The sequence below is a fragment of the Sarcophilus harrisii genome, chromosome 4 (genome assembly GCF_902635505.1).
Source record: "Sarcophilus harrisii chromosome 4, mSarHar1.11, whole genome shotgun sequence".
Taxonomy (NCBI): Eukaryota; Metazoa; Chordata; class Mammalia; order Dasyuromorphia; family Dasyuridae; genus Sarcophilus; species Sarcophilus harrisii.
This window is the reverse complement of record NC_045429.1, coordinates 359731529-359803617: the sequence shown is the minus strand read 5'-3', so window position 1 is coordinate 359803617 and position 72089 is coordinate 359731529. Positions and strand designations below refer to the sequence as shown.

Genomic DNA, 72089 nt, shown 5'->3' with positions numbered 1-72089 from the left:
CCAGAGGAGTCCTGAGTGTATCTCAGTTGTGGGGATTGCTAACAAGATCATTATATCCCAAGTCCCTCTGTCAACTCTTCTCATCTCAGATCAGATTAAGAAAAAAGAATGCTAAGGAATTGTAGGGAAACTCAAATTCTGCCTCACCTGTAGAAATAGGAGAAGCAGCAACAGCTGTAAGGAACCCACACAACCTTGCCCAAACACCTCCCCAATCCAGCATGGGGGAATGGAAATGTAGTGGGGTTCAGGTTCCATGGTCATCATTCTCTGATCTCTGGCACCTGAAACTACTATCAAAGAGTGAGTCACCCCAGCCTTCAGCAAGTTCTATCCAGGAACTACCTGGAAAAAATCCAGATACCCCTGGCAGCACCCAGCATGGCAGTGTGAGATGAGAAAGCTAGTCAATCTCTGCATTTGGTAAGCCCACCATTTTGTTTCAATTGTAGAAATGTATTAGCTATGTGATTTATGGCAAATTATTTTATTGCTGCCCAGTTTTCTGATTTTTAAAGAGAAATAAAAATGTTGTGAAGATCACATGATTGCAAAAGTGCTTAGCATAAAACAAATTCTATATGAATGTTAATTGCTTTATTGGATATAATTGCTTCATATTTGAAAACTTCATAGGTTTTTAGATGTGATCAACATACAATGTCAATGTTGAAAGAAATGATTTCTATGTGTGTGTGTAAAGTAATTTGGAAGCAAATTCAATTATTAGGAGGATAGTGCATAGAGGAAAGAGTCTCTCTTCCCCTTTCCTTCCTTCCAGGACTATAGCAGGTTTATATGGACAAAAGGGTAAGAGGGAGAGAAAGAAAACATATTCAGTTCAATGAAATTTGTTATTTGAGATATGATAGTAAAAGCAGTTTTAAAGGAGCCCTAATTAAAGCCCACAAAAGGGATATATAAATTATAATCTATTTGAACTGATAGTGTTAATACAAGAGTTAACAACTTGAGAACTTTAGGAAAACAGAAAAGCAGTTTGCTACTACTTTAAAGACTCTGGCAACAAACAGCCTGCTTTTGAATTATTGAGAGTCAGACTTCTGGGAGCCCTATGAGAGAGACAGAGAGACAGAGAGAGAGAGAGAGAGAGAGAGAGAGAGAGAGAGAGAGAGAGAGAGAGAGAGAGAGAGAGAGAGACACTCTTATTTAAAGGAATAGAAATTACATCTAAGACTATTTGCTGTTAGAAAAATTCTAAAATTGTTAACCAAGTTATTTTGGAATTAAAGGAGATGAAAGCCTTATCAATTCACCTCCAAATATGAGGTGTGCAACACCATTTTTTCCCTTCAAAGAGTGGGGAGAAGTATCAAACAGTACAGCTCATGAAAACACTAAGAATACTTGGGATAGGCAATAGCAAGCTGAGCCCCTTCTCTGAGTTTCTGTCAACTCCCCTTATATTGTAAGCTTGTCAGTTTTCTTGGAACCATCAGGGTGAGCAGGGTCATTGGCCCTGAGAAATGAGCCTGTTTAGGATGAATAGTGGCTAAACAAGGAATGTGTTTACTAAGAATCTATGAGTTTGTTTAATGATTGATCTTTTGCCCCAGTATAAGTTAAACAAAATCTCCTATGTGTGTAAGTCCCAGTAAACTTTTAAAAATAATGTATTTAGCCCTAAGCTGTGATTGGTTAACTGGAAGTTCATAGCAGATGGATTTTACATATTTTGCCCCCTTTCAGGGGCTTCAAACTGCTTTTGGTTTTTGTTGACACCTTTACTAATTGGGTAAAAGCCTTCCCTTGTAAGACTGAAAAGGCTTAGAGGTTTTACTAAAGGAGATCAAACCCATTTAAGATTATTATCTCCACTCTGCATGTCATCCCCTACCAGATGTTTAATGCCTTTTTAAGATTATGGTGTTTGCACCCTAGGTCACCTGAGCATTCCTGTCCTTGTGTATAATGCCACTGTCCTACTCATTACTCCTATTCCTTTGAGGAGACAAAAGCAGGGATTTGGGGAAAATGTTCTCTGGTGTTTATCCTAGGAAAAGCTCTCTGGATGTGAGACATTCCTGATAGCCTTATCTCCCCCCACCCCCCAGTATTCCTCTGTGTGAGGTCCCAGGTTACTGCTCTTAATAAACCCCGTACTAACTCCATTTTTGTTTATTTTCTCTCTCTCTCTTTTTTTTTTTTTTTTTTGGGGGGGGGGGGCAGGAAGGGTCAGTCTACTCATGAGATTTGTTTCTTTCAGATTCCAAGGATGAACTTCCAACTACTTATTCAAAATGAATACCCTCAGGTAATTGATTCTAACACTCAGCATTCCTTGTGCTGCCATCCTCAAGGTGAGTGTCTCCCCAGCTCAGTCTAAACCCCCTAAGCAGAGAGAGCTATACGTTGGCATGAAGTAGTTCCCAAAGATGAGATCTCCATCGCTTTGCCCCAAATGAATTTGGTGTTCAAACTGCTTGAGAAGGGGGAAATACAGCTTTTAGGGGGAAATATAGCAATAATTTTAAGGTCCCCTGACCTCAGAGTGCTTCTGTTCTTACAATCTGTCACGGATTCTAAAGTCTTCTAGATTACAATCAGTGACCCTGAGGTCCTCCCAACCTTACAATGCTATTGTTTTAACAATCTGTGAATGATTGTAAAAATCTTTGGCCTAGGAATATAATAATATTTCTTCCCTTAGATTTTAGGGAAGACATATTAGGAATCCTGAGACCCTCTGACCTTAGATTGTTAGAACAATAGCACTTTATCTGTCAATGATTCTAAAGTTTTCTGGCCTTAAAATTGTCCTACAAACATTAGCGACTGTCAGATAGATAATCTGGTCAATGATAACCAAGTTCCTGAGACAATAGTGAATAGACCACTCTTCAGACCTAGCTGTAAGCTCTGGTCTAACTGTTCTATAAATCTATCTCCTTGCCCTTGGTTCTTTGGTAATTTTTATTTTTTTTTTGAACTAGCCCACTTCAACTGGTGTTACAATTACGATAAACTTTGCCCCTTGACTTGGAGATGGCTTCAAGCCTGCAAATTCTTTTGAGATATCTCATGGCACCAGTCTGCAACCCCAACCTTTTGGGGTCCTTTCTGAACCTCCACATAATTACACACATCCCCATACGCCAAACCCACCTGCCTTTACCTCTTTGTTAAAAGGAAAAAGCAAAACAAATCTTTAAGATTAATATTCTAATTATCTTTGGACTAAATTTCACAAAATTTATACCACATATCAGGCTGACAAAATGTTAAAGCATAGCTCATACCACATTACAAATTGCCCAATATACAATTTAGCAAGCATCACAGTAGCTTGAATGTATTTAATCTAAATAGGTGATACAAATATGTGACCTCTTTAGGTTAGTTACCAGAGAACCAAAATATTTAACTTAAAATCAAATCAAATACAGATTTAAATTTCTAATAACAATACCTCAATATTAATTCACATATATTTCTAAGTCTTATACCAGAATAAACACATTTACAATTTTAGCACACACTAGTTAATAGTAATTATCTTATACAATTTCAAAATCAGAATTCCAATTTAAACACACACAGCCCCAAAAGTGAAGGTGGCAGAAAATTGTCCTTTCAAATACATTCACAGGGTTTTGAGAAATTGGTGGATGACTTCCAGCCAAGATGGCAGAAAGGAGGAACACATCCGTGTAAGCTCCACATTTTCTCTCAGAATTCATTTCATGACAAGCCTCTGAATTAATGCTTGATTGAAAAAAAAAAAAAAAAAACTCACAATAATTACCAAGAGAAGACATCCTTGAAATTTGCCAGGAAAGGTCTGTTTTGGCTCGAGGGTAGATACGGTTTTAGATTGGGTGCAGACTGAGGGCAGGCAGCGGCAGCAAGAGCACGGCAGGCAGCTCACACTGAGCAGACCAGAGTGGGGCAGGGTATGATCTTAGCTGTCTCTGCAGGCAGAGCTTTACTACAGTATTGGCTACTTTGCCCTGGCAGCAAGCCAGTAGACAAGCAGAGAAGCTAAAAACACAGAGGGTAAAGAATACAACCCCAAACAGCTAAAGTCTCTTGGGACCTGGCCACGCCCACCCACAGTGTCTCAGCACGCTCTCAGAGTCTCAGAGCACACCAAATAAATCCCCAAAGGAGAATATCATCTGGTCCTCAGCACAGATGAATCTCATAGAAGAAATTAAAAAGGCTCTCACAACAGAGCTGGAAGAGAAATGGGAAAAAGAAAGGGAAGCTTGGCAAGAGAATCTGGATAAGTCATCCCACTCATTTAAAGACAGAGTGGATAAAGAAATCAAATCATTGAAAAATAGAATTAGTGAACTGGAAACAGAAAATAGCTCTCTAAAAAATAAAATTGGCAAAATGGAAAAAAATTCCATAGAACAAAACAACTCACTTAAAAACTCAATTGGACAATTAGAAAAAGATATTAAAAAAGTGAGTGAAGAAAATACTTCATTGAAAATCAGAATTGAACAAATAGAATTGAATGACTCAAGGAGACAACAAGAATCAGTCAAGCAAAACCAAAAAAAAAAAAAATGAAACAATGGAAAAAACTGTCAAATACTTTCTTGGGAAAACAACAGACCTGGAAAATAGATCTAGGAGAGACAATCTGAGAATTATTGGACTCCCGGAAAAATATGATGAAAAAAAGAGCCTGGACACTATTTTCCAGGAAATTATCAAAGACAACTGCCCAGAAGTCATAGAAACAGAGGGTAAAATAGAATTGAATGAATTCATTGATCATCTACTGAAAGGGATCCTAAAATCAAAACACCAAGAAATATAGCAGCCAAATGCCATAACTATCAGATGAAGGAAAAAATATTGCAAGCGGCTAGAAAAAACCAATTTAAATATAGAAGAGCCACAATAAGTATTACACAGGATCTAGCAGCATCAACATTAAAGGATCGAAGGACCTGGAATATGATATTCTGAAAAACTAAGGACTCGGTATGCAACTAAAAATAACTTACTCAGTCAGAATGAGCATCTTTTTCCAGGGAAGAAGATGGACATTCAATAAAATAAGCGAATTTCACCTATTTTTGAATGAAAAAAACAGAACTTAACAAAAAGTTTGATCTACAAAAATAGAACGCAAGACAAACCTAAAAAGGCAAAAAGAAATCTTGGGAACTATATTTCTGCTATAAAGATATATAAAGAAGACATGTATACTTTGTTCTAGAAACTAGAGGTGGAAAGGAAATTATACCAGAAAAAGGGTAAAGTGGGGGTACTACATCTCACAGAGAGGCAAAGGAAACCTATTATATTTGAGAGAAATAATGGAGGGGGATGAATATAGTGTGTATCTTACTGCCATCAGAATTGGCTTAAAGAGAAAAATTTTAGACATATTCGATTTATGGTGAAACTTCTCCTACCTCATTGAAAAGTGAGAAGGGAAAAGTGAAAAGGGAAGGAATAAGCTAAGCAGAAGGGAATATGGAAACTGAGAGGGAAAGGAGTAAGATGGGGAGGAACTCTAAGGTGGGGAGGAGGGATACTAAAAGGGAGGGCTGTGGAGAAGCAAGGGGTGCTCCAAGTTTAATACTGGGAAGGGGGGTAAGGGGGAAAGAAGGGAGAAAAGCATAAACAGGGGTTAACAAAATGGCAAGTAATATAGAATTGGTAATTTTAACCATAAATGTGAATGGGATAAACTCCCCCATAAAGAGGAAGCAATTAGCAGAATGGATTAAAAGCCAGAATCCTACAATATGTTGTTTACAGGAAACATACCTGAAGCAGGGAGATACATGCAGAATAAAGGTAAAAGGTTGGAGCAAAATATACTATGCTTCAGGTGAACTCAAAAAAGCAGGGGTAGCCATCCTGATCTCAGATCAAGCAAAAACAAAAATTGATCTAATTAAAAGAGATAAGGAAGGGCACTATATCTTGCAAAGGGATAATAATGAAGCAATATCAATATTAAACATAATGCACCAAGGGTGTAGCATCTAAATTAAAAGAAATTAAAGAGCTGCGAAAAAAGATAGCAAAACATAATGGGAGATCTCAACCCACTCTTAGAATTAGAAACCAAACCACAAAATAAATAAAAAGAATAAAATAAATAGAATACTAGAAAAGTTATATATGATAGATCCTGGAAAACGAAATGGGACGAAAGGAGACACTTTTCACAGTTCATGAACCTGCAAAAATAGACATATATTGGACATAAAACCCAAACTCAGATGCAGTAAAGAGAAATAGTAAATGCATCCTTTTCAGACCCAAATGCAATAAAAATTACATCAACAAAAAGCCAGGAAATGACCAAAAATAATTGAAACAAATAACTTTTTAAAATGATTGGGTAAAAAAAATCATAGACATAATTAATAACTTCACCCAAGAAAATGACAATAGAGACATCATACCAAAATGTGTGGGATGCAGCCAGAGCGGTAATAAGGGGAAATTTCATATCTCTAGAGGCCTACTTGCATAAAATAGAGAAACAGAAGGTCAACGAGTTGGGCTTGCAACTAAAAATGCTAGAAAAGGAACAAATTAAAAAACCCCAGTCAAACACTAAACTTGAAATTCTAAAAATAAAAGGAGAGATCAATAAAATTGAAAGTAAAAAAAAAAGTATTGAATTAATTAATAAAACTAAGAGCTGGTTCTATGAAAAAACCAACAAAATGGACAAACCCTTAGTAAATTTGATTAAAAAAAGGAAAGAGGAAAATCAAAATTTTAGTCTTAAAAATGAAAAGGGAGAACTCGCCACTAACAAAGAGGAAATTGGAGCAATAATTAGGAATTACTTTGCCCAACTTTATGGCAATAAATTTCACAACTTAAATGAAATGGAACAATATCTTCAAAAATATAGCTTGCCCAGATTAACAGAGGAAGACGTAAATATCCTAAACAGTCCCATCTTAGAAAAAGAAATAGAACAAGCTATTAACCAACTCCCTAAAAAATCCCCAGGACCAGATGGATTTACATGTGAATTCTACCAAATATTTAAAAAACAATTAACTCCAATGCTATATAAACTATTTGAAAAAAATAGGGATTAAAGGAGTCCTACCAAATTCCTTTTATGAGACAGACATGGTACTGATACCTAAACCAGGTAGGCTGAAAATAGAGAAAGAAAATTATTGACCAATCTCCCTAATGAATATTGATGCTAAAATCTTAAACAAAATATTATCAAAAAGATTACAGAAAATCATCCCCAGGATAATACACTATGACCAAGTAGGATTTATGCCAGGAATGCAGGGCTGGTTCAATATTAGGAAAACTATTAGCATAATTGACTATATCAATAACCAAACTAACAAAACCATATGATCATCTCAATAGATGCAGAAAAAGCATTTGATAAAATCCAAAATCCATTCCTAATAAAAACACTTGAGAGTATAGGAATAAATGGACTTTTTCTTAATATAGTCAGGAGCATATATTTAAAACCATCAGTAAGCATCATATGCAATGGGGAAAAATTGGAACCTTTCCCAGTAAGATCTGGAGTGAAGCAAGGTTGCCCACTATCACCATTATTATTCAATATTATATTAGAAACACTAGCTTTGGCAATAAGAGTCAAGAAAGAGATTAAAGGAATTAAAGTAGGCAATGAGGAAATCAAACTATCACTCTTTGCAGATGATATAATGGTATACTTAGAGAACCCCAGAGATTCTACTAAAAAGCTATTAGAAATAATTCATAACTTTAGCAAAGTTGCAGGGTATAAAATAAATCCCCATAAATCCTCAGCATTTTATACATCACCAACAAAATCCAACAGCAAGAGTCACAAAGAGAAATTCCATTCAAAATAACTGTCAATAGCATAAAATATTTGGGAATCTATCTACAAAGGAAAGTCAGGAAATTAATGAAAATTACAAAAAACTTTCCAAGAAATAATTACTTAAATAACTGGAAAAATAATAATCTCTTGGATAGGCTGAGTGGAATATAATAAAGATGACAATACTCCCTAAACTAATCTATTTATTTGGTGCTATACCAATCAGACTTCAAGAAAATATTTAATGATCTGAAAAATAACAACAAAATTCATATGGAATAATAAAAGTCAAATCTCAAGGGAATTTGAAAAAAAATCAAATGAAGGTGGCCTAAGCTGTACCTGATCTAAAATTATATTATAGCAGCAGTCACCAAACCATTTGTATTGCTAAGAAATAATTTATTGATCAGTGGAACAAGGTTAGGTTACAAGACAGAATAGTCAACTATAGAATCTAGTGTTTGACAAACCCAAAGATCCTAACTTTTGGGATAAGAATTCATTATTTGACAAAAACTGCTGAAACTGGAAACTAGTAGGTAGAAATTAGGCATGAACCCCACTTAACACCATATACCAAGATAAGATCAAAATGGGTCCATGATTTAGGCATAAAGAACGAGAATATAAATAAATTAGAGGAACATAGGATAGTTTATCTCTCAGACCTGTGGAAGAGGAAGAAATTCGTGACCAAAGATGAATTAGAGACCATTATTGATCACAAAATAGAAAATTTTGATTACATCAAATTAAAAAGCTTCTGTACAAACAAAACTAATGCAAACAAGATTAGAAGGGAAGCAACAAACTGGGAAAACATCTTCACAGTTAAAGGTTCTGATAAAGGCCTCATTTAAAATATAGAGAAATTGACTCTAATTTATAAGAAACCAAGCCATTCTCCAATTGATAAATGGTCAAAGGATATGAACAGACAATTTCAGATGATGAAATTGAAACTATTACCACTCATATGAAAGAGTGTTCCAAATCACTATTAATCAGAGAAATGCAAATTAAGACAACTCTGAGATATCACTACACACCTGTCAGATTGGCTAAGAATGAAGGAAAACGAAACGAATGTTGGAGAAGGATGCGGAAAACTGGGACACTGATCATTGTTGGTAGAGTTGTGAATGAATCCAACCATTCTGAGAGCAATCAAATTATGCCCAAAAAGTTATCAAACTGTGCATTGCCTTGCCTACAGTGCTACTTAACGGCTTAACCCAAGGAGATGCTAAGGAAGGAAAGGGACCTGTATGTGCCAAAATGTTTGTAGCAGCCCTGTTTGAGGGCTAGAAACTGGAAATGAATGGATGCCATCAATTGGAGAATGGTTGGGTAAATTGGTATATGAATGTTATGGAATATTATTGTTCTGTAAGAAATGACCAGCAGGATGAATACAGAGAGGCTTGGAGAGATTTACATGAACTGATGCTAAGTGAAATGAGCAGAACCAGAAGATCATTATATATGTCAACAATGATACTGTGTGAAGATGTATTCTGATGGAAGTGGATTTCTTTGACAAAGAGACCTAATTCAGTTTCAGTTGATCAATGATGGACAGAAACAGCTACACCCAAAGAAAGAACACTGGGAAATGAATGTAAACTGTTTGCATTTTGGTTTTTCTTCCCAGGTTATTTTTACTATGAACAATGCTGGCCAATCTGTTGGTCAGTAAGCTGTAGAACTCAAGGATGGGAACTATCCCACTCCCATTAACATATCAATCTAATCTTTGTTTCTCTTTTTTATGAAATTATCTCCTAGATTCTGATTCTTTGCCAGATTCTCTTGGAATTAGCCAGTTGTCAAGCAGCATAACAAATATTTGCCCCTTAATTTAGAAACAAACTGAGTGTTGCAAATTCTTTCACCAAACCCACAACACTGACCAAGGGACCCTAATCTTGTTGGGGCATCTTCTGCTTCAACATATAGGCAGAAAACTTGCTTTCCTCTTAAATCATTTCCCATTCCTTCCATCTTCAGAGTCTAATGGATACTTGGTTCCCTTCTGATGTCACAGTCTCCTTTTATCCCACTCTCCTAAGTTGAGATGGGAGAGTTGGAATACTTCTTACTCTCCATTGCCACTACCCAGATTTTCCCCCATTACTCAGTAATTGATTCTCCTTTGAGGTTCACCCAATCCATAGCTACCACCTAGACAAGATTCCTGTAGTTGATGTCTCATAGATTGCAAGGCACTTCCCTTAATGATCAGTGCCTGGCTCATAGGATTTTTCTACTCCTCTATTTTTGACCTTATTCTAATACTCTTCAACATACATATTTATGCTCCCTCCATCACCCTAGCCTTACAGACCCTCAATTTACTCATTTTATATTACCTGCTCCTTCAACTCAACTATACATAAAGATTCATTCTTTCTCCATCTTGACCCTTCAGTCAAAGAGTTCAACTTCACAATTCCCTCTTTTTTAAAGATCTTTGCCACCTTATATCTCCAATCTTGTCCTGCCAAGCCTCAGTCATAGATCACTCCCACCATCCACTCCTTTTGTTCCTATACAAAAAATGAAGTTGGACAAAACTTTGCTAACTGGGTCTACTACAAATTTATATTATGTAATCTTAACCGAGTTCTTCCTGTGTCAAAAAATCTTTTTTATATCTCCCCTAAATAACTGATGATCCCGCTTACCACAACAGCTTTGCCAAACGTTTTCATTTTTTTTCTCAAAACTTCATTGGCTCTACTCTCTTCTCCCCTTTTAGCTGAGAGCCTTCCTCATATTTCAATGCAAAACATTAACATCATTTTCCCAGAGTTTCCTCAAGTTCTCCATCTTGCTTCACCTTCTTGGTCTATTGCTGCTATCTCTTCCCTCACCCTGTATGGGACAGTGAACCCAAATTAAAATCAGAGCCTTTCAGAGTAAGAAAGAGCAAAGGGGCATTTATTACGCTCTTACGAGAAAGTATATCTCCCAGCTGACATGATGTTTGTGAGTAAAGGAATGCGAAGTACAAACTGCAAAACATAAGATTAAATAGCCTAAATGCAGAAGTCTCCATTTCCCTCCCACCCACCCCACCCCCAACCTGGCCTTTTCTCCCATTGTTTGGGGAAAAGTCCAGGCTTACATTCTAAATGCATAAATCTATCCCAGAAAAAGAATAAATTGTCTTCAAAAGAAGTACTTAAATGCTAATTAAGAGGTGGTGGGAAACAGGAGGGGACAAATACCTGCAGCTTTTTAGCTATAGCTCAACTTGTTATTGCAAAGTTTCAAGTCATAATTAGGGATTCCCATGAGAGAGTTTTCACTCAGTTTATTCCACACAATCCCTCCTCTTTATTATCCTTTGAAGATCCATCACAACATTTTTAATACATTTCCTCAACCATCTTTTTCTCAGTCTCCAATCCCACTGAACCCGGTTTGTCTTTTTTCTCTTCTGGGGTCCATCCTTGTCTAACTGAACTTGCCTTTCCAGGTTGTTCAATCTTTCTTCTGTGGAAATCTGTCATGTCCCTAAGGTTAAATTTTCCCTATAAAATCTACTTATGGGCCATCCCATGCCACTGCCTTCCTTTGAGTCAGCCTACCACAGCATTCTGCCCTGTGGTAAATTTTCCCCTCCCCCATACTGTGTGGTATCTCTCCTAACTCCATTATGCTTTCCAACCCTACTTCTCCTCCTTGCAACTCACTAATTCTTTTAGGGTGCTAAGATCTTTTCAGCATTTAGCCTGACACTTAGGGCATGCTCCAACCTCAGGGGGTACTACCTTTCTATTGGGAAATTGTGAGTTCCACCAAGGAACTTGTCTTTTCCATTGTTAATTGTTAAAAAGTCCTCTCCTTGCTAACTATATGCTCTCTCAAATCTATTTATTTCTACTATGGCCTGGAGTCTAATGAGCCTGTTCAGCACATAAATTGGGATTCTGTACACCCAACTCTCATCTGGGGCCATCTGTCACCCTAACCATTTATGTCCCCAGCAATTAGAGTAGGTAAACTTTCGCAAATGAAAAATGCCTATCATGAAAGTCAGCAATAACAAAAATGCTAAAAGAAACAGACATATTTGCATCTAGCTACAGGTAGATGAGGTAGGTCAAATATTCATTTACTTATTTTGGATATAATGACTACGTATTTTCAGATAGAAAACTGTTTTACATGTTTTACATGTACTGAACACTTGCCCTGATTATAAAAATTTGCTATAAGAGGAAAAAGCAGGGAATGTTTATAATCAAAAACTGATCCTTCAGGCCTTAGCCTGAGAGCACATCCATGACAAGATAAAGCATCCTTAACTCAATTTAACAATTCTACCTTATATCCAGATTCAGGATTATCAGATAGGTTCTTATTCAAGGGAATACCACAGGGAAACTGATTCAGAAGGATCCTACCTTAAGTGGAGGCTACAGTTGTCCTCCCAACTCTTGCCCAGTACTAACCTCTACCACTAACAATTCAGGACACATTCCTCTGAGTAGCTTGTGGCATATTCCTTTCAGATGGTATATTTCTGGCTTGATGATCCATCGGACAATCATATCTGAATTCAAAACTCCAAATAGTATCAGCTGCAGTCCCAAGAGATTTTATCTCAAATAGCAAGTCTCATTAGTCAAAGCTTCAGGTGAATATGGCTCAAGGGTAACATATCCTAAATTAGTATTGACTATACCTACTTACACTTACACTTACATCTTAGAAAGTTCACAGCTTATCTTCATATCTAAGTAGATGGGTTTTAAATTCAGCACTGCACAAATCATTTTGCTTTAAGATGCTCAATAACCAATCTATATCAAAACAGGTTATTAACCATGTTTAAAGGGACAAAGTCTTAGACCACTGTTCTCAGAATCTTCCTAAATAAAATGGGAACAGTTTTAAAATGACTCAATACAACCAATTAAAACTAACATAGAATATAGAATATCCTAATTTCACATTAAAGAACCTACCATAATTAACATTAATAATTTCTTCATCCAAAAAAAGTGTTAATTCAACTTTCTCCAATCGAGGAATTCCTATAAACTTTTCTGGAAATATAAATAACAGGTATAACACCAATATTGTTAAAATTCCTCTAAGCACAAACATTCTCATCTCCCACCAAAGCATTCCAAATTGCAAAGTTAATTTGAGAGGTTATAAATTGTCCTTAAGAGTCCATTCTCAAGATTCCTCCATAGGTCCTTTAAGCCTGGTATTTTCAATCTTCAGACTGCAGTCTCAGTCATATGTAACAACTGGTAAGATCCTTCCCACTGTGCTTCTTTCAGGATTTATTAAGTGTACACTTGCCTGCAAACTGCAAACTCTAAAGGTGTTGTCTGGATCATCAATCCTTGTTTTCTAAGGTCTAAAAAGGGAGGAGAACTCTGGCAGTATATAATTCCTTAAAAATTTATCCTTTGTTTCCAAAGAGGGTATTTCCCTTTCTCCTCCCAAATAAAAATAAACCAAACAGCATCTCATATGGGGAAAGTCCTAGATCACATCTAAAACAATTGGCAAACATTTGGTTCAAGGCAATTTAGTCTCTAACATCAAGTTAGTAATCTGTTCCTAAGAATATGATTCATTTCAAGCCATTCTCCAATTGATAAATGGTCAAAGGATATGAACAGAATGTTCAGATGAAGAAATTAAAACTATTTCTAGTCATATGAAAAGATGCTCCAAGTCATTATTGATCAAAGAAATGCAAATTAAGACAACTTTGAGATACCACTACACACCTCTTGGATTGGCTAAGATGACAGGAGAAGAGAATGATAAATGTTGGAGGGGATGTGGGAAGACTTGGACACTGATACATTGTTGGTGGAGTTGTGAATGGATCCAACCATTCTGGAGAGTAATTTGGAACTATGCTCAAAGGGCTATCAAACTGTGCATACCCTTTGATCCAGCAATATCTTTATCATAAAGGAGGGAAAGGAACCCACATGTGCAAAAATGTTTGTGGCAACTCTTTTTGTAGTGGAAAGAAACTGGAAACTGAGTGAATGCTCATCAGTTGGGGAACAGCTGGATAAGTTATGGTCTATGAATGTTATAGAATATTATTATTCTGTAAGAAATGATCTGCAGGATGATTTCAGAGAGGCCTGGAGAGACTTACATGAACTGATGCAAGTAAAATGAGCAAAAGCAGGAGATCCTTGTACATGGCAACAACAAGATTACATAAAGATCAATTCTGATGGATGTGGCCCTTTTCAGCAATGAGATGATTCAAGCCAGTTCCAATGTGATGAAGAGAGCCATCTACACCCAGAGAGAAAACTGTACATTACAACATAGTATTTTTGCTCTTTTTGTAGTTGTTTGCTTGCATTTTGTTTTCTTTAGATCTGATTTTTCTTGGGCATGATGATAATTGTAGAAATATGTATAGAAGAATTGCACATGTTTAACATATATTGGATTACTTGTTGTCTAGAAGAGGGGGTGAGAGAAGGGAGGGAAAAAATTTGGAACACAAGGTTTTGCAAGGGTGAATGTTCAAAATTATCCATGAATATATTTTGAAAACAAAAGACTAATTTAAAAAAAGAATCTGATTCATTCTTTCCACTGGGAAGATGATGAGGGCAGATGCCCAGGTATATGGAATTGCCACTTAATTTGTAATCCCTTCCCCATTCTTTCTTTTAACACTTTAGAAGTAAAATATGTTCCTTTATCAGAATCAATAGTCTATCAATCCATACTTAGGTAAAATTTGTTCCCATATTATTCCACTAATCCCTCTTAAAGCAGCAGAACACAAGGGAAAGCTTCCACCCATCTGCACTGGTGTAATTTCATTAAAACCTAAGCAGAATATTTTGGATCCAGACCCCTTCCCTCTGGAGGGACATCTCCTCAATACTTTCTTGTTTATCTTTAGACATATTATATACTTTTCAGATGCAATTTATTCTTCAATTACACATATCCCTATATGCTAAATTCTTATTTTTACTTCTTTGTTAAAGAAGAAAGCAAGACAAACCTTAAGATTAATATTCTAAATAACTTTGAACCAAATTTCACAAAACTTATACCACATATCCAGATGGACTAACAAAATATTAAACACAGATTATACAATTTTTATAAATTACCCAATATACAATTTAGAAAGCAACATATTTCATCTAAGAGATAACAAACATGTGACCTCTTTAGATAAGTTACCAGAGAACCAAAATTTTTAACTTAAAATCATATCAAATACAGATTTAAAGTTCTAGTAACAATACTTTAATATTAGTGCATACGTGCTTCTAAAATCACACACACACAGCTTTTCTAAATCTGTAAAGGGCTGATACTCTGAAAAAGGTTTGCTTGAATCAGACAACCAAGCACTTAAGACTAATTACCTATTCAATATAAGACAATGACTATTAGCATATGTTTGGGGAAATGGCCCTTCTCATTGTTTGGTGCTGGCTCAATGTTTAGGGTTAAGATAATCCTAGGCAAGGATTAAAGGGTGGGGTGACAGAGGCCAGAGACTCACTTGGCAGCAGGATGAGGTGGAGATTCTGGACTCCAGAATCAAGGAGAGATCTTTGGCTAAACTGCTGGCAGTTTGCCTGCTTCTCCCACTAAAGACCAAGGACTTTTACTTATCCTGACTCTGGCTGATCCTGAGGCCTCCAGGGAGCTAGACCAGACTTAACATAAATCAATTAAGTTTCTATTCTTGGCCCCACCTTGGAGTGGAAATGAAGAGAATTTATACCCAGCCCTTGGGATATAGGCAGTTCCTCCAAGAGATTGAAGCATCTCCCCAAAAACCAACAGTATTTCTCTACATATTTTTGGTACTTCATCCCAATTCTTTCTAAAGAACTATCTAGATAGGTTTAGAGCCAGCTACCTTCCTTTTCCAAGGTTCACAGTTTCTTGTCCTCTTTATGGAGGACTCACCAATCTTACCAAAGGAAAACAGGAAAATCCTTACAGACTCAAACTGCTTAGGATTTTCCCAATATCAAAGAGAAACAGGAGCCTTTTATGGAGTTTGACTGCCTAAAATTTCCCAATCTCAATCAATCACAACTCACCAGTTCTTGGCAAAGGAAAGTCTTCTTACAGATCTAACCACTTAGAGTCTCTCCCCATCTCACCAGTTCTTTTTCACCTGGGTGATATTGCATAGCTTACCTGACTGATTTTAAAGTTTTCTCAGCTGGCTTATCTCCTGGGCCAAATTAATCCTCTATCTTTAGTAGCCTTCTTCCATTTTTGCTTTATCCAGTTGTCTCTCTTCAAGATTTCACCCAATTGGAGTGGAATTTCCTGAAATGAGTCCAAGGACCACTGGAGAACTCTCCAGAGGATGCCTGTCCAAGGATCCAGTCTGAGAGAGACTTCCTCACAAACAAGAAATATTCCAGATGAGCCTCCAAACTATGGGGCACAGTGAATCCAAATTAAAGTCAGAGACTCAGAATAAGAAAAAGCAAAAAGGGATTTGTTACAATCTTGTGAGAAAGGACATTTCCCATCTGACAAGGTGTTTGTTAGTAAAGGAATGCAAAATACAAACTGCAAAACACAAGATTAAATAACTTACAGAGAAGCCCTACCCCACCTGGCCTTGTCTCCCATTGTTTGGGGGAGTCAGGGCTTGACATTCTAAACATGGAAATCTATCCCAGAAAAAAAGAATAAATTGTCTTTAAAAGAAATACTTAAATGTTAATTAAGAATGGAGGAAAACTAGAGGGAGTGAACACTTATAGCTTTTTAGGTATAGCTCAACTTGTTATTGCAAAGTTTCAAGTTATAATTTGTGCATTGTTTAAGGTCATATTCCCATGAGAGGGTTTTCACTCAGTTTATCCTATACAATCCCCATCTCACATAATAAAGTGATCTTTCTCTTTGCCAAGGCAAATTCCTCTTTGTATAGAAGTGATCTCATTCCATCTTATCTTCACAAATAGATGATCTCTTCTATTATCTATAGAATAGATATATTATATCTTCTATTATCTATTTTTCAATCTGTGTCTAGTGGTTGCTTCCCTATAACCTGCAAACATATTCATGTTTCTCTCCATTTGAAAAAAAAAAAAACAAAAAACCAAAAACCTGGGGACAGCTAAGTGGTGTAGTGGATAGAGCACCAGCCCTGAAGTCAGGAGGAGCTGAATTCAGATCTGGCCTCAGACACTTAACATTTTTTAGCTGTGTGACTCTGGGAAAGTCACTTAACCCCAATTGTCTCAGGAAAAAAAAAAAAAACACCTTCAATTAATCCATTCATCCTACTAGTGCTCTATCTTTCCAGCCTTTTGTGGCTAAACTCCCAAAGATTACCTAAAATAAAGATCTCCACTTCCTCTTCTTTGACTCTGTTCTTAACTCTACAGTCTGATTTCCCATCTCATCATTCAACCAAAGTCATCAGTGATTTCTTAATCGCCAGATCTTATGACTTTTTCTTAGTTCTCATCCTTCTTAACCTTCTCTTCACCCTTTGACACTGTTCATCACTCTTATACTCTCTGGATGCTCCCTTCTTGATTACTCTCCCTGATGCTGTCTTCTCTGTAGGTTTTCAGGACACCATTCTACTGGTTCTTTCCCTGTCTATCTGGCCCTTCTTTCTCAGTCTTCTTTGCTGAGTCGTCTACTAGGTCATGTCCTTTTACCATAGGCATCCTATTCACAAGTCTCTATTCTGAATCCTCTTCTTTTTCCTCTCGATACTATTTTCTTGATGATCTCGGTTCCATGGATTTCATGTCTATGCTGAGGATTCTCAAATCTAATTATTCAGGTCTGACTTGTCTGCTGACCTCTAATCTTGTATTTCCAAATGCCTTTTAGACAATTCAGAAGGAATATCCTATATACATATTAAATTAAATATATCCAAGATCTTTCCCCAAAAATTCTCCCCTCTTTCTAACTTTCCTATGACCACTGAGGATGCCACCATTTCCCCAGTCACTCAAGCTTGGTATTAACCTAAGTATTATCCTCTATTCCTCAATTTCTCTCACCCCACTAGATTTAGAGTTGGAGAATTTAAATCCCAGATCTGCCATTTACTAGCTTTGTAGCTTTAGAAAAGTCCCTTCCCATTTCTGAATCTGTTTGCTTACCTGTAAAATTAAGATTCTGGCCATCTTAATTTGGTTTTTGTGGTTTCCAAACTTTTTATAGTGATATTTCCCCTTTTCATACACATACTCACAAACACACATACACACACACAATCTTACAACTCTCACAATTTTCATAAAATAATTTGTAAAAATATTTTCAGTTCATGCTTTATTCAAATACAATTAATATTTCATGATAATTCAATAATCATGTGGAAATAAATCAATCCTATAATGATAGAACAACACAGATATGGATGCTACTGCAATCTTTTATTATTTTCACATTTGTAATTATTTTAAAAATTATAACAAAGGGTAAAGAGAGAGGCTACACCTATACTTTCATTGGTTCAAATAATTCATTGATTGAAGAAACTCCTTTTACTAATGCAGTCTGGTAACATCTATACAACTTAGTTTTAGAGTACTGGCTAGGATAAAAATTCTTAAAGTCTATGTCATAACCCCATATAATTTAATTTGGAGGGGTCACTAAAGTATTATTTATTAGCAGTAAATGTTTGATTTGTTTACCTATTTAATATGCTAATGTACTCAGGGTCACATAAAAATTTATTGGGTAAAAAGGAGTCATGAGTGGAAAAAGTTTAGGTTAGGGTAATTTAACCTGGGTTAGGTTAATTTAACCAGGTCTACACAGCTAATATGGATTAGAACTAGAAACTGAAACCAAATCTTTCTGATTTTTGTTGTTGTTTGGTTATTTTCCTGTCATGGCTGGCTCTTTGTGAACTTATCTGGAGTTTCCTTGGCAGTAATAATGGAGTGGTTTATCATTTCCCTCTTCAGCTCATTTTACAGATGAGAAAACTGAAGCAACATATTAAGTAACCTGCCCAGGGTCACATAACTATTAAGTGTCTGAGGCCAGATTTAAATTCACAAAAATAAGCCTTCCTATCTCCAGGCCCAGTACTCTATCTACTGTGTCACCTAATTATCTTTAAGTGACTCTAAAGTTCGACAAAAATAGTACTGTGAAGGGCTGGCTTGCTTTTTGTCACAAAGTTTCTCAAAATGTATCACCACTGATGATATTGCTATTTGTAACCATTTCTTAACCATTAATGTTTTATCTCTGAATAGCTACAACAGAAAGCACCATTTAATACAAATATAATATTAGTAATAGTAATTTTTATACCAAATTTTATTTGGTATATTTATACTAATATTTATACCATTTATTAAACATTTCTTGTTTGCAAGCGTGGTGCTAAACACCAAAAACATAAATACAAAGAAAGTAGAAAAACAAGGAATTTAAATTATATTAAGGGAAGATAATATATAAAAGAGAGCTCAAAAGGAAATATTGGCGGGATGGATAAGTCATAAGTGTCAGGCACAGAACCTGGTGAAAAGTAAAGGAGTGATTATGGCTGGCTTGGGAACTGTCTCTATAATGTGCTAAAAAGGAATTCACCAGTTAAAAGAATAGAGAGTTCTTCCAGGATAAGAAGGCCTTTTGGGTGGAGTAATCTTATAGAGGGAGAAGACTTCTTGGCATAGCAGAGAAGTACATAAAGTCAGGAACAGAGCCAAGAGAGTAGTAAATGAGTATAATCAATATGGCCAACTTAATTCACCTATAACCAAGATATAATGGAATTTTCAGGTTCAAATGTTTGTTTCGGCATATTATCAATCAATTCTTAATTCTTAAGCAGCTATTATTTGCCAGAAATTATGCTAGGTACTGACTACAAAGTATATTTACAAAGAATTTCATTAAAGAACCTCTAATCCTAATAAGCTTATATTTTAATGGCGGAGATAACATATACCCACAAAATTATATGCAGCATAAACACAAAATTAACAGAAATAAATATATATGAAGTAATTAAGAACAATATTGTGTGAAAAATCTTCAACTGGCCCATTCATCATTAAACATCTCTTCAGATTGCTGAAGGGAGAGAAAACTTCTTGGAACAAATCGATATGTAGAGAATCTTATAGTCATGATCATGTGACCCTGTTCCCTATTTGCTATAATGGAGACTTTAGGGAATTTCCTCTTGGGTGAGAGCTGTGAGCCTTTCTTGGTGGCTTTCTGAGTTATCTTGCTCTCAATGAAAGAATTCAGTCACTCTGTATTGTCTGATGTATATCCTTCTATAGTTTCCTATATCCCCCTTTCTCTGATTTCTGTTTGGTCTCAAATTGGATAAATGCTATTTATTATGTGTGTTCATGGTAGAACTAGCATATGGTAGCAAGGGAATCAAGACTTGTAAAAAGAGCTTGGGATATTCTTTCTCCATTAAGGAATAGTGATCAGGAATTTATCTTGTACCTAAAAACCTTTCTCTAGACTATTCTGTTTTTTGGTTTTTTGGTTTTTGCTGAGATAATTGGGGTTAAGTGACTTGCCCAGGGACACACAGCTAGGAAGTATTAAGTGTCTGAGACTAGATGTTAACTTAGGTCCTCCTGACTTCAGAGCTGATGCTCTATCCACTGAGCCACCTAGTTGCCCCTAGACTATTCATATTTAATAGAGCAAATAGATGTATTTCTAGCCCAGTAATCCTCTCTCTGAGTAAGACAGAGTAGCTAGTCTCCAGCCCTACTCTTCTTATTCCTTTCTTGGCAGGAATCATTTCTTAGAGAAGGGTGAAGGGAGAAAGGTGAAAAGACAATAAAGATATCTATTCTTGCCTCCCTGAAATCCATCTCCAGACAGACCAAGATACAGGAGCAAAAGCAATACACAAAAACACACACACCTATACCCCTCTTTTTTTTCTTTTTTTTATTAAAGCTTTTTAATTTTCAAAAGATATGCATGGATAATTTTTCAACACGATCCCCCAGATAGCAAATAATTCAATATATATTAAACATGGTAAATATATAGATTAAATCCAATATATGCATACATATTTATAGAATTCTCTTGCTACACAAGAAAAGTCAAATCAAAAAGAAAAAATGAGAAAGAAAATAAAATGCAAGCAAACAACAACAAAAAGTGAAAATGCTATGTTGTGATCCACTCAGTTCCCACAATCCTCTCTCTGGGTGCAGATGGTTCTCTTCATCACAAAATCACTGGAACTGGCCTCAATCATTTCATTGTTGAAAAGAGCCACGATCATCAGAAGCAATCTTCATATAATCTTGTTGTTGTCATGTACAATGATCTCCTGGGTCTGCTCATTTCACTCAGCATCAGTTCATGTAAATCTCTCCAGGGCTCTCTGGAATCATCCTGCTGGTTATTTCTTACAGAACAATAATATTCCATAACATTCATATACCATAATTTATTCAGCCATTCTCCAACTGATGGGCATCCACTCAGTTTCCAGTTTCTTGCTACTAGAAAAAGAGCTGCCACAAACAGTTTTGCACATGATACACATACCTCTTATTTGTGCAAATTGATTCGTCTAAGAAATCCGTTTATGCAATAGCATCTGAACTCAAAGTGATTCTGTACTCTAAAGGGTAGTTAGAAAATGGTTCATGCTATGCCTCCAATTGTAGCACAAAACTCTGTTACAATAAACTGAGAATAAAACGTCTAATCCTATGTGAGTAAAGATTCCTTTCACCTAACAGTTGCCATTCAAGTCACAAATAAAGAGGAACCCAGCAATATAAGGATAGCATCAACCACAAGTGCTTACAAGAAATAACATTAAATCTGGCAAATGTATTCTTTCTTTCCCTGAGGCAATTGGGATTAAGTGACTTGCCCAGGATCACACAGCTAAGAAGTGTTAAGTGTCTGAAGTCAAATTTGAACTCAGGTCCTTCTGACTTCAGGGCTGGTGCTCCATCCACTGTGCCATCTAGCTGCCTCTGTATTCTTTAACAGAATAAATTTAAGAAAAAAATAAAAGGAAGTAAGACTGGAGCAGGGAAGGGTGTTCTGTTTCTCTGTGTGTTTCTGCTACTGGAGCAAATACTCTTAATAAAGCTCACATAGGAACATGGATTTCCTAGATTGACTTTTTAAATGATTATCTTCACAGCCTAAAAGAAAGGAACTGAAGGTGTGATGGACAGTAGCTGCTGCCCATTCATACCACTGTGTGAGATAACTTCTGCCTCTCCTTGTGTCCCTCCTTATTCTCTTCAAAAAAAAAAAAAAAAAAACCCACTGCCCACTGTAACTGTGCCTTCCCTCCTGCAAGGGTTGACTTCAAATTAGTTTCTCCTCTTCCCAAACTAAGAAAAATTGCAAATATAAGAGATTTTCATGGCTGGCTCATCTCTTGTCAGGTACAGTTACTTGTGAATGAGAAGATCTTAGGAATCCAACAGGTAGGGAAGATACTTTCCAATACATTGACATATTGAGAAAGAAATACATTGACTTTAGAGGGTTGTATGTTGGGGAGCCTAAACTCCTTTTTTATATCCTACTCCAGATTAAATGTCTACAATCTCCCCAACTGTATCCTCATTACCTGAGTATTGGTGGGGTGTCTTCTGGATGTGACTGTATATAGTGGTGATGTTCTCCCTCTCCTGTAGCCGCTGCTCACAAGCTTCTTGGCACTAGAAAGCAAGAGAGATATTGGAACTAGGTCGGTGGAGAAAAAAAAAATGAAGATTTGGAGAGGAACACAGAATCTCTAGCAGGGCCTGGGGAAACACACCATAATTTATATTTATTTTGTTTCCCTACAGCACCTATAGCCATCTATATTAGAAAACATAGGATGGTCATAGGAAGTGATTGACTTTGAAAAACAGGCACAAAGAGGGGCAATTACTTGCTCCAAAGTCACACAACTAGAATTGAAATGAAATCTCCTGTCTTACTTTTTGTGTCAATAAGAAGAAGAGGTGAGTAGGGACAGGAGGTGTGATGCCTGTGGGAGTAAAGAACTAAAGGAAGAGAAAGTTTCAGGGAGTCCTAGGATTCCCAGCCCTTAGGTACCTGGTTCTGGTCCTCAGGAAGCCTGTCTGGATTCAGCATTGCATATTCGATACTATTATCACTATCTCTTTGATGCTTTGAAGAATCCATAACTGAGATAATAAAAAGAGAAGACAGAGATTTGATTCTCCCTACACTCTAAGAGGCAGAATCCCAACTCACCCTCAGTCCCAGCAAAGATTTTGGGCTTCCCTGTCTCTCAAAGCTTTGGTTTGACTTTCTCTGATTATCTGCCATGCATCATACACACACACACACACACACACACACACACACACACACACTCCCATTAGAGTAAATGCCACACTCAATTATTGGGGCAGGGACCTCTGATTAAGAAGGGAAAGGAGAGGATTTTTACATTCCACCAATACCTTCTTTCTTCTCTTCTTTTCCTTTGCAGATCCACCATCCAATCCCCAGGATCCCAAACAATATGAACAGGATGAAAATTCCAAGATACCAGGGCCGTTTATGAGTTTTCATGACTCAGCCGTAGAGAACAAGAGAAATAAGAACAGGAAGGAAATGGGAGAGATTCCAATTTAAGGGGGAAAGAGATAGGGATTTGAATGACAGAATGATTATGGTCAAGGGTAGAGAGATCAGGGAGGCAATATTTGGACCAAATTTATTTCAGTTGAGCAAAAATTAAGTATCTGATTGCCTGAGGGAATAGCGATATCAGAAATACCTAATAGGGGGCTAGAGAAATGGTGAAAATAAGTGACCAGCCCTCTACCCCTTACCTCTTCTCTTCCTCCTCAATTCCTTCCATACCACCAGTTCCACCTTAAACCACCACCCAAAATCCAAGAAAGATACTTTCACTCACTCGAAGTTTTAACACAGACGTCATGCAGTTTTAATGTGATGTTTTTCTGCTCTGCATCATTCATGGCTAGGCAGGTGATAGAGTAATTCTGATAGTTCAATGGAAAGAACACTTTTACTCTGCTAGAGTTAGAGAGCAGCCCTAAACTCTCGTTCTGCATTAGCATCTTAGGAATATCTTCACTTTCCCAAGTCATTCTCACTTTCTTCGTGTCACTCATGGCTTGGCATTCTAAGGTAAGGTTGCACCAATCTGAAGTCTGGGACTTTGAGAGTACGTTAGTCTCAAGGACGATGGGCTCTGAAAACAAAAGACAGACCAAGAATCAAGTATAACAGTGGCCTGCCCGAATCCAGTCCTTGTAATCATGAGCAGCTTGTTTGGTCTCTATGATCCACACAATGAAAAGATGAACTTTTAATTTGCTGTTGAGCCAGAATTGGATATGTATTGGAAAGTCAAAAGCATCCAGCCTTTTTTTTTTTCTGCCTGACTGGTTCAAGATATACTTCTATGTGGGAAGAAGCCGCATAGCATCCTTGTCAGATGTGCCATATAGCCTGTGAATAGGGGCCTGTTCTTTTCCTCACTGAATTTCTTCCTCCCCAGTTGTGAGTGAATTAATATTGGAGATAACTTTGAGTACTGTAAGCTTTTGAAAGTTGGGAAAGTGAACCATCTCACTTCTCAGTGACAGGAGTCTAAACCAGCTTTTGCTGAATAGGAGCATGCCTAAGGGTATCTAAGACACTAACTGGTCCGCTGATTAGGTTGAATTCAGAAATGGATTTGGTGCAGTGAACACTCACAAAAACTACTCTAAGTGTGAGTTCACTTCCCCAGAAACTTACGATGTCGAAGAGAGAGTGTATCTGACCGTTATAGGCAGGGAGGAGATGTTCTTATACCTTCTTAAAAAATAACTCTTTGCAAAAACCAATTGATGATAATTGGTTAAATGATACCAGAGAACTACTTATTGACAGTTATCTTTTGGGAAAACACTGGAATGGGTTCCAATACTATTAAAAAAAGAATCTTCATCCCACCCCAAGAGTCCCAAGGATTCTTCTAGAATCCTGGGGACATATACTGCCTTAACTCACTAGTGTCAATAAGAGATGGAATGAGAATCCTTGGAGCTTTATAAAAGTTCCCAGACAAGGTTCTGATCAAATGACACCAGAGCACTTTCTCCTCACTTTTTAAAAATAGAAACAGAAGCCATGAAAAAAAAAAAAAAAAAAACTAAGGCAAGAGCAACTAGTTGATGTAGTGAATAGAGCACCAGCTCTGAAGTCAAAAGGACCCAAGTTCAAATCTGATCTCAGACACTTACCACTTCGTGGCTGTGTGATTATAATCAAGTCACTTAACCCCAATTGTTTCAGCAAAAAAAAAGAAAGAAAAGAAAAGAAAAGAAAAAAAGAACTAAGGCACAAGTGAACCAGGGAATCAGAACCAGGCTGTCCTCTCTTTAGTCTAACCTGGCTGGTGATGTTCCTCTAAAGTACTTTCACAACATGACTAAGGTAGAAATATGGTTTACATGTATAACTATATCATGTATACACATAAATATATCAGAAAGCCTGACATCTCAGAGAGCAATAAGGAGAGGAAGAAAGGAGAAAAATTTTCAAAATCTTTCAAAAAGTGAATGTTGAAAGTCAAAGTTCCTATTTTGCCTAATTATGTGTCAATAAATCTGATAATCTAAGTGAAATGGATGAATATTTACAAAAATATAGAATGTTCAGATTGACAGAAGAGAAATAAATTAAATTGTCCCATTTAAAAAAAAAGAAATTGCACAAGCTATTAATCAACTCCCTAAGAAAAAATCTCCAGGATCAGATGGATTTACACATCAATTCTACCAAACATTTAAAAAACAATTAATTCCAATACTATGCAAACTATTTGGAAAAATAAGAAAAGAAAGAGTCCTACCAAATTACTTTTATGACACAGATATGATGCTGATACCTAAACTAGGTAGGATTAAAACAGAGAAAGAAAATTATAAACCAATTTCCCTAATGAATATTGATGCAAAAATCTTAAATAAAATATTAGCTAAGAGTACAGCAAGTTAGACCTAGAATAATATACAATGACCAAGTAGAATTTATACCAGGAATGGAGGGTAGTTTCAATATTAGGAAAATGTTTAGCATAATTGACTATATAATACCCAAACTAACAAAAATCATATGATTATCTCAATAGATGCAGAAAAAGCATTTGACATAATTCAATACCCATTCCTATTAAAAACACTAGAGAGCATAGGAATAAATAAAGTTTTCTTTAAAATGATCAGTAGCATCTATTAAAAATAATCAGCCAGCATCATATATAATGGGAATAAACTAGAATCAGTGCCAATAAGATCAGGGGTGAAACAAGGTTGCCCACTATCACCATTACTATTCAATATTGTATTAGAAATGTTAGCTTTGGCAATAAGACAAGGAAAAGAGATTAAAGGAATTAGAGTAGGTAATGAGGAAACCAAATTAGCACTCTTTGCAGATGATATAATGGCGTACTTAGAGAACTTAGAGAATCAACTAAAAAACTACTAGAAACAATTCACTACTTTACCAAAGTTGCAGGACACAAAATGAATCCACATAAATCATCAGCATTTTTACATATTACCAACAAAGTCCAGCAGCAAGATACAAAAAGAAATTCCATTTAAAATAACTATAGAAAATATAAAATATTTGGGAGTCTACCTGCCAAGGCAAAGTTAGGAATTATATAAACACACTTACAAATTGTGTTTTCCACACAAATAAAGTCAGATCTAATCTCTTGGGAACATATCAAGTGCTTATGGGTAAGCTGAGTGAATATAATAAAAATGACAATACTACCTACATTAATCTACTTTTTCAGTGCCATTCCCATCAAAATTTTGGCAGAAACTAGGCATTGACCCACACCTAACACCCTATACCAAGATAAGATCAAAATGAGTTCATGATTTAGACATAAAGAGTGATATTATAAGCAAATTAGAAGAATAAAGGATAGTCTACTTCTCAGATCTGTGGAGAAGGAAGGAATGTATGGCCAAAGAAGAATTGGAGTACATTATGGAATGCATTATATTAAGTTTAAAAAGTTTTGTACAAACAAAACCAATGCAGACAAGATTAGAAGGGAAGCAATAAAGTAGGGGAAAAAATTTACATCCAAGTTTCTGATAAAAGCCTCATTTCTAAAGTATATAGAGAACTGACTCAAATTTATAAGAATTCAAGCTTTTCTCCAATTGATAAATGGTCAAAGATATGAAGAAAACTTTCAGATGAAGAAATTGAAATCATTTCTAGTCATTTGAAAAGGTGCTCTAAATCACTATTGATCAGAGAAATGCAAATTAAGACAACCCTGAGATACCATTACATACTTCTCAGATTGGCTAAGATGGCAAGAAAAGATAATGACAAATGTTGGTGGGGGTGTGGGAAAACCGGAGCACTATTATATTATTGGTGGAGTTGTGAACTGATTCAATGATTCAGTCATTCTGGATAGCAATTTGGAACTGTGCCCAAAGGGCTAACAAACTGTGCATACCCTTTGATGCAACAATATCTCTACTTTGGAGATGATAAAGAAGGGAAAGGGACCCCTATATGCAAAAATATATGTGGCAGCCGTTTTTGTAGTGGCAAGAAATTGGAAACTGAGTAGATGCCCATCAGTTGGAGAATTAAGTTATGATATATGAATATTATGGAATATTATTGTTCTACAAGAACAATCTATAAGATGAGCAGGATGATTTCAGAAAGGCCTAGAGAGACTTACAAGAACTGAGTGAGTGAAATGAGGGTAAGTGAAATGAGTAGAACCAGGAGATCATTGTACATGGCAACAGCAAGATTATATGATGATCAATTCTTATGGAAGTGACTCTTTCCAACAATGAGATGATTCAGGCCAGTTCCAATGGTCTTGTGATGGAGAGACTCATTGGCACCCAAAGAGAGGACTGTGGGGACTGAATGTGGATGATAACATAGTATTTTCACTTTTTTGTTGTTTTCTTGCATTTTATTTTCTTTTTTTTCCTTTTTGATTTGATTTTTCTTGTGCAGCATCATGATTGTGGAAATATGTCTATACATATAGATGTTTAACATATATTGGATTGCTTGCCATTTGGAAGAAGAGGTGGTGGGAAAGGAGGGAAAAAAGTTTGAAACAGAGTTTTTCAGGGGTGATTGTTGAAACTTATCTATATATACGGTTTAAAAATAAAAAGATTTAATAATAAAAAATGTTTAAAAATAAAATCAAATATCTTCCATCCAAAGCCTCCAAGAAAAATAAGAATTGGGCTCAGATAATGGAAGAGCTCAAAAGGAATTTTGAAAATCAAAATAGATAGAGGAAAAATTAGGAAGATAAGATGGTACAAAACTAAATACAAAAAGCCAATGACTTAAAAAGCAAAATTGGCCAGTTGGGAAAAGAGGTACAAAAGCTCCCTAAGGAAAATAATTCCTCAAAAAATTAGAATTGAGCAAGTGGAAGCTAATGACTTTATGAGAAATTGAGATACAATAAAGCAAAACCACAAAAAATGAAAAACTGTGAAATGTCTCATTGGAAAAACAACTGACTTGGAAAAATAGATCTAGGAGAGATAATTTAAAAATTATTGGTCTACCTAAAAGTTATGATGAAAAAAAGAATCTGGACATCATCTTTCAAGAAATTACGAAGGAAAACTGTCCTACTACCTTAGAACCAGAGGGTAAAATAGACATTGAAAGAATTCATTTATCATCTCCTGAAAGAGATCTCAAAATGAAAACTCCCAGGAATATTATAGCCAATTCCAGGAACTCACAGGTCAAGGAGAAAATATTGCAAAAAAGAAACAATCCAAATATAGTGGAACCACAGTTAGGATAACACAAGATTTAACAGCTTCTACTGGATTTGGAATACAATATTCTAGAGAACAATGGAGGTAGAATTACAACCAAAAGTCATCTATCTAGTAAAACTGAGTATAACTCTTCAGAGGAAGAGGTGGTCATTCAATGAAAAAGAAGATTTTCAACCAGAATTGAGTGAAATTCAAATACAGGACTCTGGAGAAGCATAAGAATGTAATCAATCAGGAAAGTGATATCATAAGGAACTTAATAAAGCTTGTTTACATTCCTACATGGGAGGATGATATTTGTAACTCATTAGAACTTTCTCATTATTGTGGCAGTTAGGAGTATATGTAGACAGAGGGCACAGTGTGAGTTGAATATGAAAGGATAATATCTTTTTGAAAAATTATGAAATTAAGGGGTGAGAGAGGAATATACTGGGAGAAAGGGAAAAGGAGAAGTAGAATGATGCACAATATGTGCCATTTTAAAAAAGGCAAGAAAAAGCTTTTATAATGGGGGGAAGAAAGGGAGGAAAGGGAAAGTGAGTGAACCTTACTCTCATCAAAATTGTCTCAAAGAAGCAATAACATGGGTATAGAAATCTATCCTTGTAAGGAATCCTAGTGAATAAAGAATCTTAAGTAAGTCTCAGCCATGTATTTGTGTAACTTTTTGCTGAGAACATGAGAACATGCTTGCAGTTATCTGATGGAATTCCAGGAAAACCTAAAGAAATTGAAAGACCATTCTTCTGTTGCATCAATTAATTAATAAGTTCTCTTTATTGCAGGCCTGTGTTTACTCCAGAAATGGCCAGTTCCTTGAGTAAACATAGTCCTCCTAAAAGAATGAACAAATATTCTCCTTAGTGGGCTCCTTGTGATAGAGCTTCCTATACCTGGGAGGTTGCCTTGTCTCAAGCACCATGTTTCAAATGAGAACACTTAACATAATGCCTTCTTTGTTCTCAACCTATAAAAACCCCTTAGTGGAAAGGGACTTTGAGAATTTGGGCTAGAAAGTCATGTACAAATTTGCCAAGCAATGGCTCCCACTTGAGACTCAATAGCTGTGACTATTAGTCCTCTCAGCCAAGCAATTTAGATGTTGGTGCTTTCTCACAGTGGCAATGATATATTTGTAGGTTGTATGTTTGTTAGTTATAGTGGCCACTGTGTTTATTAATTGTGTATTACTTTTGTGCTATGAGTTTCCTCTTCTCTTAGGTCTTATATAAATCAAGGTTCTGAGCAGTAATAAATTTGTACCCACCCTCTTTAAAACTATGCCTGTTGAAATGTGATTTCCAAATCTAGATTAATCTTACACTTTGCAGGAAAATAGGAAGGGAATGGGATACAGGAAGTGGGGATGGCTATAAAAGACAAGGCTTACAGGGGAGAGAGTGCTCAATAGCAAAACACTTTTTAGGAGGACTGGGTGAAAGAAGAGAGAAAATAAATGGGGGGAATACAGTTAACAATAGTAATTGTAATTTTGAAGCAAGTTTCTATGATAGAGTCAAACCTAACTTTTTAGAGGCTCAAAATTTTCCAGCTAATTTAATTTCTTATTAGTTCCTTTGCTTGATTTGGATTCCACATATATGTGCCCCCAGGCAGGTATCTCCCTCCCCCTTTCAGCTTCCTTTCGTGTATTGTCTGCTTTCATTCCATTATAAGCTCTTTGATGGCTAAAGTTGTCTCTATTTTTTATTTGTATCCCTAGTGCTTGCTTAGCACAATGCCTGGCACATAATTGTGTCTAATAAATGTTTATACCTATGCTGAGCAAAACTAGCAGAACCAGGAATACATTGTACACATTAACAGCAGGAATGTGCCATGATCAACAATGAAAGACTTGGTTCTTCTCAGAAGTTCAGTAATCCAAGGCAATTCCAATAAACTTTGGATACAAAATACCATCTACATTCAGAAAAAAAAAAAAAAACTATGGTGACTGAATGTAAATCAACATATGCTATATTCACTTCTTTTTTCCCGTTTTTTTTCTCTCCCATGGTTTTTCCCTTTTATTCTAATTTTTCTCTCCCAACATGATTCATAAAGCAATGTGTATTTTTTAAAATAAATAAATAAATAATTTGAAAATAAATGTAATTAGGGGGAAATATTAAATAAATCAAATACAAAAAGAATTTTAAAAAATGTTTATGGACTATTGACATCAAACCTGAACTAAGATGCTGCTAGTGTTCCAATTGTTCCTCCAACATTAAGGTCACAGACACAGGCACAGAAAAGAGCCTACATCACATTTGCAACAGACTTTGAGCTGATGGTCAGATGTTATAATATCACATGGTATGGACTTTATATCAGGTTCCTTGAATGAACATGATTTAAAAAAAAAAAACTCTCTGCTTTGGAGGACTTAGATTCAATTACATCAGACTGTCTCTGCTCTTAGCATCCCCTATAACCTCTCTTTTTCTGGAATCTTCCACATTTGGACATTTCAAATAGCTGTACTCTTACCAATCAACCTCCAGCATCTCCCTTCCTCTGACATCGCTGATGAGAAATCAATCAGAGACAATTAGCTGTCTTTAAAGACGCTTATAGAAGTTCTTGAAAATCAATTGAACTCATCTGGTTTTTCTATTTCTACTCAAATTCATTCTCAGTTTCTTTAGATTCTAGAGACAGGGAGCACAAATCCTGGGAGCTTGACACACATACATATTTTCTTCAAGTAACAGAGAAAGCCACTCTCCTTCCTAGCCCTGTTAAAGAAACTTGAGAAAAAAGATAAGTGCAAGTCTGGTAACTCCAAGGAAAAAGGACAATATGATAAGAGGAGACACAATAATCTCTCAAGTGAGCCTGATCTATCTCAGGGACTGGTCTTGGAATTCTCAGTACATTATCCTCACCATTAACAGAAAGCAAGAAGGTTTGCTCACTGATATTTCCTCCAAAATATTCAATTCTCGCTATATAGCACCCATGATCCTTAAGGGTGAGATTCTTAATATGGAATGTCATGTTAGTCACATTGACTCTCTGCTCAAATCTGTTCTGGAGATTCTTCCATTTTAGAAATTTATTCTCAGGCTCAAACTCAAGCAGATTTTGATGATAGGCCTTATTTTTAAAGGTCCATCTGATTACTTCGATCTTTTCTCCTGAGCTTATATTCAAGTGAAACAGGATGAAACCTCCTTTGACTCCATGAAGAGAAGTCGAAATTCCATTACTCTGAGCTCCAGAGGTCCAGGCACCTGGAATGAGATGAAACAGAGAACAGGGATCAGCACTATTTATTCACCAAGAACAGATCACAGCATCTCCACCTCCCTCAGCCAGAAGGAACCTGATTATCTAGTCCATCCCTGTGCATCAGGACAGCACTGTCCTAAACAAGTCCTACTGCAAGAAAGAAATGCAGAAGTATCAGCTCGGCTCTCCAAGGGGCAGCACAGACCAGCCCTAGAAACTAATATAGAATTCATTTACAATCAGCAAGTATGATAAAACGTGAGCCCCCACCATATGGTGCAGAGGAATAAGACTAGACCAAGAACCAGAAGGTCGGTATTTGAGGGCCCCCATTTATTGCATTTGAACTTTGGGTTAGTATTCCAGAATTCCTTCTCTGGAGCTCCCCCACTTACTAGCTATGAGATCTTGGGTAAATCACCAAACTACTTTTGACCTCAATTTCTTCGATCAGTACATGGGGGCAATAATCAATAACCTCACCAGATTATTTTCAGGGTCAAATGAAATCATATATGTGAAGTGATTTATTAATACACACACACACATGCTATTATTATCAGGAAGATGTTTCCATTGCAGTTCTTGCAGCTTTCCTCCTGGTAGAACATAAGCACACTCTCTTTTCCCCTGCCCTTAACAGAGATAAGCAAGAGCTCATCACTCTCTTTTAAGCATGTATGCTTCAGGGATCTGAGGAACCTTACTCCATCCAATCTACCCATCCAATCCCCAGTCTTCTCTCATTCATTTATTGATCCAGAATTTACTGAGTGCATATAATCTAGAGCTAGCAGGGATCTGTATGGTAAACTTAACCAATGCTCTTCGGTTACAAGTAAGAAAATCCTAAAGTCACTTAGGATGTAAGTGGCAGAGTTGAGATGAGAATTTCACTTCTCTGCTTCAAAACTGTCACTCTTTTCACTGGACCATGTTGCAACTATATATTCATTTCTTCATATTCCTTTATCTCCTTCATTTACAATGCTGTTTTCTATTCTGTTCTAGGCACTGTACCTAGTAATGGGAAATTCATATAAGTAAGAACAAAAGCCATTCTTGAATGAACAAGCATTTCTCAGAATGAATAATAAAATCCATCAACAGTCGTATGAAAATTATGTTCCAGATCAATAATAAAATTGAATATAATAAGAGGTTAAAAGCAATTTTGTTATTCTGCTTTACATTCATCAAAATGGCAGATGATGAAAAAGGAAAATGACAATTATTGGAGGGGCCATGGGAGGACGGACATACAAATTCATGCTATTAGTGGAGCTGTGGACTCTTCCACCAATATCCAAAAAAAGTCACTAAACTGTGCAAATTCTTTGACCCCTTAATAACACTAATGCACCTACACCCCAGTGAGGCAAGAGATCGAAATGTGCAAAAATATTTGTGGTCACATTATATGGTATAGCAAAGGTCTAGAAATCAAGTATGCATTTATCTCTTGGAAAGTAGTTGAACAAATTATAATATATAATTTATATATATATATGTATATAGTATATAATGTTCTACCAAAAAATTATGAAAAGGATGAATTCAGAGAAACCTGAGAAGGTTTGTAGAAGAATGAAATTGGCAGAACCAAGTGACTAATTATACAAATTATACAGACTATGTACTGTAAAGGAGAACTTGGAAATATTTAAGAATTCTAAACATTTTAAAGACTAATGGCCACTCCCAAAAACTGATGATGAATCCCATATGCTTTCCACCTCTTGATAAAGGCATAATAGATTAGAAGCCAAGAATTAGATATACATTTTACATATGTATACATATGTACATAGTCAATGTGTCTATTTGTCCTGCTGTGTTTGACCATATTTATTTGTTATAAGGGAGGGCTTCTGTTTGGTTTTTTGGTGTGGGAGGGATAATTATGGAAAGAACAATCATATAGTAACAATGTCAAAAAAAAGAAGAAAAATGCAACAATAAAACCTTTAAAAATACACCAAAAAAGTAGTAAAAAGTCCAGAAGATACAGACAAATAGAGCAGTATTAAGTTTAATATATACTTAAAAAACAAGATGTATATAAAAAACTTATAATTTCATATGTAATTCTTTTTCTACAATCTTTGTACATGAAAGTGTTCAAATCTGTTGATGGTTGTCAAGCCCATAATTTTAAAAAGAAATCTTTAAAAATAGAGGTATCAGTGTCCCTGCAGCATTGGAAGCAAAAGTTGCTTCTTCATATGTATGTTTCTCAACACATTCCCTATGTGAATATCCTCCCCAAAGTTTGTACTTGTGGGAGAATATCCCCCTGGCTTATGAGTAATAATGTTTTATTGGTAGTCTTTTTTCTCTGCTATTTTATTAAATGTTTTTGCTCTGAAATAATTGTGTCCTCCCTGATCATCTACCACCATGGCACTTAACTCTATTTTCTGCCTCTATCTTGGATCCAACTTGAACACTCCAGCTCCAGCTCTGGGTCCTGGGTTTCTGATTTGTGAGAGGTTTCCCTATCAAGATCATCCCAGATTCAGCACACTGCTGAAATCATCTTGATGCCATTTCAACTTCAGTAATCAGCTCTTTCTCTTCGGTCTTAATCAGGCCTCTACTAGCCGTTCCCTGTTTCTTCTGTCATTTTGAAAATTGAAATGATCACTAAGGAAAGGCAAGAACGTGTGAGTTCTCACTTTGATAAGACTCCAGCAGATATTCAGATAACTAAAATTATCAGTTAAATTGACATAGGTTGGTTTCATGCTTTCAAAAGCTATTCTCTCTGAGTTATGGAAATACCCTTCATATCTAATAAGAAATTTCTTTTCAACCCTCCTGAGTCCTTAATGCTCTTCTAAAGCTTCCATCTTAATTTAGGCCCTCATCACCTCTTGCCTCAATTGCTGTAATAGCCTCCTAATTGTCTTCCTACCTTAAGTCTCTCTCTAATCCAATCCATTTTCCACATACCTACCAAGGTAATTTTCCTAAAAACATCTCTACTCCCCTACTCAGTAAATCTGAATGACTTTCTATATTACTTCTAGAATCAAATATTAATTACAAGAAAGTCCAAAACCTGAACCACCATTTCATGAGTATATCCGACCATGTTTCATATCCAGAATAACTCTTTCTGTGGACTTCTTTGCATCCTCAATAATAATCGAACTCCCTGGTTTTTGTTGGGGTTTTTTTTACTCCTCTTTCTGTTGTTTTTCTTCCCCTTCCTCCCAATGCCCTAAGCTTCTTCAGTTTGAAACTGTGCCAAAAGGGTTATCAAACAGTGTTATATCCTTTGCTTCAGCAGTGTCTCTACTGGGTCTGAATCCCAAAAAGATAATTAGAAAAACAGGAAAAGGACCCAGATGGGCAAAAACGTTTGTGGCAGCCCTTTTTGTAGGGGCTAGAAATTGGAAACTGAGTGGATACCCATCAATTGGAGAATGGCTGAATAAATTATGGTATATGAATGTTATGGAATATTATTGTTCTATAAGAAACGACCAGCAGAATGATTTTAGAAAGGCCTGGAGAGACTTACATGAACTGATGCTGAGTGAAATGAGCAGAACCAGGAGATCATTGTACATGACAACACTATACTACAATTAATTCTAATGGACATGGCTCTCTTCAACAATGAGGTGATTCAGGTCAATTCCAATATACTTGTGATGAAGAAAGACATCTGCCTCCAGAGAGAAGACTATGGGGACTGAATCTGGATCACAACATAGTATTTTCTCCTTTATTGTTGCTTTTGTTTGCTTACTTGTTTTTTTCTTCTTCATTTTTTCTCCTTTTGATATGATTTTTCTTGTGCAGCATGATAAATGTGGAAATATGTTTAGAAGAATTGCACAAGTTTAACCCATATTGAATTACTTGCTGTCTAGGGGAGGGGAAGGGAGAAAAATTTGGAACACAAGATTTTGCAAGGGTAAATTGTAGTGGCTGGAACTCTGAAAGGGTGTACTAGAATCTAGGACAGCAAGGTGCTTGTAGTTAAGTACCTACTGGGTGTGAGATGGTGGTTCTCTAAGCACATACTTGATGTAATGTCATGATGTGGTCAATCTAGTTGGCTATAGTTAGGATAATGTGGTGATATGATGTTCTACAGCTACACATGCCCAGTGTTGTGCGGGGATATAGTTGTGCTGGGATATTTAAGGAGAGTCCCAGGGACAGAGAGCTCTCTCAGCAGCAGCTCTTAGCAGTATCTCTCAGCCACAGAAGACTTCAGGCTCCAGACTCCAGACTCCATCTTGGACCAGCCGCATGGCGACTCACCTGTCTCCTTCACTTCTCCACCCTAAGACCAAGGACTTTGCCTGATCCCGAGGTCCTCTAGAGAGCTAGCCCAGACATTACAGTAAATGTTGAAAACTATCTTTGCATGTATTTTGAAAAATAAAAAAGAATATAAGCTTCTTGAGAGTAGGAACTATCTTATTTGCTTGTATTTATAGTCTCTGCACTTAACAGTAGATGGCATATAGTAAGCATTTAATAAATGCCCAATCTATCTACATATCCAATCCTCAATTCTAAACCTCCTTTTCTTTAAGCTATTGGAGGGCAGAGGGGATTTATTCTAAGTAGTGATCTCTAGACTTCACCAGTCTCACAAAATTGTCCACAATGGGGAATAAAAGAGTTAAGAACCCTTGCTCTTGTACAAAGAACAGCTGCCCAGAAACATTTGGTGGTTGTATCTATAAATATAGAAGGCTCTAAGTGGGGCCATAGCAGCCACAGTAAACAAAATGAAATCATTTCCTGTTAATAATGGCTCTTTGAAATGCAATGTATACTAGCTGCAATATGACTCCAGATGTCTCTTCCCATGACTGGTTAGATCCCTTGCCACCCACACCTAGCAATTTCTAAGCTCTCCATCCTGTGACTTTGTCTGCCCTCAAAATTTAGCCCAAATATACTAGAAGGCTTTCATTTTGCTCAAAGGACAAAAACTTTTGATATTCTTGACCTTTGCAGAATAGCAGCATCAGATGAAAGCCATGTCTACATGTACTAATCCTAGAGATGATCCTAGGGCCCTTACCTGCACTTGGCCTGGTGATTGTATTCCTACTGACGATACCTCAGCCCTGGCTCCTCCAGAAAATATTCAGGTTTTTGGACAGGCGATCATTCAATTTATGTCCTGACATCTCTAGGATAAACCTTCCCATCTCTCCAAATATTTACCCTTGCTCTGAGAACAATAAATGAAAAACAGTTTTTTTCAGTAAATTCACATGCAATATATTTTTCCAACATCTTAATTTTGTTTCTTTTCTGCTCTTTTTTTAAAAAATTCTGTATTTAAAACATCAAAAAAGAACATTTCTATGCATACAGCAGAACACAAAAATCATGAAATCATGATTCTCAGTTTCACTCTACTTGCTTTTTAATGAAAAACATAAAATAAATTCTGCACATTGCATTCAAAACTTTCCCACTTATCTATGCTTCTTTCTGAATTTCTTCCTGTTCCCCTCTATCCTCTTTTTCAGCATCACTTGGAAACAATAGCATCCCATCACCCCACCTCCCATCAATTAACTGAGCAAAAAAAGAATAAAGTAAAAAGTACACAGAAAAGAGCAAAAGAAAATCTACAAGGAAACAAAAAAGAAAAAATATGGACATCTTAGAATACAATATGCAGTATTTATTATATAAGCTTTCTTGACATGGAAATTTATTGCTTTATATTTTTATTCCTTCTTACTATGCATATGGCAATTATTTTCTTTTCCTATTTTCTATGTAAGTTTAAAATAAATAAAGGAAAAGAAAAGAAAATGGGAGGGTTCTTAAGCTGAGCCATGCTGGGTTGCCAGGGAAGAAGCTAACCTAGGTATCAACATTTGCTCTAAATCATTAGCATCTCTGGTCCCTCACACTTTGTGGGAATAAGGCACTTAGAAGATACTGAGAAGGAAATGACACTTCTCAAGTTGATAAGAGAGAAGGGGAAATTAAATATACAGAGGAACAGATAAGGCAAAAAGACAAAAGGCAAAAAAAAACCAAAAAGGCAAAAATACACAGGGGAGAAGTCACTGCTTTGTGTCTGGTGTGTGCTTATCTATGTCCCATATTCCACCAATATTGAACAAGCCAAATAAATTTGTTTAGGCTATGCATATTTGTTACAGTTTTCTCTCTCTTTTGTTTTTTTCCAATGAGGAGGGATAAAGTCAAGCAGAACAGTCTGATATTTCCCAGATTCCCTTCGAAACAACTTTAAAATAATATCAGAAAATTAATTCTGGTGTGGCAGAACAACAGTAATGGGTCAAACAATTTTCCAGCTCAAGACAACTTAGAAGATGAGCAGGAAAAGTTTGTCTCACTAGGTGAGAGTGGAGCACAGGCCATTGTATTTATGCTGAATTTATTATAAGCTCAAAAAATCATAAAAAGCAAGCACCACATAAAAGTGATTTGCTCTTTCATGTGCAATCTTCTGTTCTATGATATATATGGAAATTCTCACTTTGGTATTTATGAAGTTTAGAATTTTTTTAAAAAAGAAAAGAAAGTTGATTAAGAACCTACACATCGATGAATAATAAGCCAGGAAGCAGTTGGAACCAAAAACAGAGGTTACCACTTATAACAGAACTGAGAAAAGAAAAATTACAACCCCAAGTTCTACCCTCTGTTATTTCCACCTTCACTCAACTTCTTTCACCTTCCTCCTCCTCTATTCCCCCCCCCATTCTTCCATCCAATACCCCTTGATGCAGACATTGATCCCTGAAATTCAAAGTGTTTTTGGAAACCTCTCTCAGTAGAAATAGCTATAGTAGGTCAAACTGATCTGGGTTTTTCCAGATTTCTGATAGCAAACATTTCTATCAGCTACAGGGAGTGTCAGTCTAGAAGAAGCTATAGATGAGCAGATTTTAAGGAGAGATAGGTTGTAAATGCTTGTCTTACTCTTGTTGTTGTTGTTATTATTTAGTCACGTCCAACCCCATTTGGGGTTTTCTTGGCAAAGATATTAGAAGAGTTTGTTATTTTCTTCTCCAGATCATTTTACAGATGATTAATAAAGCAAACAGGGTTACATGACTTGCCCAGCTAGCACACAGCTAGCAAGTATCTGAGGTTATATTTGAACCCAAAAAGATGAATCTTCTTGGCACTTTATCCATTGCCCCAACTAGAGGCAATGCATTAATTGTTGAACAAGTCAGGAAAACTGATTAGACCCTGCATAATTATTACAAGGGCTTTGTTTTGGTGTTTTGGATTTTTTATTTGACCTTAGAGGTGATAGGGAGCCCCTAATTAAGTTGGGGATAGGGGGTGCCATGGATAGACACAGTCTATAAGAAAATTACCTTGTCAGCTGAGTGGAAAATGAACTGGTATGGGGAGAGACTTGAGGCAGGCAGACCAACTATCAGGCTGTTACAAAACCAAAGTGGGAGGCAATAAGGAACTGGACTTTGGTTGTGACAGTATTAGAGAAGAAAAGAGAGTATATATGACAGATGTTATGAAGATAAAATCAACAAACCTTAGTAACAGATTGCATACAGGGAGACAGAGTAGAGGGCCAATTTATTGGGAGGGACTAATTTGCAAACCTGATTCACTTGGAGATATAGTGATGGTACCTTTAACAGTAATAAAGAAATTAGTAACAGTAATAAGAAATTAAAGAGCAAAGGGTTTAAAGAAAATATCATGAATTCAATTTTAAACATGTTAAATTTAAATATCTATGGCTTTTGTAGCCAAACCAATCTTAATCATAGCTTATACATGGACAGATATTATCTTTGTCACCAAATATAGCTTTGTTATTCGAATAAAAAGGTTAATTGTTATAGTTTTTCCATGAGTCATGTCAAAACTCCATTCATTTAAACCTAGTTCTGTGACTCTGTGTTTGGCAGATTAGGAGCAAATGGACAGTAAGGCAGAGTTCTTTCAGAACTGCTTAAAGAAAGGATAAAAGGAGGATGCTCTTCTACCCTCTTGCCTTCCTTCCATGCTTCACACAAAACTCAACCCAGAGGGAACTCTCAGGAGGAAACTGTTAGCTTCTTTAGAAATGACTGACTTGATTATACTCCATATGATAATAATAATCATAATTATGTTTTAGTTTATATTTTACAAAGGATTTCCTTACAACAACTCAACATGGTAGGTAGAACATTATTATCTCCATTTTATAGCTGTTGGACATCTAGTAAATTGTAGAGCCATGAACTTATACTCAGGCTTCCTGAAAAAGAAAAGAATATCCACAACACAGAAGAACATAGTCCTGCTGTATTCTTCATTGGTTAGACCAAATGTAGGGTAATATGTTCAACTATGGGTAGGAGGGGGTCACATTTTAGGAACAATATTGACAAGCTGGTATGGAAGCATGTTAAAAAGGCATTTAGATCAACTGGAAATAGTAAGAAAAAAATTTCTCTAGTTTAGATTTCTTTTCAGTCTTATCTGAAGGAAGGAAAGTTAGAGTTTAATCAAACTTCAGAGAAAACAGTGCTTTGCACTAAAGGTCCTTTTAACCTTTTTCCTAACCTAAAATCTTTCTCTTTCGCTTTCGCTTTCTCTTAGGAGAACATATGAAAAAGTCAGGAATGAAAGCTAAGATCCCAGAAAATAGTCATTGACTGACAATAATCATGCCAATAGACATTAACAATATCCCAAGAAACTATTTTACTGAACTAGAAAAAATAACAACAAAACTCATCTGGAAGAACAAAAAGTCAAAAATTTCAAAGGAATTAATGAAGAGAAAAGCAAATGAAGGTGGCCTAGCTGTACCAGATCTAAAACTATATTATAAAGCGGTGGTCACCAAAACCATTTGGTACTAGCTAAGAAATAGAGAAGTTGATTAGTGGAATAGGTTAGGTTCATAGAACAAAATAGCCAATGACTATAGCAATCTAGTTTTTAACAAACCTAATGGCCCCACCTTTTGGGATAAGAATTCACTATTTGACAAAAACTACAGGGAAAATTGAAAACTAGTATGGCAGAAAGTAGGCATAGATCCATATCTAAAATTGTATACAAGATAAGGTCGAAATGGCTTCATGATCTAGACATAAAAAATGATATTTTAAACAAATTAGAAGAACATAGGATAGTTTACCTCTTAGATCTATGAAGGAGGAAGGAATTTGTGACCAAAGAAGAACTAGAGATCATTACTGATCATAAAATACATAATTTTGAGTATATTAAATTAAAAAGTTTTTGTACAAACAAAACTAATACAGACAAGATTAGAAGGGAAGCAATAAACTGTGAAAACATTTTTACATCCAAAGGATCTGATAAAGGCCTCATTTCTGAAATATATTGAGAATTGACTCAAATTTATAATTGTTCAAGCATTCTCCAATTAATAAATGGTCAAATGATATGAACAGACAATTTTCAGATGAAGAAATGGAAACTCTTTGTAGCCACATGAAAAGGTGCTCCAAATCAGAATCGATCAGAGAAATGCAAATTAAGACAACTCTGAGATACCACTTCACACCTCTCAGATTGGCTAAAATGACAGGAAAAGATAATGACAAAAGTTGGAGGGAATGTGGAAAAATAGGGACACTGATACATTGTTGATGGAACTGTGAACAGATCCAGCCATTCTGGAGTGCAATTTGGAAGTATCCTCAAAAAGTTATCAAACTGTGCATACCTTTGATCCAGCAGTGTTTCTACTGGGATCATATCCTAAAGAGATCCTAAAGGAAGGAAAGGGACCCACATGTGCAAAAATGTTTGTGGCAGCCCTCTTTGTAGTGACCAAAAACTGGAAACTGAGTGGATGCCCATCATTTGGAGAATGGCTGAATAAATTATGGTATATGAATGTTACAGGACATTATTGTTGTGTAAGAAACGACCAGCAGGATGATTCCGGAGAGGCCTGGAAAGATTTACATGAATTGATGCTAAGTGAAATGAGCAGAACTAGGAGATCATTTATACACGGCAACAACAGGACTATATGACAATCAATTCTGACAGTCACAGCTCTTTTCAACAATGAGATAATTCAAACTAGTGCCACTTGTTCAGTGATGAAGAGAGCCATCTACACCCCAAGAGAGGACATGGCAAGTGAGTATGGAACACAACATAGCATTCTCACTCTTTCTGTTGTTGTTTGCTTCATTTTGTTTTCTTTCTCAGTTTTTTCTTCTTGATCCAATTTTTCTTGTGCAGCAAGATAACTGTATAAATATGTATATATATATATATATATAGTATTTAATATATATATTTTAACATATTTAACATGTATTGGACTACCTGTCATCTAGGGAAGGGGGGGAGAAGGGGATAATTTGGAACAGAAGGTTTTGCAATAGTCAATGTTGAAAAATTATCCATGCATATGTTTTGTAAATAAAAAGCTTTAATAAAAAAAAAAGAAAGAAAAGAAAAAATCCCAGGACCAAATGGATTTACAAGCAAATTCTACCAAACATTTAAAGAACAATTTATCCCAATACTATATAAACTATTTGGGGAAAAAAAGGGCAAAGAATTCCTTTTATGACACAAATATGGTAATACCCAAACCAGAAAGAGTCAAAACAGAAAAAGAAAATTATAGACCAGTTTCCCTAATGAATATTGATGCAAAACTTTTAAATAAAATACTGCTAAAGATGTTACAATAATATATCACAAGAATCATACTTTAAATGGTCAAAGGATATGAACAGACAATTCTCAGATGATGAAATTGAAACTATTTCCACTCATATGAAAGATTGTTCCAAATCACTATTGATCAGAGAAATGCAAATTAAAACAGCTCTGAGATACCACTACATACTTGTCAGATTGGCTAAGATGACAGGAAAAAATAATGATGAACGTTGGAGGGGATGCGGGAAAAAAAAAAATGGAGGGGACATTGATGCATTGTTGGTGGAATTGTGAACGAATCCAACCATTCTGGAGAGCAATCTAAAATTATGCCCAAAAAGTTATCAAACTGCATACCCTTTGATCCAGCAGTGTTTCTACTGGGCTTACACTCCAAAGAGATACTAAAGAAGGGAAAGGGTCCTGTATGTGCCAAAATGTTTGTGGCAGCCCTGTTTGTAGTGGCTAGAAACTGGAAAATGAATGGATGCCCATCGATTGGAGAATGGTTGGGTAAATTGTGGTATATGAATGTTATGGAATATTATCGTTCTGTAAGAAATGACCAGCAGGATGAATACAGAGAGGCTTGGAGAGACTTACATGAACTGATGCTAAGTGAAATGAGCAGAACAGGGAGATAGATCATTATATACTTCAACAACAATACTGTATGAGGATGTATTCTGATGGAAATGAATATCTTCGACAAAGAAAAGATCTAACTCAGTTCCAACTGATCAATGATGAACAGAATCAGCTACACCCAGAGAAGAAACACTGGGAAATGAATGTAAACTGTTTGCATTTTTGTTTTTCTTCCCGGGTTATTTTTACCTTCTGAATCCATTTCTCTCTGTGCAACAAGAGAACTGTTTAGTTCTGCACACATATATTGTAGCTAGGATATACTATAACATATTTAACATTTATAAGACTGCTTGCCATCTAGGGGAGAGGGTGGAGGGAGGAAAGGCCAAAGTCGGAACAGAAGTGAGTACAAGGGATAATGTTGTAAAAAATCACCCAGGCATATGTTCTTTCAATAAAAAGTTATAATTTTAAAAATAATAAAAAAAATTTTTAAAAAAGAATCATACTTTATGACGAAGTGGGATTTATACCAAAAATGCAAGGTTGATTCAATATTTAAAAAAAAAACTAACAGCATTATTGACCATCTCAATAACAAAACCAACAGAAATTATGTGCTTATCTTAATAGATGCAGAAAAAGCCTTTGGCAAAATACAACCTCCATTTCTCTTAAAAACACTTGAAAGCATAGGAATAATACCTTTAAAAGATAAATAATATTTATCAAAAACCATCAGCAGGACAGTTAGGTGGCAGTAGATTAAAGCACCAGCCCTGAAGTTAAAAGGACCTGTATTCAAATTTGGCCTCAGACACTTCACACTTCCTAGCTGTGTGACCCTGGACAAGTTACATAAGTCCAATTGCCTCAGCAAAAAAACAAAACAAAACAAAAAACAGCAAGCATTATCTCAAATGGGGATAAGCTAGAAGCCTTCCAATAAAGTCACAGGTGAGGCAAGAATGCTCATTATTTAATTATTTATTATTTGATTATTTAATATTGCACTAGAAATGTTATTCTAGCAATAAGAGGGGGGAAAGAAATTAGAATAAATAAGGAAACAAAACTATCATGCTTTGTAGTTGATATGATGTTATACTTTAAAAATCCTAGAGAATCAACTAAAAAACTATTTGAAATAATTAACAACTTAGCAAAGTTGCAAGATACAAAATAAATCCAAATACATCATTAGCATTTCTATACATTATCAAGTCCAGCAACAAGAGATAGAAAGAGAAATTCCACTTAAAAAACTTAGACAATATATAAAATATTAGAGTCTACTTGCCACAATAAACTCAGGAACTATAAGAACTTATATGTATAAAACTGTATAATTACTGTCTTATAAAGCAGTAATTATCAAAACAGTCTGGTTCTGGCTAAGAAATAGAATGATGGAATTAATAGCAAGGATTCTTAACCATTGAGTCATAGACCAAAGCAATCTGATGAAGCCTTTCTCAGAATAATGTTTTTAAATATATAAAATAAAATATAAAAGGTCCCAAAAGATAGTAATGATACAGAAATAAAAATGTATTTTTTCCTATTAAAATTCATGAACTCATGAAATTCATTCACACATCTCTTGGGGGGGGAGAGTCTATGGATATCAGGTTAAGAATCCCTGATTTAAAGTAATATTATTTTTGTTAGAAATAAAATTATTTCTGTCAGATTTGTATTAGAAATGCAGTATTAATTTTTATTTTTTAAATACTAGTACACATCTATAAAACAGAAACCAGGATGATGAGGTCCTGAAACTGTATTTCATGAAGAGGAGTTGAAAGAACTTAGGCACATTTATCCTAGAGAAATTAATGCCTATTTAAAGGGTTGTCAAATGGAAGAAGGCATTAGAAGAATTAATAAGTTAACACTGCAGGGAAGACAATAGAAATTTAATGCAAAGACAAACAGCAAGAAGTTTGTTTATATATATATATATATATATATATATAAAAGCCCTTTGTAACTAAGTCCCATATCACACCATTGACTCATATTGACTTTGCAGGCCACTAAAATACCCAAATGTGCTCTCTAAAGAGGACTCGACCATGTTATACTTGTAAAGTTATAATCTCAGAAATGAGAAGGCATGGGTTCAAATTCCACCTTTGCCATGTATTGGCCGGCTGTAGTGTCTGTAGGGGATTCTCAAAGAATCATAGAGAAGAGGAAGCACTGATCTACATAAATGGAAATAGTTCCTCATTGGGAATTCCCTGGAATAATGGAATCACAAGTCTGGTTTCCAAAAAAATTGACCTAATATTTTAGCCTGTCAAGATCTTTTTGGGTCCTGATTCTGTTATCCAAACTATTGACAATCCTTACCATTATGTATCCACCACAACAAATTAGATAAGCATGCCTTCTATACCTTTATTGAAGTCATTGATCAAAATGTTAAGAAAAGTCCAAGCATACACTATATAGATACACCTAGTAATTTTCCCTGAATATCTCCCTCCAAATTGGCAATCATTAAAAACTATTTCAGATCTTCTTTAACTATGTTATCAAAAGCAAATTACCTAACATTTCTCAGCCTCAGTTTTCTTTTCTTTAAAGTGATAATAATTATAGTACCTAATTCACAGGGTTGATGTGAGGTTCCAGTGTGTTAAGAAATGCAATGTTCTTTGTAAATTTTAAAATATTATTTATATATATATATATATATACGTATATATGCATATATATGTCAACTATTAGTATTGTTATAATTTGTATTATATGTTTATATATCATTTATTATAACTAATCATGTTATAATATTATCAATTATTATTTTTTCTTTTTAATAACAAATAACATGTTGACTGTGGTGTTTATTATGAATAATAATAAATGGGACCTAAAAATCAAAAGACAAAATCTATTCTATGAGTCTGTCCAATTAATACATTCACAAACTTACCCACTGGATAGTCTACAAGAAAAATTCTATCTTTTCAAGAAGAAGACTAATATAGCTATGACAAATACTTGGTGAAAATCTGAGGAAACTCTAGCTATAGCATTCTCCTGATCTATCAGTCTAACAACTCTGGACAAGATAAAAACGAGATGCATCTGCATGATCTGTTCTTGAAAAAGTTATGCTAGGTATTAATAATCACTACTTCTTTTTCTAGACATTCACTAACCAGGAATAGAAATTCAGTTCACTGAATTGTATATTACTGTCTTTTCACTTTTGAACCTTTGATGAATGATGAATATTCATCATTCTCATCATTCTCCAAACCTGAAAAGAGTTGCACTAAAGCATTTTTTTTAATTTATTTTTTGAATAGGATTAAGGATTTTTAAGATTTTTTTGAGTAGCACTTATGTTATGGAAAACTGGGAAAAGCTTCTTCCAGAAAATGGCACTTAAATTGAGACTCAGAGGAAGCCAGAGAAGCTGGGAGGTGAAGGTAAGAAGGAAGATTCTCCTAGGTATGCAGGATAGCCAGTAAATATGCCTGGAGTCCAGAGATGGAGTATCTTGGTTCATGGAGGACAATGTTACTGTACCATTAAGTATGGAAGGGGGGGAGGCAGTAACATGTTAAAAAAAATTAGAAAGCAAAAAAAAAAAAAAAAAAAAAAAACAGGTTAGAAAAGGTATTAAAAACCAAATAGGAGAATTAACATTTGAACCTTTTCACAGAGAAGAGAGCTGAGACGCAGCATATGGGAATGGTAGCAGTAGAAACAAGTTTGATACAAATGAGAACAGTTCAGACAAAAAATTATAAAACATTGGTAGTAAAATCATTGGTAATACATATTGGGGAAAGGATAGGGCATTCACTTCTAAAATAATACACAGCAAGCAGAGTCAGCTACTGTGGATTTCAGCTTTAAAGAGGGAATTTAGAGACCTTTTGAGTAGAAACAGAAGCTCTGGGAGAGATAATAACTATCTGCATCAAATATAATTTAGTGGATCTGAAACGTGCAGGAAAGCTCTGTGACCCAGAAATAAAGAAAACATCTTTATAAAGGAAACTATGTTTTTCTGCCCAAGGGTTTCACTCCAACATGGAAAAACTACTCTGAATCAATGTTCAAACCAACTTCCTTGAATAAGGGTGTGGGATTGGGGGTAGAAATAGGGTCCTTGGAAATAACCTAAATAAAGATGCCCCCTCCCCTTCCTTCTATACTCAAAAGGTCAACTAAATTCTTGCAGCAGTGACTCCACACCCACCTCTCGGCCTCAGTTCTATGAACTTTTTTCCTGTCACCTTTATTTTCCCCTGTGATAAATTTCAACTTTCCCCTCCACCTGAGCAGCTTGGGGGGGCCAAGTATTAAGAAGAGCTCCCTTCTCTATTGTCGACCAAGGGCTCTACTCAGGACGAGCATCTTTCTGATCCAAGAGCTTAGACTGGGGAGATTGATGAGACTCCATTGCGGCTCTCCTCTAGGGCTCATGATTGAGGGAGCCCAAGACTGAGGGGGCCATAAGGGAAACCCGATTAAAGACAGCAAGACTTACCTAGGACACAGACAAAGGCACCTAGGACTCTGGAGAGCTGGAGGCAGACAAGCTGATTGGCAAGTAACACTTTCATTGGAGGTCTGCCCATCTGCACCATAGGCTGAGAAAATTATTTCTTCCTCAAAAAATGAGAAACACATAGTCCCTCCCATCCCACTTGCTTTTTAGGGGAGGGACTGGCGAGAAGTTCCTCATTACCCAAGCAGAGAATAGCATTAAGTGGTTACATATCAAATCAGTGGAATCTCTTACAGCCCCCTTCACTCGAAAAAAAAAAAAACTTTTAAAATAGCCTAAAGAAAGCAGAAGCCCAGGCATTTTTAATCCAAGCTGCCGCCCACCCCCCATCCAACTCACTTTCCATTAATGAAAAAGGATGAAGGGGAGGGGAAAGACAAAGAATGAGGGGAGGGGAAAAGAAAAAAAAATGGGATCTCCGACAGCTGGTTAATGACAAAACAGCTAGGAAATGGAGAGTACTTCTGCAATCACAAACATACACAAATGTGTTTAACTACCTAGGAAGGGGGAAAGAAGGTAGTACATTTTTAATTTTAATTAATTTTCTCCTTCACTCTCAGGTCTCCCTGGTTTGCTCTGAACCAGGCAGGAAAGTTGAGCAAAAGCCTGGGCTACAAAAAGAAGCAAAAGGCAGTTCCTACCCTCAGAGAAATTATAACCTAATGGAGAAGACAACCACAAGATAAATATGTACAAACAAGGTATATACAGGATAAATAGGAAGAAAATGAGAGGGAAAGAACTAGAATAGAGAGGTTGGGAAAGGCTTTCTAAAAGATGTGTTGTTAGTTGGGGCTTAAAGGAAACCAGGGAAGCCAATAGACAGAGAGCAGGAGAAAGAGCACCCCAGGCATGAGAGACAACCACAGAAAATGCCCAGAGCCAAGACATGGAGTGTCTTGCTTGTGGAACAACCAGGAGGCCAGTGTTACTGGAAGGAAGAGTATATAGTAGACAGTAAGATGTAAGAAGACTGGAAAGGTATGAGGAGACCAAGTTATGAAGAGTTTTGCATGCCAGACAGAGCATTTTGTATTTGCTCCTAAAGGTAATAGGGAGACACTGGAGTTTATGAATAGGGGTTTGATATAGACAAAGTTAATAGCTGAATGGGGGATGGATTATAGGAGAGATTTGAGCCAGGCAGACCCGCCAACAGACTATTACAATAGTCCAGTTGTGAGGTGATGAAGACCACTAGAGTGGCGATAGTGCCAAATGAAAAAACATGGAAGCTTGTTCAAGAGAGAGAAAAAAAAAAGGTGGACTCAATAGGCTTTGGCAACAGAAATGGGAAATGAGGGTTGGTAAGGAATTCAGGATGACTCCTAGGTTGTGAACCTGAGGGTCTAAGAAGTATATTGGGAGTACTGTAATTGGGAAGGAGGGGGAAGAGATGTTTTTAAAGATAAAAGATAATGAGTTCAGTTTTAGACACACTGCTTTTAAGTTGTCCATTGGACTCTAGTTTGTGGTGTCTGAAAGGCAGTTGGAGGTGAAGATGGGAGGTCAGTAGAGAGTTTAGGGCAAGGATGAGTAGATTTGAGAATTATCAGCAAAGAGAAAGTAATTAAATCCTTGAGAACTATCAGATGAGATCATCAAGTGAAGTAGTAGAGAGGAAGAAAAGAAGAGAATCCAAGACAGAACTCCATGTGACACCCACAATGAGCAGGTGTGATCCACATAAAGATTCAGAAACAGAGGCAGAAATGGAGTTGTCATATAGGTAGGAAGAGAACAGGAGAGAATGGTAGCCTGAAATTTTAGAGAGAGAAAATACCAAGGGGAAGAGGATGATCAACAGTATCAAAGGCTGCAGAGATATTGTGAGAATGAGGAAAAAAGCATTGGATCTGACAATTTAAGAGATCACTTTGGATCTTTAAGAGATGACTTTGGAAAGGGCAGTTTCCCTAGAATGAGATGGGAAGCCAGAGTGTAAGAAGTTAAGAGGAGAGAGAAGAATAAGTAACTATATCTAGTATAGATGGTCTTTTCAAATAGTTTAGCCACAAAGGACAGGATTGCTATAGGATTATATTTAGCTGCAATGGAAGGATCAAGTGAAAGTTTTGTGTGCCAGTAGACAGGTGAAGTGGAAGCTGTTGTTGATTTATTTTTGTGAAGGGACAAGTCAACATCACAGTTCATCCTGGAGTCTAACAGAGAACAAAACAGTGAAGAGACCAAACTGAATGTCTTCAAAGCATTCACTTTCAACTCTACAGGCTTTAGGATCTGAAAATGCAAATATCTTTGTCACATAATAAACAACCAGGGGGTCAACAAAACCATCAACCAGGGATAGGGGAGAATTAGCCCAATATAAACACAAAATACAGAATAAAATATTAATAAGGGTACAGCTATCTCTCAGATGGACAAAATTTAGTCTTGACTCTAGGAAAAACTTTCTTACAATGAGAGCTCTCCCAGAGATGGAATGGGAATCCTAGTCAGCCTCTCTCTCCTTGAAGGTCCAGCACAGGCTAGATGACCATTAGTTGGGTATATTGTGGGGAATCTTTTCATGTATGGGTTATACTGGATGGCTACTAAGTCCCTTCTAACTCTTCAGTTCTGTGACTATCATTTGAGGAAATTGAAATTAAAAGTTAGTCATTTCAGTAACTAAACAGAGAGATTTTAACCTTGATCTTCAGATTCCAAAACTAGCACTTTTTCCATATTACTACACTGCCTCATTTTACTAAGAATACTAACGTTCAGTGAGATGGGGTGACACCCTAGGTCACACAGGTAAGTAGGAAGTAAAGCCAGACTTCACATCAAGTCCTGTGTTCTTTCTTTCTTCTATATCTTTAGAAGAAGGACTGGAATATAAGAAGACCTTGAGGGACTAAGCTGTGACAACTGACCCAGTATGCTCTTTCATCTATGAGGCAGATAAAAGAGAGATAAGGATGCAAATTTTTATTTCAAAGTAAAATTATAATAAAATCTTTGGGTCTATTGACATGCTCAGTCCTTCTAGTATTGAAATTCTAAAAGACAGCTAACTGCTCCTGCTCCACCAATTCTCCTTCAGTCTAAACAGCTCAAGTTCATTTAAATGGTCTTTATAGAACAGTGTCCAACTCATTTCCCATACAACTAAGTACCCTCCTGTTTCTCCTTATAAGCCTACAGTGAAGGGGAAGATCCCTGAGAAAAGAGATCACTGCACTTAATGGACAAAAAAGCAGAGTTAGACTTCTCCAAACGGCCAGTGATGTAATGTCTAGACCACAAGGCCTGCAGTCAGGAAGAACTGAAGTCAAATCCAGCTTCAGATACTTCCTAGCTGTGTCACCCTGGGCAAGCCACCTGCCTCAGTTTCCTCAATTGTAGAATGAGGATAATAATAGGACTTACCTCAGAGCAAGGCTGTTGTGAAGATCAAATTAGGTAATATTTATAAAAAAAAACACTTAAACAGTGCTTATTACATCGTTGATTTTTGTCCTTTGTTCTAAAAGAGGACCAGTGATATCAGAAGAGTGATGTTTTGACTTGCAAGTTCTCACTCTCTCCTCCAGAGTTATCTAGGTCCAGTGGCAAGACATAGATCAGGATGTCTGGAGATGACTCCAGACATAGTAGGAGATCTTGGTCTTTTTAAGTTAAAGTCTTTCCCTGGTCTTAGTTTGTCTAAGGCAACACCCATTGAGTATTTTAAAGCTGGGTAAATAATAAAGCAAGGGTGGCCTGGTTTGTTTATTCAAAAAAAAATTTAAACTGAAAAGGAAGCTCCACGAGGTTTATGATTAAATCAGAAAAAATGGCTTTTTATAATCACTCTGAGCCATCAGAACCCAAATAATGACCAATTAAGGATTAGGCTGGGACTATTATTGGCCAATCAGTGAGAGCTGGAGTGATTTGGTCTGAAAACATTGTCAAGTGGTTCTATTTGAATCCCAATGGGTTTTATCAAAGTCTGGTTTTTCAGAGCTATTTTTAGAAATCATAAATAAAATTACATGGGACAAAAAACTTTATTGTCCCTATAAATGCTTATTCCCTTCCTCCTTTCCTCTCCCCTCTCAATGGCAATCATAGACCACACAGGGCTACAGAGAGACCAAAGGAATATAGAAAGTTCAGCACACTATTTCCTCACCTTTGCTCAGGCTCCATCTTTATCAAATCCCAAACGCTCCTGATATTCTGTGTACCCAGCTAGGGACAATGCATTTGCCTACTTGTCTCTCAAAAATGTAAAAAGGAAGTAGACTGAAGGTCTAAGCCTGAAGCAGAAGCTTTCCTGTCTGAATGTATAGTCCAAGTGCTACTTTGTATAATCAACCATTTCCCTTCCATTTAAAAGTAGATAATAATGCTTTATTGAGCAGAATTAATTGGCCATTTTCACCATTGTTTCTCCACTAATGGGAAACAGTTATAGAAAAAACAGTAAATCATCTATTCTTCTCTATAGGTTCATAACAGGCTTTCTAAAATGTGAAGTCTCAGCAATGCCTTGTTCTACTTCTTTAAATGAAACCCATAAATTTTGTTTTCAGTTTAATGTATCTGAAAGTATTGATACTTGGAAGATAGGGACCATCTTTCTCTTTCTTATTTGTACTCCTGTTTAGCATATCACATAGTAGATAGAGTTGTTTTATTGATTGTCTTAACTGAATTAAGCGATGGAGATAATCTTAATAATATATATATTAAGCCATATTTCTCTTTTTCTGGAGAGCTATTTATTATCACTTACAAGTGCACTCCTACCTGAAAGCTCTATTGAACATTAGCAACCCAACAGGGATAAGAATCTCTGATCACAATATTTGCTTTATAATACACAAAATCATGGGTTTTAGAACTAGAGGGATCTTTACAGATCATTTAAAAGTCCAAGAGTCTACTAACTTAGGCCTGAGGATTATGCTTGTTTTTGTACAACTCAGGAGCTAAGAAGGATTTTTAAATTTTTAAATACAACTTTATTTTAAAAGGTAAATGCTATTCTTAGCTCTCTTGACTTCTCTCAGACTGCCTTGCCACCATATTAGATCAGATTATGATCCCTCAACTTGCCTTGAACCATTTGGCCTGAGCACCTGTTTATGCTGGAACCAATGGAGAATAACTTAGGGAGTCAACAGTGAAAGAAGCTTGCACATCCCCATCCAACTTAGCAAACTCAACCCTAGCTCTTCCTTCATCACTAGTCTCCTCTTCTTGGTAAAATAAAAAGTACACAGGACATAGCAAAGAACATAGAATCAATTCTTGAGTCTATCATCTATTACTCATATTGGCCCAATCATTTGACTTCTCTGAGTCTCATCTTATTTCCTTTTTAAATTTTTAACAATTTAAAAAAATTTTTTAAATTCCAAATTATCTCCCTCTCTTCCTTCCCTGCTCCCCTCCTTGAGAAGACAAGCATTATAATACTCATAAAACATGTAAAATCATAGTAGCCATGTCACAAAAAAAAAAAAACAAGAAAAATAAAGCAAGAAAATTACACTTCAATTTGCACTCTCTTGAGGTAGACAGCACTTTTTTCATGAGTCCTTCAGGATTGTCTTGGATCATTGTCTTTATCGGAATAACTAAGTCTTTCATAGTTGATCATTATTACATTATTGCTATTAGTGCCTACAATGATGCCCTGGTTCTGTTCACTTCACTTTGTATCAGTTCATTTATTCTTCCCAGATTTTTCTAAAAGCATTTTGCTCATCATTTCTTATAGCACAATAGTATTCTATCACACTCATAAATAACAATTTATTCAGCTATTTATTCAGCTATTTCCCAATTGATGGGCATCCCCTCAATTTCCAGCTCTTTGTCACTACAAAAAGAACTGCTATAAATATTGTTGTACATGTGGATCCTTTTCCTTTTATCACTTTGGGATACAGATCTAGTAGCGGTATTGTTGAGGCAAAGTATGCAGTTTTATAGCACTTTGGACATAGTTTTGAATTGTTCTCCAGAACAGTTAGAGAAGTTCACAACTCCACCAACAATGCATTACTAAGCCTATTTTCCCACATCCCCTCCAGCATTCATCTTTTCTGATAAGTGTGAAATGGTACCTCATTGTTGTTTTAATTTCCATTTCTCCAATCAATAGTAATTAGACATGTACAACCTGTATCAACTCACTTATCTTTGAAAGAAGGAGGTTAATGATATAATTTAGAACTCAAAAATTTTACCAAAAAAGTTAAAAATCACTTTATATGCAAATGGCCAAAAATAAAATAATATTTTAAATAGTAATTTAGATTATTTTTTCATATGACTAGAGCTAGCTTTGATTTCTTCCTCTGAAACCTGCCTATTCATATTCTTTGGCTATTTATCAATTGATGAATGGCTTATATTTTTATAAATTTGACTTAATTCCCTGGGTCTCAGTTTCTCCATCTACAAAATGAGGGGGTCGGACTCCATAGCCTCTGAGACCATTTCCAGCTCCAGAGCTTTGGTCCTCCATCTCTTTTACATGGCATTCTATGAGAATCTTTTTCAGCTGTAGTATCTTGGGAAGTTGGGTGGATTTTTTAAACTTCATGTTTATTGATACCCTTTGCTTTCATTTACCTTCATTTTTAAAAATTCCTTATACTCAGAAAGAGAGAAAGGTGCATGGCAAGCCATCTCTTATAACAAATAATTTTTTAAAAAACTAATTCAATAAAATTAAACTAACACATAATCTGAATCTGACAGTATATACAGCATTTCTCATTCATTGTCTCCCACCTTGACAAAGAAAGGGGGGAGCGCATATATTATCATTTATATTGGGTAGTAGGTGTGACAGTGAATGGAGAGCAGGGCCTGGAGTCAGCAAGACCTTAGTTCAAATTTGGCTTCAGATACTGTGTGAACGTGGGCAAGTCATTTAATTTCTATCTACCTCAGTTTCCTCACTTGTAAAAGAGAGATCATAATAACACGATTCCCAGGGTCATTATAAGGATCAAATGGAATGATATTTGTAATTAGCACAGTGCCTGCTACATAGTAGATATTGTGTAAATCTTAGCTATTATATTGGGACTAAGGTAAAGGCCTATAATTACCTGATTCAATTTTTTTTCATTTCTTCCTTTTACCTTTGTATCATCCTAGCACATATTATTTTCCTGATTTTGCTTACCTTTCTCTAGTTCAGTTCATATAAGTCTTCTCATGACCCTTTGAATTTTTCACATTTGTTTCTTACAGCACAGTAATATTGCATTCCCTTTAGATGCCACAATTTGTTTAGTCATTCCTCTGGTAGACTGGTACATATTTTGGTTCTCAGTGAGGATCTTTGGATTTAAAGTCAGAGGAATATTTCAGTTCAAATACTGGGCTTGCCATCTACTAAACAATCTATGTGACCTTAGGCAAATCCCTCTCCCTCTATTCTTTACCCTTCCTTATCTTTACAGTGAAAGGATTGTACTAAATAGTGGACCTCTGAGATTTCGTTCTGCAATTTTCTTCTTCTGAAAATTGTTTCTGAATTTGTGGTCCTAGTGAGACTTTTTGATTTCCTATAGGATAAAAATAAAAACTTTTTGACTAGGTCTTTGAGACACTCTACGTGTGGCTCCAGCCATCCTTCCCAGACATCACAGAATCTCTAAAACACAGACTTTCAGGATGGTGTAGAGAGCAACTAGTTAGAAAATCCCCTGTCTAATATCTCTGACAAGAAGTCAGATATTCACTTCTTGAGGACTTGCAGAAGGGGACCAGTTACAGAAAAGATCCATAGTATCCAAAGGAAGCCATTATACTTTGGGGCCACCTTATCAACTAAGAAATTTTTCTTTAGTCAAATCTAAATTCAATTCTCTGCACCTTCCAAAAGCTGCCCTTTTTGTACTTGAGGCCAATATTTGATGATAGTTATCATGGTCTTACTCCCAAAACTTTTCTGTTCCAGCTTAAACACCCCCAATTTCCTTTCCCTTCTTCACTTATGGCATGTGCAGTAGTCCTGCCTGGGTTTGCCTTTGGAGAGAAATCTGGATCAAACCTAATTATTCCAAGGTAAGAGACTCAGGCAGGAAACAAGCGTTAGGATATTTGCACCTCCTTTTAAAAAAAAAAAAGTCTGGACAGTATTTATTTTTTCTCAATAATATTTTATTTTTCCAAATACATGTAAAGATAGTTTTCAACATTCACTTTTGTAAGATTTTGCATTGCAAATTTTTTCTTTCTTCCTCCTTTATCTTCCCCATCCCTAAAACAGCAAGCAATATGATATAGGTTATGCATGCACAATACTTTTTAACATATTTCCATATTTGAAACGTTGTATAAGAAAATTTGAACCAAAAGGGGAAAATCGCATGAAAGAAAAAGCAAACAAACAAACAAACCAAAAAAAGGCAACAATATCATGCTTAGACCCACATTCTGTCACCACAGTTCTCTCTCCAGATGCAGATGTTATTTTCCATTCCATTATTGGAATTGTCTTGTAACACTGCATTGCTGAGAAGAGCTAAAACTATCATAGTTGATCATCACATAATCTTGATGTTACTGTATACAATGTTGTCTTGGTTCTGCTCACTTCATTCAATCTCAATTCATGTCTTTCCAGGATTTTCTGAAATCAGTCTGTTGATCTTTTCTTATAGAACAATAATATTCCATTACATTCATATACCATAACTTATTCAACCATTCCCCAATTGATGAGCATTTACTCAATTTCCAATTCTTTGCCATTACAAAAAGAGCTGCCACAAACATTTTTGCACCTGCTCCAAAGTGAACTATCACCAGGCAATAGAAATATGTCACAATTCTTCTAGCAGAGAATCTTCCTAGACTGACAGAAACCTTTGCTTCATACTCCCAGTTCATTTTAGTTGTGATTCATTTTAGTACTGATTTTTAAAGCAGATAGGAGATTTTCAATCCTGTATACAGTTTGACTTTATACTGTCCTCTGACTAGGATTTCTCCTAGCACTAGTATACTACTACAGTGAGCTGAGTGGTAAGGACAGTTGAATAGTGATTAACTCTCACTTTAAAATTAGTGAAAACACAAGCCCAAAAGACAAATGAATAGCAACCAGGAATTAAAAATAAGTAGACTGCCGCATTTACATTCCACTTCTGGATCTACTGAAATCTATTCCATCCCTCTCTGTCTCTGCCTCTCTTGTCTCTCCTTCTCCCTCTCTCCTTCTCTCTCCCTATTTGTTTTTCCCCCAAAAGTATTTTTAATTAATCTGTTCCACCCCCAACTATCCATTCCCATCAAGCAAATTTTTGAAAAATGAAAAACAACTTCATCAATATATATTTATACAATTTTTTGTTCTCCTTTGGGAATTCATTTATGGTTTGTTCAACTTATTTTTATGATACTGGGCTATTTAAATAATCTAATTCCTTTTTTGCTAAGCTGAGTGTTTTATATTTTTATATATTCATCTGTTTCCTTCAAATTATCAGTTGTGTTAATATATAATTGAGTAAATTTTTTTGATATTTTCCTTTACTTCCTCTTCTAACTTCCCATTTTTCACTTATATTAGGGCAGTTAAACAAGTTAATTAACTATGCTTCCTCTTTATGGATGTGATGCTGAAGTCTAACTGTCAAAATCCAAGTTGATAAATAGCTTTCCTTCAGATTCTGGAAAACAGATACTTTTCTGGGATAATTCCTCTCTTCCTATTAAATCAGAAGAATGACCATGAAATTATCAGCTAGAAGAGAACATCATAAAATGAAAGCCCTTTATTTAAAAAAAATTGAATTTTTTTTCAATACAGTCCTTTTTGGATAAAGTCATCACCACCATCCTAGGATAGGAGATTCTAAAAAAGATTATTAACATAATATTAAACTTCTAACAAAGGAAAAGATATTCTTTTTTTTTAATAGCCTTTTATTTACAGGTTATATGTATGGGTAACTTTATAGTACTGACAATTGCCAAACCTCTTGTTCCAATTTTTCCCCTCCTTCCTCCCACCCCCTCCCCCAGATGGCAGGATGACCAGTAGATGTTAAATATATTAAAATATAAATTAGATACACAATAAGTATACATGACCAAACCGTTATTTTGCTGTACAAAAAGAATCGGACTCTGAAATGTTGTACAATTAGCCTGTGAAGGAAATCAAAAAATGCAGGTGGGTTAAAATATAGGGATTGGGAATTCAATGTAATAGTTTTTAGTCATTTCCCAGAGTTCTTTTGCTGGGTGTAGCTGGTTCAGTTCATTACTACTCCATTGGAACTGATTTGGTTCATCTCATTACTGAAGAAGGCCAGGTCCATCAGAATTGGTCATCATATAGTATTGTTGTTGTAGTATATAATAATCTCCTGGCCTTGCTTGTTTCACTCAGCATCAGTTCGTGTAAGTCTCTCCAAGGAAAAGATATTCAACAGTATTAAAATTAATTAGTGAATATGTTGGAGGTAGATTGTTAGGATTGAAATAAAAAGCCATTTGAAATGCAAAAAAGCCACAATTTTCATAGGATTTCTTAAATTACATAGAGTATAATACTGCATTAATATTATTATTACTATTACAGCATAATATTACATTACAATGGGGTTAAAACTAAAATTTTTCTCAGGAAAAGAGTCATGGTACTCTGGGCAAGGATAATATGGAATATGGAATACAAATGTAATTGAAACCTTACAATGGTGACTAGGAGAAAAAAAGAAGTAAACTACTAAAAAGTCTTAAAGGTTTTGTGTTTGGAATTGTGCAAAGTATAAATACTGCACTGTCAGAAATAATTTGGTGCAAATGATTCCATAATTTAATCTCTGTGGAACATTTTGATAAGCATTATGCTAATTTCATTCACTATGTTTGTTGTGGTGGTGGTGGTGGTAGTGGTGGACATGGTTAAACCATGTCCAACTTTTTGAGACCCCAGTTGGGATTTTCTTGGCAAAGATACTGGAGTGGTTTGACTTTTCCTTCTCTAGATCATTTTATAAATGAGAAAACTGAGATGAACAGAGTTAAGTGACTTTCCCAGGATCATACAACTAGAAAGATTTTGAGACTGAATTTTAATTCATATCCTACTGACTAATAGTCCTGGCACTTTATCCACTATTCCACCTAGCTGCCCCAGTGTATTCACTACAATAGCCATCCAAAAAATTAGAAACCTTTTGAGTTTGTAATTATAATGGATAGTGAATTTCAAAGGCTGATATCAACAAAAATAAGGAAACCTGAAGAAAAATTTGACACATTTTAATGAATTGTTTGAAATAGTTCATTACTCTGTGTTGAAAACAACCACTCTTGTTTCCAGAACATCTAGCTATGTGTGTGCTACAGAAATCAAAAAAGGCAAATTCAGATAGTGAAGATTTAAGAGAAGGAAATATATGAACTTCCTGATGACAAGTAGAAAAATGATTTGTGTAACCAGGGAGTAAGGTTTCAAAGTTCCAGAATTTTAGGTGGAAAATCACTCCCAATCACAAAGTAATTATACAAAGGAATAGCAAAGATATCTTTTGTTATTAATGGGGAATGAATATATGCAATTTTAAAATAAAATAAGAAAAGAAATTCAATTTTCACACATGAAAAGTGGATTTTAAAACAGTGATTTTGGGAAATGGAAATGGGACCAGCAATAAAGGTAAAACTGAACCCCAACTCACTAAAAATTAGCTCGTCTTCACCCATCACAGTTGGTTGTCAATGAAAGACAATGATGTAGTCAGTGAAGTAAGAACTATCATCTGGTATTAATTGAAAATTATCTGATCATAATTACACTAAATACAACCAAAAGGAGATTTTGGTTTTAAAAAATTGATATTCATGGAAACAGTGATTAAAAATTAAGAGACCAAGTTTGTTTCCAAGAGGTAAAATAAGATGACAAGATTTTGCAGAAAAACTTTGTTATTCATAAAATGTTGAAAAAGAACCAAAGATTTTTAACTATGAGATATCTAAATTGAAGAAAAAATTGAAAAGTTATGTGCACCGAATTCCTAATGTAACCCCTGCCCTAAAGCTCTTTGACATGGGGCTCTCTACTTGTTAGATGAGATGAATACCTTATGCTGTGTAAGAAGCAGCACAGAATTGGCAAAAGACAAGAGAACTTCAGCCTTCACTAGCCCCCTTTCAAGATTCCAGGTCTAATCTTGTGTGGATCCTTAACAAGTTTTAAATCCTATTCACATGTCTGACTCCTGACTATCCCCACTTCAGGCTGCTGAAGGAAAAGACCCTGGAAAGACATGAGAGGAATGGGCAATTTTCATCATCTGCTTATTCCCAGCTTGTTCCAGAGACTTCAGAGAATTTCCTCTTGAATGAAAATTAAGACACTCTCTTAGTTGAGTTGGATTTTCTCACTTCCAACTGAAAAGCTTCTTCACTTTGTTTGATCTTGTATATATTCTCCCATGTATACCTTCCCTGGTTTCTGCTTTGTTATGACTTGGATAAATGAGTTTCTTTGTTATATCATTATATATTGGGTTATGATATTGGGTTGGTGCATTGGGTTATGATAAAAGAGTCCACTTTTTTCCCCTAAAAGACAAAGTATTTACAACTTAGATGAAACTTGTCTTAATTAAGACTCTAACTATTAAAATTTAAGAGAACAGATGGATATAATTCTATCCTCTCTCTGAAAAGTACTCCTCTCTGAGAAGAACAGAATGGCTTCAGCCCTAACTTCCTGCTTCCTCTCCTAGCAGGAATGAAAGCCTCCCTTAGAAAAAGGTTGGAGGAAACAAAGTTAGAAATGTTATTCTGGAACTGAGTATGAATCACAACATAGTATTTTCACTCTTTTTATTGTTGTTTGCTTTCATTTTATTTTCTTTCTCTTTTTTTTCCTTTTTGATCTGATTTTTCTTGTGCAGCATATTTGTGGAAATATGTATAGAAGAATTGCACATGTTTAACATATATTGAATTATTTGCCTTCCAGGGGAAGGGTTGGGGGAATGGAAAGGAAAAAATTAAAATGCAATATTTTGTGCAGGTAAATGATAAAAATTATCCATGTATATATTTTGAAAATAAAAGGCTTTAATTAAAAAAAATAGAAATATTATTCTGCCTCCCTTCAAACCATATGGCAAACTCTCCCAGCACATGGGCATTTCTACACATGAGGGTCCATTCACTTCTGCTACATGATTCTAATTAGAAATCCAAATAATATATCAGAAGAAGCTGCTACATTAAAGCAGAAATCTAAAGCTATTCAAAGGCAACATGTTCTGAAATTGATAGAGAACTAAAAAGAAAGATATTGGTAGGGGAGAAGGAGAGATGAAGCTGTGTCTAGAACTGAAGAAGACTCTAGTTCAAATGATGATATTTTCTTTGCATGTTGTTGCCTGCTAGGAGTTTAGTTTGTTTTTTATCATATGTATTTAAATCATAAGTAAAGTCAAAGAGAAATAAAAATGGTAGGAAAACTATACCCCCACATAAAAGTCTTTGTTACTCAAATGTTATGTTTAAGATCCAGAAGTGTCAGTGACACTATTGTGCTGGTTTGTGTAAATAGAAATCAATTGGTGGAGGCTCAAGAGCAAAGGTGATAGTAGCAGTATTGTATTTCCCCTCAATAGGGTTTCCCCTAGAATTTTAGGGCAGCTACATGGCAGTGATCCTACTCTGGGAACCTAAACTTGCCAATGTGGGTGGTATTATTGTTGTTGTTTGCCCTTCACTTATCAATGTGGGAAAAGGTTGGAGGAAGTGAGACAAGCCAGAGGGCAAATAGGTAACAGGTAAAAGCCACTGTAAAGCAGAAGTAGCTACTTCATATACCTGACCCAATCTGTTACACAAATAAACTCGGACTTTGATTCATAATGCATGAAATTTTTCCCACCAATGTAACTTGCTTCTCTATTAAAAAAAAAAAAAAAAAAAAAAAAAACTAGGAATTGTTTCTCACTTGTTATCTAAGGCTAAGACAGTTTCACAGATTTTAGCTTCCTTTTAATCCAGCCCCCTCATTTTATAGATGAGGAAACTGAGGTCACAAGAAGTTAAGTTATCTGTCCGATGTCACTCAGCCAGTAACAGATTTAGCATTAAAACCTAACCTGGAGGGCAACTAGTTGGTGCAGTGGATCGAGCACGATCCCTAAAGTCAGGAGGACCTGAGTTCAAATGTGATCTCAGACACTTAACACTTTCTGGCTGTCTGTGATGCTGGGCAAGTCACTTAACCCCAATTGCTTCAGAGGGGAAAAAAAAACTAACCTGTGTCTTATGCTCAACTCTTTTGATGGTGTCATCAGGAAAAAAACCCAAAGATTTTTTGACTGTTCAACATACTTAAGTGTTTGATACTTAAGCATTTGTTGAATCAAATAGAAATGCATTGAATCTCTGAGTAAAAAGCTAAAAGATAGCCCTAATCTGATCTCAATCATAGATATTTTGTCTCTCAATAAGTGAGATTTTAGAATAATTAATTCTTTTTTTCTAAATAAATTTTATTAAAACCAAGAAGTTGTCAGAGAATTGTCTCTGTTTCCATATACTTGTCAGACTAAACACCTAATGTTACCAACCAATATCAAGCACTAATATTTTTCTAAGTGATTGATCCCAGATGGTCTGTGAATTTCAAAAGTCACACTAGAACTTGTCTCACATCCTCAGATGACTTGATAAGAAGAAAACTTTCAGAGGTGGCTTGGTGGCAAGGAAATTTCTCAGGGCCAACCAGAGAACCTCCCACAGAGGAAGGGGAATAGACAAAAATGTCTCCCATAGATCTCCCTGAGGCTGAGTGGTTAAGGGCCGGAACCACAAGACTGAGGCAGAATGGGAACACCACATCCTCCATCCCCTGCCCTAAGCTGAGGCCCTCTAGGTAACCTAAAGCTTACGTGTGGCCCTTTCCTACTCAGGGCCCCAAAAGCATCATCAGAGATCCATCATCCAGTTTCCTTGACCTGATACTCAAACATAGGTAGAAAGGAAGGGAAGTAGGAAAGCTTCTTAGACTAAAAAAGGAACATAGATATCACCCCACCTTCACTAAAAAACAGAAACCTGGACCCAGAGACAGAAAGAACACATTGTAAACAGCCAACACTGCCCTCCTACCTTCCTTCAAAGTCTGCATCAGCTGCTGATCTCCCAAAAAGTTACATTCTGAACTCCTATTTTAATATATACACCCACCAAAATTGGGGTAGCTAGATGGCACAGTGGATAGAGCACCAACTCTGGAATCAGGAGGACCTGACTTCAAATCTGGCCTCAGACACTTATCACTTACTAGGCAAGTTGTTTAACCCTAATTACCTCACCAAAATAGAAAATAAAAGACCAAAATTACTGGAATTCAGGCTAAGAATTCTATTCTTCCCTCAGGTAAATGTGGAAAGCCCAAGATATACCCTCATGAATTGGTCTTCTAATGCCCTCTTGTCCCGCCCCCACTCCCTCATCTCTCAATGTTCTACTAGATTCTGTTCCTCTGTCCCATTTCTTCTTTGCCCCTTACAGCCAATCCCTTCCCATCTCTCCCAATATCTCCCAATCCCCATCCTCTCCATCAGTTTCCCTCAACTGCTGCCACTCCCAGCCTTACCTCCAAAGTTTTTGCTTTTTTGATTTTCCTTCTGCTCTGTGACCTCCTCTCCTCTTCTTTGAAAAATAATCCCATTCCTTCCATCATCGCTGATTGCAAAAAAAGTTACTATTACCCTCCTATCTCAAATTGCTAAATGGAAAAAGTTTGAGTGCGTTCTCATTTCCCCTGCCTCCTAGAACCTGTGCACCTAGGGAAAACCAAGTAGGGGTGTCCAGATCATTGATAGATGGATTTCTCTTATCATCAAAAATTGTGTAACTCTGGCTTCAAGCCTAAAGTATTTGCCTGAGTTATTGGTGGAAAGTTACCACCATTGTCCCAATCACCCAGGGTCAAAACCAAGATCATCCATTTCTCCCTGGATTTCTCTCTCACACAGATGCCACAAACATCCTCCATCTCCAATCTACTGCCAGGAGTTCATTTTTACTTTGTAACATCTCTCATGTATGTCCCTTCTCTCCTCCCCCTCCCCCCAATACTGCAACCACTCGGGTACAGGCCCTTATCACCTCACAACTGGACTACTGCAATATCCTTCTGGTTGGTTTCCCTGTCTCAAGAATGATCCTATACCAGTTCATGCTACACTCGGTTATCCAATGAATCTTCCTAAGGCTAACCATGTAACCCTTCTATTTAGTAAACTCCTAGAGATCCCTATCACCCCCAGGATCAAATACCAAATTTCTTTGGTGATCAAAGTGGTTCAAAACCTGTCCTCCTCCTCCAGGTCCTTCTAACATTTTACCCCATGATTTCTGCAAACCAAGAACATTGACCTACTGGCTTTTCCTCTCATAAAACATTCCACCTTCTCTGAGAATTTTTATTAGTTATCCATCATTCATGAAATTGTCTCCTCCCCTGGGCTAATCACTTTCCAGTTTCTTCCAAGTCCCAACTAAAATCCTACTTTATAAAAGAACCCTTTCCTGATCTCTCTTAGTTCTAGTGCCTTCTCTCTGCTGATTATCTCCATTTCATCCTATCTGTATCTTGATCATACATAGATATTTTCATATTGTGTACTCTATTAAATCTGTTCTCCTTGAAAATGAAGACTGGCTTGCCTTTCTTTTTTAGCACACTCCTTGTGTTAAGGTTGGAAAAGGGGGATCCCAGAATTTTGGGGTCCCAGACCAGTGTCACGAGGTGTATCACAAGAATTTGGAGGCTTGAACCCATCTCCTAATCAAGGAGCAAAACTTTGTTGCAATAGTAATGCCATTACAAAGTAGACTGAGTTGTAAGGGAATTCAGCAGAGAAACAGAAGCAAGGAGATACATTTATTCAGCTTTCAGTCATAGATAAGATAATTTGATAATTCTACGGCTCATAAGTAGGAAGGAGTGGTCTCCCGAATTTGGTTCTTACTGACCAGATTACTGGTCAACAATGAATCGAGGAGGGGTCTTATTCACTATTGCCTTGGGAGTTTGATCTGTGGGAGTTTCCTGAGGCCAAAAGCTATCTGACTAAGGAGTGGTCAGAATCAGAAAGATTTGGAGTTTCCAAAGCTAGAAGATTTAATACTACTGACTTATTGTTAAAATAGAAGCCCCTCTAAAATCAAGGGACGACAAAATCATATTACATCACTTGGAACAGAGTAAGTGCTTAATAAACCATTGCTGACAGGAGAAAAGAACATAGTTCTTCTCCTAAGATATGAGCAAATTCTTCAAGCTAAAAACTAAAGTTACATTATGGTCATTCCCAAGAGAACAATTTTACAGCAACAGAGAGGAAAACCAGTATGAGTAGAATGAATAGGGAGAAGCCATTCCTAATACAAGAAACTCAATAGATAACTCTTTTTGAACAGTCCATTCCACTGCTGGAGGGCTCTAATAGTTATATTAGTTGTCCTTATAGAAAAGTTCTGTCTCTTCAAGCTCCATCTACTGTTCCTTTCCTCTGGCTCAAAGCAAAATAAGGCTAATTCTTTCATATGAAAGAATATATTGAAACAACTACAGTGTCTACCCCCCACCCCATATCTTTACTTTTCTAGGCTAATCAATCCATCAATTAATAAGTGCCTACCCCATGCCAAGCACTGTTCTAAACACTGGTATACACAGATAAATGAAACAGTCCCTATTCTCAAGAAGCATACCTTTTAAAAGAGATAAGAGGTACAATAATAAGCTTAAACAAAATATTCAAGTACAAAGTAAATTGATAAGGTTGTATGGTAGGTGGGAGATGAGAACAGGTTTCAAATAGAAGCACAATTTTGAAGGAAACAAGGATTTTAAGTAGAGATGAGGTAGTACATTGCAGGTACTCCCAACAGGAAGTGTAAAAGCACAAGACCAAGAAATCTAGTTTGGCTAAAAATGACAGTTGGGAAACAGAGGTTGTAAAGGGATTTAAAAACCAAATAGAGGACTTCTGTTTAAGAGAGCAAGTTGGTAGTGAAGCCTAGTTTTCCCACATGCTCTCCAGAAAATATTTAAAGTGGTACAAGAAAGCTCAGCCATCAAGATGTTCAAAGAGAAGTAGCTGTGAGCCTTTCTGTCCATTCTAGGACTGCACAGGAAAACAGACAGAAGCTTGCATGAACTTAGAGAGCAGCTGTAGCAAGAGAACCAGTCACTAGAGAGAGCTTCGGTAAACAGAACAAAGTCTGTAGACATTCTGAGGTTTGATTTATCAAGGGGGCCTGAACCCAACCCAATCTCTGGGGACTGGAAGCCTGTGGGTGTTCTGAGAGAAGATAAGTCAGAAGAAGCTCATGGGATCTCAATTCTGGCCTATCAGAGTAGCATCAGGGAACAAAGTCAGCTTCCATACACAGGGAGGCAAGACCTCAGAGTCCTGAACCATCCAGGAAACAAGACCAGCTGAGTATATGTCCTAGTTGTGGGATAGGAAAAGAGGATATTTTACAGAAGCCCTGGAACCAGCAGGATATCCAAGACTTTATTGGAGGCTGTGAGGGCCACAGCAAACCAAGGTGAGGACTATGTAGAAAGGAGACAGAGAAGGGTCAGATCAGCAATTACATTGAACCATCAGGACAGGAGGCAGGAGCTTCTACAGAGGGTAGGGCTTAATCTCAGCCACTCCAGCCATAACTGCAGCAGCATCCAGAGTACAGAGAAGACAGGATAAAGAAGCATTGTCCACTCTACACAATATGAATCCGATTTTGATCATGTTAAGTTTGAGATGCCTACAGTATATTCTATTTGAAATATCCATTAGGTATTAAGAGATGTATAACTAAAATTAGGGAGAAGAGATTAAAGCTAGATATATGGATTTTGTAATCATTGACAAACATGATAATTAAATCCAAAAGAATTGTTGAAAAAATCAAGTGAGAAAGCGTAAAGAAAGAAAGGGACCCAAGACAAAACCTTGGGGAATACCCACAGTTAAGAGATGTGATAAAGATAATGAACCAGGAAAGGAGACTGAAACGGGTCCAGATAGAAAAAGAACCAACAGAGAGCAGTGTCATGAAAACACAGGTAGTAGTCAAAAGTGTCAAATACTTCACAGAAACAAAGACAGATATAACAATTAGCCTTTACATAGCATCACCTCAGAGTCAACATCCTTATTGGGGTGTTCAGTTCTGAGTATCATGTTTTAGGAAGAACTAATAAGCTGATGATTATCTAGCACTCAACTATACACAGGGCCTTTAGCATTTTGAGGCCCTGATATACTATATCCATTACTCTCTATGATTATCTTTAACAACCTTCGATTCAAGAGTCAAGAATTCATGTCCAAGCATCAGGTCTTAAGTTTTCTCTATATTCCCAGAGAAAAGATAGAGGAAATGTCACTTATTTTAGATGTCCCTAATACCCCCTCTTGGCTGCCTTCCTAAAGTGAACACATCCTCACAGATTGGGTCCCCAGAGTAGCAACTATTTTCAAGATTTGAGAGTCTATCCTGTAGCACCTCCCTTCTAAAACAACAATGCATGAATCCTTATCAATGTGCTTCCTATTAATAATCAGTCAGTAGGCTGAAATAACTCTGGATTAAAGACATTCACTCATGTGGAATTGCAAGCATAGTAGCTGCAAAACTTGTGCTCCTATTGGCCTGACAAATACACTATGTTTTAAAGTATAATAATAATGAGGAACATGTGAAGGTAATACATACGACCAAAGCCATTTGCAACTCTATAACTGCAGGATCTCAATCTCTTTATAAAGTCTGTGATGGGCTGGACGCTTGACTGCATTTGTTCCTCACAGTATAGTGTGGATCTCCAGGACTTGTTTCTTATAGTCAACTGTAATCTTCAACTATTTCCAGCTTCAAGGTTCACTGTATCCTACACTGGATTATCCTATTCTTGCACAGAGACCTTTTACTTAAAATGTATGGAAGTCTCTCTCATATCTGCTCCTTCAATACCTCTGCTCTCTTACCTCCCAGAGGACAAGTAGGAAGGCTGAGTCTTAATTTTCCTTTGACAACTTCCTGGTTCAGAACTGAGTCCTCTTAGTGAAAGACCTCACTCTTAACTTAGAGTGACCAACATCCAGTTCATTTCCTAGATTTTCATGTCTAGGATAGATAATTTGCCTAATAATCACCAAAAACCAAAAAAAAACCAAAACCCTACCTCTGGTGTTCAGAGTTCTCCAGAAGTTGTTTGCTTTTTTTAATTTTTTTTTTACTTTATAGCTCTCCTGTCATTCTATGCAAATAAGAGGTTAGGAAAAAATTATTTATCTATACATATTGGGCAAGATTATAATCTCTGATGGCATTTTCATAAACAAATGACTTACTAAAATCCTTTGCAAGTTATAGAATGAAAAGGACTTTACTCTCCTACCATTAGTTGCACTGGGACAATGAATAAATCACTAATATCTGAAAAGGGTTTCATCATCTTTAAAGTATAAATGAAGCCTGAGTGGGATTACTCACTTACCTCTCTCAGTGTCTGTAACTTGCTGCTAACGGTGTGTAAATATGGTACAATCACACATTTTGGGCACTGGCTCCACCTGGTGACTTCCTAGTAAACTGCAGCTGATGGTTTCCTGAACCATGATTCCCAAGCAATCAATGGCATATTCCTGGAATACTACTTATTGAGCCTTACTTACTCTGGGCCCAACTTTAGCTTGTACCTTGAAGTCCCCGGCAAAGTGGAATGGGCAAGGGATTTAAAGTCAGAGGTCTTAAATCTGAGACCAAGTTGAACCATTTACTTGCTATAGGACTAAATAAGAAACTCAGAACTAGAAACTACCCCACAACTGAGGAAATGGCTGAACATATAATGTTATCTTGATGTCAGTCAGTCAATGAGCATTTATTAAACTCCTATCATATTCCAGGTACTGTCCTAAGCACAGGGAATACAAAGAAAGGCAAAAAATAGTCCCTAACATGAAGAAACTCACAGTCTAATGGGGGAGACACTAAGTAAATAATTACATACAAACAAACTGTATCCAAGATAAATGGGAACTAATCAACAGAGGGAAAGGACAAGAATTAAGAGAGACTGGGAAGGGCTTTGAGTTAGGATTTGGAGGAAGTCAAGCCAAGCAGCACTGATGGGGCCCAGGTAGGGAAAACACCTGGAGTGTCTTGGAGGCACAGCAACGAAACTGGTGTCACGACCAAAGCATACATAGTGGGTTATACAGTGTAAAAAAATTAAGAGGTATGTTTGTGGGGGGATGAGAGAATTGTGAAGAGCTTTTGATGTCAAAGTATATTCTATTTGATCCTGAAGATGACAGGGAGTTTATTGAGTAGGGGAGTAACATGGTCAGACTGTGTGTACTTGAGGAAAATCACTTTGATGGCTGAAAGAGAGATGGAATGATGTAGAGAGACCTGTGGCAAGCCAGCCAATCAGCAGGTTATTATTGCTGTAGTCTAAGCATGAAATGAAATGTAGGCAATAAAAGATCCTGCTCTAATGCTTCATCACATCCAGTGCCTGGGGTAACTCTGTGTTCTTTAATGACTATTCCAGAGAATCATGTCAACATAGAAAGAACCTGTGTCTGACCCTATTGATAAGTTTGTGTTTCTGTTGTCCAAGGACCAAGCCAAGGTTAAAGACTGAATGCAAAAGAACGAGATTATAAATAAATTAGAGGAACTTAGAATAGTTTACCTCTCAGATTTGTGGAGGAGGAAGGAATTTGTGACCAAAGATGAACTAGAGATCATTCATTATTGATCACAAAATAGAAAATTTTGATTACATCAAATTAAAAAGCCTTTGTAAAAAAAAAAAAAACTAATGCAAACAAAATTAGAAGGGAAGCAACAAACTGGGAAAACATTTTCACAGTTAAAGGTTCTGATAAAGGCCTCATTTCCAAAATATAGAGAGAATTGACTCTAATTTATAAGAAATCAAGCCATTCTCCAATTGATAAATGGTCAAAGGATATGAACAGACAATTCTCAGATGATAAAATTGAAAGTATTTCCACTCTTATGAAAGTGTTCCAAATCACTATTGATCAGAGAAATGCAAATCAAGACAACTCTGAGATACCACTACACACCTGTCAGATTGGCTAAGATGACAGGAAAAAATAATGATGAATGTTGGAGGGGATGTGGGAAAACTGGGACACTGATGCATTGTTGGTGGAGCTGTGAATACATCCAGCCATTCTGGAGAGCAATTTGGAAAGATGCTCAAAAAGTTATCAAACTGTGCATACCCTTTGATCCAGCAGTGCTACTACTGGGCTTATACCCAAAGAGATACTAAAGAAGAGAAAGGGACCTGAATTGCCAAAATGTTTGTGACAGCCCTGTTTGTAGTGGCTAGAAACTGGAAAATGAATGGATGCCCATCAATTGGAGAATGGTTGGGTAAATTGTGGTATATGAATGTTATGGAATATTATTGTCCTGTAAGAAATGACCAGCAGGATGAATACAGAGAGGTTTGGAGAGACTTACATGAACTGATGCTGAGTGAAATAAGCAGAACCAGGAGATCATTATATACCTCAACAAGGATACTGTATGAAGATGTATTCTGATGGAAATGGATTTCTTTGACAAAGAGAAGATTTAATTCAGTTTCAATTGATCAACGATGGACAGAAGCAGCTACACCCAAAGAAAGAACACTGGGGAATGAATGTAAACTGCATTTTTGTTTTTCTTCCCGGGTTATTTTTACCTTCTGAATCCAATTTCCCTGTGCAACAAGAGAACTATTCAGTTCTGCACACGTATATTGTATCTAAGATATACTGTGACATATTTAACATGTATAAGACTGCTTGCCATCTGGGGGAGGGGGTAGAGGGAGGAAGGGAAAAAGTCAGAACAGAAGTGAGTGCAAGGGATAATGTAAAGAAAATTTTTTCAAAATAAAAAAAATTGTAATAGGTAAAAAAAAAAAAAAAAAAAAAAAAGATTGAATGCAGCAACACAGCTGACAACTCTCAAAGATCTTCTACGAAGGCTTAATTATGCGAAGGTCACAACAATGAAATCACAGATCATTGGATCATTGGTTCCTTGATGAGAAATGAGAAATGTGGGTGTTTTGCACCAATAGAAATGACAAATGTGGAAAATCCAAAGAAATACATGAAAGCTTATAGGAAGCAGGGCACAGTGAAGGAAGCAGGATTAGGACAATCTATGTATTGAAGTACACATTGGACTCCTTAAATCTATTATATTTCATATTAATTCCCAATTGCCACGGCTAATCTTCTTCATCAGTGACTGATTCTGTTGTCTTCTGCAGAGATTATACTGCTTCTACTCACTCCAGAGCTGAAAAATTGAGTTTTTCAAAGGCCTGGTGAATTTTCAGTTGTCAATAGCCGAATTTTATCAGGGAAAACGGCTCACTTTGAAAAGAGGTAACAAGGGGCAGTCTCCTATCTTTGCATTTAAACACATTAACAATTCATTGTAAGACTAAGCCAAGATGGGGAGTATTGGGAAGAACCACAGTGAACTCTTCCTAAAATTCCCCCAAAAGATCTAGACAACGCACCAGACAGAATCCTGATGGGGAAATATAAGAAAAAGTCAGTGAGTCACTTATTCAATGTAGGCCTATATAGAAAGGTAGACAAAGAGAGCTATGGACACTAGAGAAGGGGGCTAGGCAAGAGTGTGCCTCCAGACAAAAAAAAAAAAAAAAAACTCTGCACCATGACAAGAAAAGATTACAAACCCATACATGGGCACCAAGATAAGAATAGGTGCTAACTGGCAGCATTCTCATCTACTATCCAGGTCCAAGTCAGAGGTGCAAGGGTGAATTAAAGAGATTACCTGCATCTAGAAGGGATATCAATGAATAAACATATGTTAAGCAGCACTATATTCCAGGCACTGTTAAACACTGGGATTAGTTAAGCATTCCAGAGTAAGTAGTAGCATAAGTATGGCTTGGGAGCAAAGCAGAATCTCAGTTCCAACTTCTACCCCAGAGGAATAACCAGGGCAGAAAAGATGGGATCCTGCATTTCAGTCACTCCCAAGCATCAGGGCTTCCCAGATGCTTGATGTTGGTTGAGTTCAGGAATAGTCCACTCTTGTTTAGCTCAAAACCCAGGTCAAATAATTGCAGAGATCAATCAAGGGGCAGCAATCAGACTTTATCCTAGATCAGATCACTCTGGGAGCACAAAAGCTTGCAGGTCCACTTGAACAGTCCCTGAGATTTTAGAATAACAAAACACTGAAGAATTCAAGAAAGCAGCAACAGGGCTACTCCAGACCTTTCCTCCAAAAGTGAGCAGAGGTTAGGCTACTTTTCTAAAACAAGAATGAGCAATTATGGCTGCCTCAAAATCATCAAACCCAAAGTAAG

The 72089-nt window shown here is 36.3% G+C and overlaps 1 protein-coding gene across 3 annotated transcripts; it reads right to left on the bottom strand.

The window, feature by feature from the left end:
* Window positions 1-21132: 21132 nt before the first annotated feature.
* Window positions 21133-47888, bottom strand: LOC105750372. 3 transcript variants are annotated; one of them, XM_031966818.1, is made up of 7 exons: window positions 47645-47888; window positions 31563-31880; window positions 23715-24014; window positions 23254-23367; window positions 22880-22971; window positions 22404-22494; window positions 21133-21185 (listed from the first exon to the last, which is right to left on the bottom strand). In XM_031966818.1, the coding sequence occupies exons 1-7, from the start codon at window positions 47742-47744 to the stop codon at window positions 21157-21159; spliced, it is 1044 nt and encodes a 347-aa protein (XP_031822678.1). In that variant the 5' UTR covers window positions 47745-47888; the 3' UTR covers window positions 21133-21156. The 3 variants fall into 3 exon arrangements, with proteins under 3 accessions (XP_031822678.1, XP_031822677.1, XP_023358059.1); XM_031966817.1 differs by having other exon boundaries at window positions 21134-21185; window positions 31533-31880; window positions 47645-47877; XM_023502291.2 differs by lacking the exon at window positions 21133-21185 and adding an exon at window positions 21764-21799 and having other exon boundaries at window positions 31533-31880; window positions 47645-47877.
* Between the last annotated feature and the right edge of the window lie 24201 nt (window positions 47889-72089).

Coding starts and splice junctions, on each gene's coding strand:
- LOC105750372 (XM_031966817.1), bottom strand. CDS start 47,744: ATGGTGCAGATGGGCAGACCTCCAATGAAAGTGTTACTTGCCAATCAG. Junction 23,368..23,714: donor CGTCTGTGTTAAAACTTCGA/GTGAGTGAAAGT, acceptor TCTACGGCTGAG/TCATGAAAACTCATAAACGG. Junction 21,186..22,403: donor GACACCCCACCAATACTCAG/GTAATGAGGATA, acceptor GGATGATTCCAG/AGAGCCCTGGAGAGATTTAC.